This window comes from Pelobates fuscus, chromosome 8 (genome assembly GCF_036172605.1).
Source record: "Pelobates fuscus isolate aPelFus1 chromosome 8, aPelFus1.pri, whole genome shotgun sequence".
Lineage (NCBI taxonomy): Eukaryota > Metazoa > Chordata > Amphibia > Anura > Pelobatidae > Pelobates > Pelobates fuscus.
The window spans coordinates 102,096,651-102,168,739 of record NC_086324.1 but is presented as its reverse complement, the minus strand read 5'-3'; the positions used below and the strand labels follow the sequence as shown (position 1 = coordinate 102,168,739).

Genomic DNA, 72,089 nt, shown 5'->3' with positions numbered 1-72,089 from the left:
CTAGGGTGATCCCCCCTTTTCCCTATTCTTTGACAGGTATCACAGGTTCTACAGTAGGACTGCACATCGGTGGATATCCCTGGCCAGAAGAACGTCTGGGTAAGGCGGTCCTTAGTCTTCTTGATACCCAGGTGTCCGGCTAGCGGGATATCATGGCTGAGCCTTAGAAGCTCTGCCCTGTATTTCCGGGGTACTACCAGTTGCCTTTTTATCACTTGCGCTGCCCCCCTCCCCACTCCCCCGGTAACCCTGTACAGCAACCACTTATCCCATTGGAATCCCTCGTGGTTATTCCCTTCTCTGGGTGTCCCTACTGCCTTCCTGTAACCGGCTAAGGTGGGGTCTGTTTGTTGGGTTTGGCCAAAGTCTTGGGGGGTACCCCAGAAGGGGATAGGGTTAGGGGCGACTACGGGGTTTTCAGTTCCTACCTGTGGTTCCTCGGAGTGTGTTGGTCCAGCTCGGCGGGCTTGCGCCCTAGTGGTCACTGCGCAGGCTCCAGCAGGTTCGGATTGTACCAGCTGTGAAGTCAGGCACCCTAAATCATTCCCCAACAAAACGTCTGCTGGTAGTCCCGCCATAATGCCTACTTCCATCGGCCTGTCACCATGGCCCCAATTTAGCTGTACCCGAGCAGTGGGTATCTTGTGGATGGCACCCCCGGCCACTCGTACTGCTACAGTCCTGTGGGTGCGGGCCTTGGCAGCTACGGTGTGTGGTTTTACCAGTGTAAGGGTGGCGCCCGTGTCTCGGAGCCCCTCTGCTTCTTGACCGTCTACGGTGACCAACTGTCTGTGGTGAACTCGGTTGTCGATTTCAGCTTGGGCTAGGTCTACCTCATGTAGTACAGCCCACTGTTCGGAGTCGGGTGCTGGCTCTCCCACAGGGGTGTGCTGATAGTGGTGAGCGGCCGCCCTGGGGGTTTGTGGGGGCCGTTCCCAGCTGGTTCGGCTCCGCTGAGGGCAATGGATCTTGTAGTGCCCGGGCTGATTGCACTGGTGACATACCGGTGGAGGTCTCCGGACAAAACCAGGCTGGGGTGTGGGGGCCGCTGTGGGTGGTCTGGGGTTGGTCACAGGTCCTGGTGGTGGAGCACTGGACCTTACCAGAGGACGGTTCCCACTAGCTTCCCCCTTTCGGCCTTCATGATGCTCGTCCGCCAGCTTGGCTGCGGCTTCGATGGTAGCCGGCTTTCGGTCTCTGACCCAATCCCTGGTGTCTGTCGGGGTGTGCTCAAAAAAATGTTCAAGTAAGAAGAGTTGTAGTACCTCTTCCAATGTGGTGGCCAGGCAGCCTTGTATCCAGTTTTGGGCTGCTCGATACAGCCTAAAAGCCCACTCAGTGGAGTCTCGGCCCCCCTTCCGTAAGGCCCGAAATTTCTTTCTGTAAGTCTCTGGGGTCACGGCATATCTAGCTAGCAGAATTTCCTTTACCTTGGCATAGTTATGTATGGCTGTGTCAGGAACTGCTCTGTAGGCCTCGGCTGCACGGCCCGTGAGCTTGCTGCTTAAGATCGATGCCCATTGCTCTGATTCCAGACCCTCCAAAGCGCATTGACGTTCAAAATCCTGTAGATATGCGTCAATCTCTGTTTCTCCGTCCGCAAAGCTTTTAAATGCAGCATAGTTAATTTTTCTCCGCTGCCCTCCGTTTATAGATCCTGTTAGTGATGCATTGTCTGCTTGGTTTAAGCTGGCCTGTAGGGCACTGCGTTCTGCGTTCACTTGTGCCAGGATTTGCGTTATCGCCTCCGGTGGGGGGTTCGGCCCATATAAATTTAGCCTCCACATCACCTTCCGCCGGAACTCCGCTTCCTCTCGGCTGACGTCCGTCACGCTGCTGGTTTGGTCGCCCTCCATTAGTTCTGCTATGAGGGTAGCTTTTCTCTTGTTGCTTGCCACCTGGCCTCGGGCTTCCAGTAGATCTTGTAGCGTCGTCTTTTTTAGTTTCTCGTACTGCTGGGCCATTCATCAGTTGTCTTTCTGCGTTCCATTCAATCCCGTCGCTTGCCACCAGTTGTTAAGACCTGCAGGGGTGATGGTGCTGCGGTCCCTTGTTCCTTTTCCAGCTGCTGAGTATAAGTGATCATAGCTCCAGCAGGGGGTAGAGATGAGTACAGCTTCCCGACAATCCTTCCCAGTAGTTAGAGTATCCTTTCCCCAAACATGAGCCAAGACTTCATGAAGGGTGTAACAGAACTAAAGCTTTATTGAAACAGGCTGGCTTTTATGGGGATCCTCATGCAAGAGGACCTCCCAAAACAAACAAACATATCACCAATCACTGTACAGTATTTTCTTAATACACGCCCTTCCTCTGCCTGGAAGATAGTGAGATAAGTTAAAGGTTAAATCAATTATCTCCAGGCAGAGGGCTCACATTTTACCCAAACATTGGAACACCCCTTTCCCCACAAGGTATCCCCACAAACATATCCCCTGATAGCCCCGATCTGGGAGGCAAACATATCCAAATTTCACCCAGATCGGTTCAGGGGTTCTTAAAAAGTGTGGAAGTCTTAGTTTACCGACCACACACGAGGCTCCTGCCCAAAACAGTTCCACGAATTCAGTGTGTGGGGTCGGTCAATTGGGGAAAAAGGCGAAAGCGGTCAAAATACCGAAAATACCCTCCTGGCTCATAGGAGCGATTGTTCCCCTGGTTCATACGAACATAACTACCGAATGCCGCTCTTCTGGGTGTTCGGCAAGTGGGAGAACCGGCCGTTCGGTAGTTTTCAGCGGTACTTCGCACGGTCGAGTGTCCGATTTTAGTTCCAGACACTCGACGACCAAGTCCCGCTGACTCGCCTCGTGCGAACAAGATGGCCGCCGTTTTCTTTTCCTCGTGGCGTTCGGCTATACGAACAGCGGCCACCCAGGGAACACTTAATTGTCGGTGCTTCAGATCACAACAAGCAAGGAGGGAGGTCGTGGTTCAGTAGTTGCAAACTGCCGAACGAATAATCCACTATAGGCAGAAAAGGGAAATTAAATACACACAAAATAGAAGAAAAGGTCAGCTGAGGTCTCTTTTCTTCACAGTTTTAATATTATTTTTTTGCAGGGAACAGCAGTAAACAAAAAGTCTAACAATATTTGTTAATTTCTAATGTAACAAAATAGTGAAAAAATATGTTGTACATCAATTACATACATAATAATTGCACGTGGACTATTATCAGATATTGTTAGCCGCTCTATACTCTTAAGATGCCTCATATACTCCTGACTAGGACTTAGATGATGCTGTGATGAGATCTTCCTTTAGTACAGCCTTCTGTATCCAATAGTCTCTTGTGCAGGGACTCCTCAAGGCGGTTTGCTCCTTCCCTCGGGAGCTGTAAAAATAAAAAATTAAGTTAAAACTCACCAGAACGCATATTACAATCTACATATTTTCTATTATTACAAACTACAATTTCCATGTTGAGGATTAGAGGCATAGAATAGAAAGAATGATAGAGCGCTTTCAATTTTGACTTAAAGCATCCCTGCGACGCCCACAAATTAAGAGCAAACAGGAACAACTTTATCTTAAGTATTTTTTCTACTTTTGACAAAAGACAGAGCTAATGCATACACTTAAATAGAGCGCTTCCGTTGACTTCTGGCAGATTAACGCTCCAGATGCTGAAGAGGACCTTGAGAAAGAAGATGCATACAGAGGACATTTTAAGTCAAATAAAAACTACCTTCACCTGCCCTTCATGGCCACTGGAATACAAGTGGAACAGTGACCATCTGGGGTCTTTGCACAACATTCAAAATACATAAATAAAATATCATAAAAATATTAAGTGCTTTAGGGTTCGGTCATAATATCAGAATTGGGTCTAATGCAACAGAGGTTTCCATTTCAAGAACCTGTTGATTTCCTGCTGAGCCGCCAGTCAAAGATGATGCACAACTATCCTCTTGTTAAACAGAACGATGGTCTCTATCCCGTACTGGGACACCAGATCTAAAATACAGAAAATGCACTTAGTGTATAATGCTTTAAGCTGCCTCCCACATCAAACAGAAACTTGATCTGGAATTGAGAAAACAGTATATATAATGATTTAAACCTGACCAAACTGGGGCACTATATCTGGAACAGTTTATTACCCCCCCTGATTAAAGTGGCATGGAGTATATAACCCTAGATTTCCCCTTTGATGGATCCCGATAAGTATAAGCAGTTTTTATGATACAGTCACAGTATAAGCAGTGTTTCAGAGATACGGTCACAGTGTGAGCAGTGTTTAGGAGATACGGTCACAGTGTAAGCAGTGTATAGGAGATACGGTTACAGTGTAAGCAGTGTATAGGAGATACGGTTACAGTGTAAGCAGTGTATAGGAGATACGGTTACAGTGTAAGCAGTGTATAGGAGATACGGTTACAGTGTAAGCAGTGTTTAGGCGATACGGTCACAGTGTAAGCAGTGTATAGGAGATACGGTTACAGTGTAAGCAGTGTATAGGAGATACGGTTACAGTGTAAGCAGTGTTTAGGCGATACGGTCACAGTGTAAGCAGTGTATAGGAGATACGGTTACAGTGTAAGCAGTGTATAGGAGATACGGTTACAGTGTAAGCAGTGTATAGGAGATACGGTTACAGTGTAAGCAGTGTTTAGGCGATACGGTCACAGTGTAAGCAGTGTATAGGAGATACGGTTACAGTGTAAGCAGTGTTTAGGCGATATAGGCATTTAATTCTCCATAGTCACGGTATTTATGGTTACCTCATAAGTATTACAGTGACTCACATTGGTTGAATTGGCACATGGATACACATGTGAGCAGTAACGCCACGTCAAGGCTTCAACCCTTGTTACTGACCATTCACACACAGCATACTTTTCCTTCATACGCATTCGGTATTCCAGAGGTTTTGGACTACACCTCCCATAATGCTTTGCCAGCATTATGGGAGATGTAATTCACAGCATCTGGACTGCCCAAGGTTACCTACCTCTGAACTAGGCCGTGATCACAGTACACAATGTTGAAGTTGCTGTGCAAACAGGAGCAGCTTGTCACGTGTCAGATGCCACTTCATTACTTATAAATTAAATTCTCCACCCTGGAGATGAGCATCAAACATGGGCTTCTTCATTCCTCTTCATGTACTTCGTGTCCCACAGGAGAACATGCTTGTCAGAGCTGTGACACACACAAAAAGAAATAAACAGGTTAGAGTGACTGGCATAACAGACACAGTGCATGCAGACTTGCGTGCCACATACATACAGCAGACAGACACAAAGATTGTGGGAGACACACCGGATTAAATATAAGAATTGGGAGTACCATACATACAGAATGGACAAAGAGACTGAGATTATTGAATTCGGTGACCGACGGATTTGGTTGCTGATGTGGGGCAGTCCCTCTCGCTGGGGTGCATTTTCTCATCCTTCTCTGGCGAGTGACTAGATGGCTGCGGTTTCGTAGCAAAAGGCAGGCCATGGCATATGATATATAGGAAATAATTTTTTTTCTGTGAAACTAGGGTTGTACACATCTAACGCACAGCCCACAAATAGAATACACTACCCCCCCACATGTAACGAACAGCCCCTCCATCTAACACACTGCCCCCCACATCTAACACACAGGCCACCCCAATATACTGCGCAGCCGCCACAATATACTGTGCAGCCGCCCCAATATACTAAGCAGACCCCCCAATATGCAGACCCCCCCAATACTGCACAGTCCCCCCCGATACTGCACAGACCCCCCCCATTATACAGTGCAGACCCCCCATCATACTGCGCAGCCCCCCATTATACAGCGCAGCCCCCTCATCATACTGCGCAGACCCTGATACCGGAGAAACTGACGGAAGCCAAGCACAGAGAGATGGACACAGGTTTCTTCAGGAAGGAAGAGATTCTTTATTGGATCACCGATCGGGACTCAGAGGGACTAGCGTCACCAAAATAACACAAGTTCTGAGTCCCGGACAATAGTGCAGGCTCCTTATATAGGCACATAACTCCTCCCATATTAAGCTCCACCCGCACATTCTCTTGACCAATCAATACAAATAAGAATTAACTTCCTGCTTGACCGCATGGCCTGTCCAGCACAATGGAGGAGGGGAATACTACATCCTGTATTCTTGCACATGCTCCGTACACTACTGATCGTATCTTGCCTCGTGCAACCAACTGATCGATACGTCAGCATATGCACGTACACATGCCACGTGGTAATCTCGGCCTACTAAATTTATTTTTACAGAGATTCCACCACATTCCCCCCTTTGATGCCTCTTGATATTTCACAATTACTTGAGGCATCACTTAACCTTGGTTTGCATACACCGCAAGTTACCTTGAACCAGACCAGACTTAACTTATGATGTGAATCTTCAACACTCATCTTCCTGCATTGGTTCTCCTTGATCTAGAGCCTCATATTTATAAATTGCCATTATCTGTGCAGCAGCCTTCCTCTCTGCTATATTTTCTATCAGGCTTTGCACAGACCTAACTACTAAGGGTATAAGACACGGCAGGAGTAGACACAACATTAAAATCAGTAGGACTCCACCTACCACTGCCTTAAGCCCTCCAAACCACTCATACCAGCTACCAAACCAACTACTTGGATTATACCCTTTCCATACCTGAGTAGGCACATGCGCTAGTTTAACCATATGGCTAGTAAGCTCAGCTATTGCTTGCCCTTCGTCATCTATTTGAAGACAGCAATTGCTCAGGTTAAACTTCCCACATACACCTCCCTCTACTGCCAATAGGTAATCCAAGGCTAATCTATTTTGGTAAACTGCCGTCCTCATCCTGGTATTATGCTTCGCTAGAAGATTGAGCGCTTGTGATGTTTCGTTAGTAATAATCTCAACCACCGCCTGTAATCTTATAATACGGTTGAGCATATAAATAGGGGTTCTATAACCAAAGGTACCATCTTCTGCCCACGTGGCTGGCCCATAATAATCTATAATACGCTGGGGAGGCCATTCATCATCTTCCCAGGCGCCTATCTCTATGGGTCCCCTTTTCTTCCTATGATTCACATCATACACTTTAACACCTAAAGTCTCACCTGTTTCAATCGGTAACAAGAAGAAGGATGGTTTGAGCATACCCAACACACATGCCCCTTCCCAGTCCTGTGGCAACTCCGAATAGGCTTTCTTACCACAGATCCAGTACAAATTTGCTGGGGCTCTCCAGGTAGATGTGATGGATAAATCAAACCACACACAGGGCTCGAGTCCTGCAGGAACGCATGGGAACGGCGTTCCTGCACTTTTTCCAAAGCAGGAACGCCGTTCCCAGTCCTGCAGGACCTGCCCGCTGCCCTGCTAACTGAACACAGGGGCCATCACACGCGGCGTTCTTCTCCAGCTCTAACTCTCGCGAGACCCGCGGCTGTGAGAGCGTTGCCACGGGTTACCATGGCAACGCTCCGCACAGGCGAGTCTCGCGAGAGTTGAAGCTGAGAGAGCTGGAGAAGAACGCCGCGTGTGATGGCCCCTGTGTGCAGCGGCTGCTACCCTCCACCGGACCACCAGGCGATCTCCCCCCTCCCTGACAAGGTAAGAAGCAGGGAGGGGGGAGTAAAGTAAAAAAAACATAAAAACAAAGGTTTAAAAGCAAATGCATCCCCCCCCATCATCCAGCACACACACACACATAATCCAGCACACACACACACACACACACATAATCCAGCACACACACACACACACATAATCCAGCACACACACACACACACATAATCCAGCACACACACACACACATAATCCAGCACACACACACACATAATCCAGCACACACACACACACATAATCCAGCACACACACACACATAATCCAGCACACACACACATAATCCAGCACACACACACATAATCCAGCACACACACACACACACACATAATCCAGCACACACACACACATAATCCAGCACACACACACACACATAATCCAGCACACACACACACACACACACATAATCCAGCACACACACACACACACACATAATCCAGCACACACACACATATAATCCAGCACACACACACATAATCCAGCACACACACACACACATAATCCAGTACACACACACACACACATAATCCAGCACACACACACACATAATCCAGCACACACACGCATCATCCAGCACACACACGCATCATCCAGCACACACACGCACATCATCCAGCACACACACACATCCATAATCCAGCACACACATAATCCAGCACACACACACACACACATAATCCAGCACACACACACACATAATCCAGCACACACACACACTGCACTTACTACAAACACACTACATTCATTATACACACTCTACACTCATTACAAACACACTAAATTCACTGTACACACTGCACTCACTACACACACTACATTCACTATACACACTCTGCATTCACCACACACACACACTACATACACTGCATTCATTATACACACTGCATTCATTATACACACTCTGCACTCACTACAAACACACTACATTCACTATACACACTCTGCATTCATTATATAGACTCTGCATTCATTATACACACTCTGCACTCACTGCACACTACATTCACTATACACACTCTGCATTCGCTACAAACAAACTACATACACTGCATTCACTATACACACTCTGCATTCACTACACACTACATTCACTATACACACTCTGCATTCACTATACACACTCTGCATTCACTATACACACTCTGCATTCACTACAAACACACTACATACACTGCATTCATTATACGCACTCTGCACTCACTACAAACACACTGCATTCATTATACTCACTTTGCACTCACTACAAATACACTGCATTCATTATACACACTCTGCACTCACTACAAACACACTACATTTATTATTCACACTGCAATCACTAAAAAAACACTCTACACTCACTACAAACACACTGCATTCATTATACACACTCTGTACTCACTAGAAACACACTGCATTCATTAAACACACTGCACTCACTACAAACACACTGCATTCATTATACACACTCTGCACTCACTACAAACACACTACATTCATTATACACACTCTGCACTCACTACAAACACACTAGATTTATTATTCACACTGCAATCACTAAAAAAACACTCTACACTCACTACAAACACACTACATTCATTATACACACTCTACACTTACTACAAACACACTACATTCATTATACACACTCTACACTTACTACAAACACACTACATTCATTATACACACTCTACACTTACTACAAACACACTACATTCATTATACACACACTGCACTCACAACAAACACATTACATTCATTATACACACTCTGCACTCACTACAAACACACTAAATTTATTATACACACTGCACTCACTACAAACACACTACATTCATTATACACACTGCACTGAATACAAACACACTACATTCATTATCCATACTCTGCATTCACTACAAACACACTACATTCATTATACACACTGCACTGACTACAAACACACTACATTCATTATCCATACTCTGCATTCACTACAAACACACTACATTAATAATACACATCCTGCACTGCACTATATGCATAGGAGTGTAATTTTTTTTTTTAGGGGGGGGGGGAGGCGGAATCTTGGGTGAGTTCCCACACTTTTTTCCCCAGGACTTGACCCCTGACCACACATCCTTTAAATTGGCGTATCTAGCAAACGGGTTAGATGGTTCTGAGACATTTGAAGCCGACCACCAAGTTGTATTCTTTGTATCATCATCATAAGCTTTTTGCCCTAGACAAGTTAATTCTCCTACAGAAGTATTATACATTATTCCTTTCCTTGCTATGCAAACATAACCTATGATGGAGGTCTTTAATCTCCACTCAGATTTACCTCTAACACTCATATGATAATCGGCTTGTGTAGATATTAATTGGTCAACTGCCTCAGAACCGGACATTACCTCCTTTGCTTCCCAAGGCCATTGGTCTCCCATGTTAGTACCTCCACACACATAGCAGTTGGTAACATTAAGACTACCGGCAATACTTTCAGCTAAGTCAATGAACAAGTTTTTAGCATTATGGGGGATCTTATTATCTATACTCATCTCTTCATAAAAGGAATGGTATACTTGATGAGTTTGGGAGGATACCGTATCAGTCTCTATCCCTATAAACAATACTGTCCCAGGATCTAAACCCGTCCCATATATTTGAAACCCAAATAAATTGCCATATTTGTCTAAGAACTTATCGGGGTTATTTATAAGTATATGGACTGGGTGGCATTCCATAGACTTACAATATGGGCTGGTAGGCAACTTAGTCACTATCATGTCTTTGTCTACTGTCTGTCCCCAAGTCGCCCACCCCACACAAGACCAATATGGGCAAAAGTTATAGTCTTTATTTGGGCATCTAGGACTCACATATTTATTTTTACTACTGGGACAAATATATTTATCATTAGACCCATACGTCCTCTCCCATCTAAGATCCCCACATACATTCCACGGCTTTCTACCACTTGATATCGCTTTACACGCATCAAATAGCAGAACACCCGAAGAATGTACGGATTCTAATACTGTCTTATTAATTAGGGTCCCCTGAGGATCTCCATTCCTGAGAGTCAACCAAATTGTACGGGGTTGATACTCTGGACTGAAGCACTTAGGTTCTCCTACTCCTAAATGGCACACACTATAGTCTATATTTAGGTATCTACATCTCGATACATCTCCTTTACACTCGTATTGTGAATGCCAAATTAGGGTTTGGGAAATATGGTTACCTGTTCTTGTAGTCTTAATGCATACCTCACAGCTAGGAGTGTCGGTACCTCTACCTTCCTGAATATAAAAATACACATAAATAAACATTATCATCAACACATCTTTCGCCGTCATCCTCAGTCTTCGTCCGTGCGAAGGCACCTCAGCTTCCAGGATGTAAGGGCTGCAGGGAATGGAGTTCTGCTCGTCTTCACAGGAGTCCCTTCGAGACTTTCCCTGGCTTATAAACTATACGTCGGTGGGCGGACAGGCTTTATTATGGCCTTCTCACTCACGCACCAAATCCCAAAAATAATAAAATTTGTAATCCACAATAATTCCTCGTTACTCCGACTGAGTAGTGCGTTTTAACCGGATCTTGCAGGGATTCTCTGGATCTGCTGTAACTTGCCAAGAATCGACTGCTGCTGGTTTAACCCTGGAGTGATGTATCCACGGAGTCACTTCGGCTACTTTTATTGCTGTAGGGGTAGACAAAAGAACAACATAAGGACCTCTCCACTTGGGCCCTAACGGTACATTATTCCACTCTTTAATCCACACTTGGTCTCCTGGATGGTAACTATGAACTGGGGGATAAATATTCACAGGTAATCTATCTTGTACCCATTTCTGTACCTCCTCCATAGTCTTACCCAACTCTACAACCTGCTGCCGGGTAATTCCTTCTCCCAACTGACTCAAGTCCCCCCTTAAGTTACCAAGTACGGGAGGTGGTTGCCCATACATGATTTCAAAAGGAGAGAGGCCCATCCTTCTGGTAGGGGTACTGCGGATTCGCAATAAAGCTATGGGTAAGAGAACATTCCACTTAAGTTTGGTTTCCTGACACATTTTAGCCAACTGATTCTTAATAGTTCTATTCATTCTCTCTACCTTACCAGAACTCTGGGGTCTATATGCTGTATGAAGCCTCCACTTTATACCAAGCATATGAGTCAGTTGTTGTAGGCACTGATGAACAAAAGCTGGACCATTGTCCGATCCTATAGAACAGGGTAGTCCATATCGGGGTATTATTTCTCGTAGCAGGAATCTCACAACTTCTCCTGCTTTCTCTGTACGAGTAGGACATGCTTCTACCCAGCCTGAATAGGTGCACACAATTACCAGCAGGTAACGATGTCCACCCGATTTAGGCATCACTGTAAAGTCAATTTGTAAATCGGACATGGGGAGTCCCCCCATAAACTGGACTCCTGGTGGCTTTACTGGTCCTTGTCTTGCATTATTTTTAGCACACGTTACACATCTTCGTACAATGGCCTGAGTCAAGTTGGACAATCTTGGTATGTAGAAATGTTTTCTGAGAGATTCTTCAGTGCTGTCTCTCCCAGAATGTGTCCCGTTGTGATAATTTTGGACAATTTCTACCGCTAGTGATGCTGGTATGACTATTCTTCCATCTTCTAGCTGATACCACTTGTTCTCCAAATACTTTCCTGGTTCAGTCTTTAACCACTCCTCTTCTTGAGCTGTATAAACTGGAGTCCATTGGGACAGTGGAGTTGGTATAAGAGCAGCTATATGCCCCACATATTCCTGTCTTCCTGATTCAGCAGCACGCTTAGCTGCACTATCTGCCATCCGATTTCCTTTGGTTACATCACCATCTCCTCTCAGATGCGCTCGACAATGTATGATACCGACTTCTTTCGGCTCCCACACTGCTTCCAATAGTTGTAGGATTTCAGCTGCGTACTTGATTTCTTTGCCTTCTGAATTCAGTAGTCCTCTTTCTTTATACAAAGCTCCGTGGGCATGAGTGGTTAAAAACGCATATTTGGAGTCCGTGTAGATGTTCACTCTTAAACCTTCAGCCAATTGTAACGCTCGTGTCAGTGCTATCAATTCTGCCTTTTGTGCTGATGTTCCTTTCGCCAGTGGCCGAGCTTCTATCACCTTGTCTATTGTTGTCACTGCATATCCTGCATAGCGGATCCCTTCTTTCACATAACTACTGCCGTCGGTATAATATTGAACATCGGGGTTCTGGATGGGAAAATCACGAAGATCTGGTCTACTTGAGAATACTTCATCCATTACTTCCAAACAATCATGTTGACTTTCAGTAGGTTGTGGCAAAAGGGTAGCTGGATTTAAGGTGTTTACAGTCTCTAAATGCACTCTTGGGTTTTCACACAACATTGCTTGATACTTGGTCATACGGCTGTTACTAAACCAATGATTTCCTTTGTAATCCAACAACGTCTGTACTGCATGTGGGACTCGTACATAAAGTTCTTGACCCAGAGTGAGTTTATCGGCTTCAGCTACCAGCAGGGCGGCTGCAGCTACGGCTCTTAGACAAGGTGGAAGTCCGCTGGCCACTGCATCCAATTGCTTAGACATGTAGGCAACAGGTCTTTGCCATGATCCCAAGTACTGTGTCAATACTCCCACAGCCATTCTTCTTTGCTCATGTACATACAGGTAGAATGGTCGTGTGTGATCAGGTAGACCTAATGCTGTGGCACTCATCAAAGCCTTCTTCACATCTTCAAATGCCGTTTGCTGTTCTTGGGTCCATAAGAAGGGGTCGTGCTCTGTACCTTTGATAGCTGCGTACAGAGGTTTTGCCAGTATCGCGTAGCTGGGAATCCATATCCTACAGAAGCCTGCTGCCCCCAAGAATTCTCGCACTTGTCTTCTATTCTTGGGTATCGGTATTTGGCACACAGCTTCTTTTCTCTCTGGCCCCATAATTCTTTGACCTTCAGAGATATGGAATCCCAGATATTTGACAGTTGGCAAACACAACTGAGCCTTCTTTCTAGACACCTTGTATCCTGCCTTCCAGAGAATGTGTAGTAGATCGTGCGTTGCTTGCTGACAGATTTCTCTTGTAACTGCTGCTATCAACAAGTCATCTACATATTGTAACAATACACACTCTCCTGGGATGGACTCGAAATCCAGTAGATCTTGGCTTAGAGCTGAACCAAATAGGGTAGGTGAATTTTTAAACCCTTGGGGCAGTCTTGTCCAGGTCATTTGGCGTTTTGAGCCCGTTACAGCGTTCTCCCATTGGAAAGCGAAAATACATTGACTTTCTGCGGCAATTCGGAGGCAAAAGAAGGCATCTTTGAGGTCTAAGACTGTAAAGTAAGTAGCCCCGCCCGGAATTAAAGCAAGCAGGTTATATGGATTGGGTACAACTGGATGTATACTAACAACCGCATCATTGACTGCTCTCAAGTCCTGCACAGGTCGATACTCATCTGTACCGGGCTTTTGAACAGGCAGCAATGGGGTGTTCCAGGGGGAAGTACAGAATTTTAGGATACCATACCGTATGAACTTATCCAGATAAGATTGGATGTTCTTCTTAGCCTTCTGCGGGATGTGATATTGTCTTAGGCTCACTGGATAAACCCCAAGTTTTAGTTCGATTTTTATAGGTGGAATATTGCGGGCCAGTCCTGGTGGGTTGTTCTCTGCCCAAACTCCTGGTATGTTGAATAATGACTCATCACTCCTAGGGTTTTGGCTAGCCAACGCTGTATAAAGTTGCCACTCTTCTTCCTTTGGTACGGATAATGTCATAATACCTGAAGGTCCATTAAACTTTAAGGATGTTGTTCCATTTGGTAGGAACGTAATCTGCGCTTGTAATTTTGATAGCATATCACGTCCCAGCAATTGGACTGGACATTCAGGCATATAAAGGAATTGATGTTTTACTACGTGGCCTCCCAATGTACAGAGTCGACTTTTAAGAACCGTTTTTTCAGCACTTCTTCCAGTTGCTCCTATTACAGTAATAGTCCTTCCAGATGGAGGAGCAACTAGATTAGTCACCACTGAATGTTCAGCACCAGTGTCGATCATGAACGCACTCCTTTTTCCCCCTATTGATACATCGACCATAGGCTCCGCTCGACCAAGGGGGATGGAGCCCGGTCGGTATCAATAGTCCTCCATGACCGTGTCAGCCAATCCTACAAAGTCCCTGCCTTCTCTATCGCGGGACCTTTGCGCTGCTGGGAAATACCTATCTTCCCTAACACTGCCTCTGTTCCCATTGCTCCCTCTATTACCATTACTCCCTCCGGGGCCTCCTCTACCTCTCACTCTGCCTCTAAAGTTTCCATAACCTGTCCTAGGTCTGTCTCTCTCACACTGTTCTCTTCGAGGACACTCATTTCTCCAATGCCCTTCTTCCCTACAGTATGCGCACTGATTTCTACTTAAAGGTTCCTCATTCCACTTACTATCGCCTCTATCTGGGCCCCGTCTATCTACGCCTGCGATCGCTACCGCTAGCATATCTGCCTTTCTACGCATCTTGCGCTCTTCCTCTTTCTTACTTTCTGTTTCCCTGTTCATGTATACCTTATTCGCTACCTCCATTAGTTGGGTGATGGACATACCTGCAAACCCTTCTAACTTCTGTAGCTTGCGCTTAATATCTCCGTAAGCTTGGCTGACAAAGGCGGAGTTCACCATTCGGGAATTATCTGCGTCTTCCGGATTAAAGGGGGTATACAAGCGGTATGCCTCCAATAATCGGTCATAAAAGACACTGGGCGCTTCATCACTTTTCTGAATCACCTCAACTGTCTTCGACATATTAATGGCTTTCTTTCCTCCGGCTTTCATGCCAGCAATTATAGCGTCTCTATAGGCTCTGAGTTGAACCATATCAGCACCATTTACATTCCAATCGGGATCGGTGTTGGGATAATGTGTTGCGGCCCATGCTGATGGATTGGCTTGGTTTAAAGTACGGGCTTTATCCTCTAGTGCTTTAATGGCCGCTTGATTAATTCTTGTCCTTTCCTCATTGTTGAACAAAGTCATTAATAACTGCTGGCAATCAGCCCATGTCGGGTTATGTGTCTGTACTATTGAGGTGAACAGATCAGTCATAGCTTGTGGTTTCTCAGTATACGAGGAATTGTGGGTCTTCCAATTTAAGAGATCGGTTGTCGTGAACGGGACATATACAAAGACCGGGTCAGCATGTGCCATTTGGCCTGCGGCATCAATATAGGCTGGCCCAGGATTCAGACGAAGAGGCATCTGATAGTGTTTTAATTGTTGGGTACCGGTCAGTTGTCGGGTCTGTATGGGGCTACGTGGAGGGGCGTCAGTCATAGGTTCCAGTCGGGGAGAAATAGGGTATGGGGATGTGGGAGCTTGGTTTTGGGAAAAGGTTGTAAATAAAACACTTCGAGTCGAGCTAGAAGAAGCTTGACCGGAAGTCTGAAGTGGCGCCAAATCAGGATATTCGGATCTAATGGGAATTGGCTCTGGTTCCGGAAGGGGAGATTTAGTACGAGAGGGGGTGGATTCTGTACTGGAGGAGGAAGCGAAAGTGGATGAGGGTAATGAGGGGAGGGTTGCAGGACTTCCTGCATTTGCGTCACTTCCTCTTAACGGAAAGTAAGGGGGCGGCAAAGGGATCTCGGACTCAGGGGGCGTGTCCAGAATGGGCCTAACACCAGTCCTAGTGGACAAACAAGTCCTAGCTACCATGAGGCGACATTGCTCCTCGTGGCATGTCTGGAGCCATTTTGGCGAGTCATTTACGGCCTGTCTCCAACAATCAATATAAGGAAACTGGCCGTAAAGTTCAGGCCTACCCGATACAGCCACGTGTAAGCGCTGTACCAGAGTTGGATCCAAACTGCCACGTGGCGGCCATGCCGCAACCAAAGTAGGCCACTCCCTAGTACACAAAGTGACCAAACGTACAGGAGACATTTTAACCCCAAAATCACGTCTTGAATCCCTTTTTAAAATTCTTCACCATACAACCTAAGGGATCCGGAATCGTTGACTGCGACGCGCCCATACTTATCAATGGAACGTCGTTGACAACGAATACTATGCACGCGTACTATTCAACAGTCACACCCATTTCCTCTGGCAACAGCACCACGTGGTACAGTTACCAAGTGAAACGTACACAATAACACAATAAACACTCAGGGAATTCCCGTACACACACAGCTGTTACACCAGTCACTAGATAATCAATATTATGCCCTTTGGCGAAACTATACAGTCACCCACGCTATAATTCTCTATATATGAATTACCCGTCTATAACACACCCCAGTAACATCGTCTTTTACAAATAGCGGTTACAGTATGGTTAGCATAGGTCAAAGCACAAGTTAAGGTCACAATACAATTATTAGTGGTTATGGTGTTAAACATGCAATGGACGACAGTGATTAGTACTTATATACAGTGTCAGTAAATATACAGGGTTATGGTACCGTGCACTATAATACAGCAACACACTATTAACACTCTCGCTAGACGGCTGAGCTCGCGCTATCTAACAAGATATACACTTTACTAACAATCTTTAACACATTTACAATCCCAACTAAACTATTGGCCAGTACCTTGAATGGACTACCTAAAAACAATCTACATACGTTTTGGTTAGCCACACTGCCCAAGCACCACATATAGCGAGCTAGAGGACCGTATTTACACAGACGCCTCTTAGTCGATTACTATCAAAAATCTAGTGGGTTCCAAATTTACACGCCTTCCCACTTAGCCAAGATAGGTTGAGAGCTAGCGAACCGAATTTACACAGACGCCGCTTAGTCTCCCGGTCCCTCCGACCTAGCGAACAAAATATACACCCTAGAACGCTAGTCTAGATAAGACACCGGTGTCCGGCTAGGGCTATTTACACCAGAGCCCCGCCTGACTAACAAAATCAAACGGTCTGACTAAAGAGCGTTCAATCGAGCGGTGCGCCTTCGCTCCTTCCCTCCGACAGAGGGGGCAGATTCCATACACAGATTTAAACCCCTTTTGGGCCTACCGCACAATCAGTATACCCCTAGTGGGTCTGCCGTCTAAAACAGCAGTTGTCTTACCTCCTCGTTCCTGAACCTGAGTTCACACTCATCGACGGGGACACCCCAGCACTTCTCACGTAGAGGCCGATGATCTCCTGGACAACAGACCAGTGGCGCCGAGACGAAGGGAGGTCCACGCAGAAGTTCAGGGGTGCAGCCGTAGAGAACGTGGGCAAAGATAGACCGTCTCACGCCTCTGCCTCTCAGCTACCGTTGAACGATGAGCTTCCCGGCCAATGCACCAAATGATACCGGAGAAACTGACGGAAGCCAAGCACAGAGAGATGGACACAGGTTTCTTCAGGAAGGAAGAGATTCTTTATTGGATCACCGATCGGGACTCAGAGGGACTAGCGTCACCAAAATACCACAAGTTCTGAGTCCCGGACAATAGTGCAGGCTCCTTATATAGGCACATAACTCCTCCCATATTAAGCTCCACCCGCACATTCTCTTGACCAATCAATACAAATAAGAATTAACTTCCTGCTTGACCGCATGGCCTGTCCAGCACAATGGAGGAGGGGAATACTACATCCTGTATTCTTGCACATGCTCCGTACACTACTGATCGTATCTTGCCTCGTGCAACCAACTGATCGATACGTCAGCATATGCACGTACACATGCCACGTGGTAATCTCGGCCTACTAAATTTATTTTTACCGAGATTCCACCACAACCCCTCATCATACTGCGCAGCCCCCTATCATACTGCGCAGACCCCCCCAATATACTGCGCAGACGCCCCCCCAATATACTGCACAGACCCCCCCAATATTCTGCGCAGACCCCCCCCCAATATACTGTACCCTCCCCTCGGATGGCTGAGGGTGTTGGGAGCAGGGAAAGACTGACCTGTGTCCAGATATGTTTGGAGCTGATGATGTGAGTCCGCGCGTGCGCAGTTGAGGGGTAGGTAAATTTTATGGCCATTTCTCCTGTAAAATTTCCTTACCCCACATTGCGCACGCGCGGTCTATTGGGTCCGCGCACGCGCAATATAGGGGTATGGAGATTTCACAGGCGAAATGGCCATAAAATTTACCTACCCCTCAACTGCGCACGCGCGGTGTGTGTGTGTGTGTGTGTGTGTGTGTGTGTGTGTGAAGCGCTCTCTGCCCAGCAGTGCGCACGCGCGCTGACCCTCCGACGGGAGTACTATGAGGCGCGTGCGCACTGTGGGCTTAATGTCCCCTTCTCGCTGTAAAATCACCTACCCAGTCGTTGTGCGCTTGCGCGGCGGCGCACCCCCTCCAAACGTCACTTCCGGTGCGGCCGCGTCCCGGAAGTGACGAGGGGTATGTCTTTTTCACGGGGTATGTCTTTTTGATAGAACACCACCATGATAGAACACTGGGTTGGGAAATTTGATAAAACAGTTTCCTGCCTGTCTAAGTACCACGTGACATCAAGTAGTCACATGATTCCTGTGACATCACAGGTCATTTGGCAGGATAGGAACTACACGCAACCTCAGAAATAGAGCAAAGACTCTGGAAGCAAGCGATTGGCTGCGTGAGCAGGAACCTAAGTCTGCCATGTCTTCGTCAATGATTGGACAAAAATACCCGGAAATGAGAAGTGACAGCGTGCGAGAGAACGAATCGCGAGCTGGCTGAATGCCGACGTTTTAGCGTGTGATTGGCTGCGCTGGTTCCAAAGCATTCTATCCAAGTGTTACTGTGAGACCTGTCATTGGTGAAGCGAGGAGGAAACGGGTGCACGGCGTGAAGCCGGTTACATGAGGGAGAAATAATTATTAATTATTGGGGTGGACAGCACCAAGTTTGAGCCATGAGGTTCCGCCGTGTATCCGTTAGCCTATGTCTTCTGTTCGTGTACTTGGCTGATATGGCTATGGGAGGGTAAGAATCTGTTTATTGAAATGACAGCAAGCAGTGAGCTATGGTATGACTGCATATTGTATAACTAGAAACACTGAAACCTAAGCAATCTTAGGTTTGGGAATTTGAATCATTATTGTGTAACTTGGTAAACCCTACATATTATGAGTGTAGATCAGGGGTAGGCAACATTCGGCACTCCCAGTTCTTGTGGACTACATATCCATTAATGCTCTGAGAGCCACAATGCTGGCAAAGCATCATGGGGGATGTAGTCCACAGCATCTGGAGTGCAACGTTGCCTACCCCTGGTGTAGATCACAGAACAGTTGGTAACGTAGCAATTACATTTCTGGATATACTTGAATACATTGACATTTATAGATCCCCAGCTGTTTCAGACAAACCCCCACTATGATATTCTGCCAGTATTACATTGAAACTGAGTTTGTATTTATTGCAATGTACATTTTATAAGGTGTGAATGGCTGGCCACTGTTTTAACCAGAAACATATTGTTTATTTATGGAACTTTGTAAAGCAATCATACTGTATATCTTTACAAAGTAGATGAATGCAAATTCATGTGCGCACATGAATACTGTTGGGCATGAAGTAAAATTCACATGCTTCCAAGGGCATGTAACAGGTTCCTCCTATATGTTCCTTGAATCATATATTCAGCATGTGGCTATAGTATACTGCCAGACAGCACAAGTCTTGTCCTTCAAGTCAGCATGTGGAAGTCATGATTGTCTAGGAAAATGTGATTCAGGTGGCAGCTCTAGTTGCTAGATGGAGAAAGTTTTGGATTCACTTTTATACCAGAGACTAGATCAAATGAAGGTCCATTGCATTGACTGGTAAAATTGTATGCGGATTGCAACATCTCTTTACCATTTGGGTGCTGTATACATATTCTCTCTCAATGAAATTAGAATCTATAAATATCTTCTCTTGACGGCAATTAATTTGCCTATTATGTACTGTAATGTTTTAAACATGAGATTAGTTTCAGGGACAGGTTAGTTATTGGCTAGTTTATTTTCACATAATTCCCTTGATCAAACTGGTTACATTAGAGCACCTACCAAATTCTCACCCATGGAAACCTTTAACATTTGCTCATGAGCACTGAATCATGCCTATTTTTTTCTTCACCTTCTGTGTACTTTGTGTATATTCAAGCAGCTTTCTTTTCTTTCTAGTCGAGACTTTTATAAAATCTTGGGTGTATCACCAGGAGCTACTGTAAAAGAAATTAAGAAGGCATATCGCAAACTTGCATTGCAGCTGCATCCAGATCGAAATCCTGATGACCCTCAAGCACAAGATAAATTTCAAGATTTAGGTGCAGCCTATGAGGTTTGTATATAATAGTATTTCTTAAACTACTTGTTCAGAACCCAAAATGAACAACGCCACTCTGCACAAATCAGAATCTCCTCATAGAAATGCATTGGATCAATGATCTCTTTGAGGTACATTCAGCATCTCCATGCAGAGCATTGTGCAGCACTGACCCAGGAAGCACCTCTGTTCGCCATCTGAGTGGCTGCCAGTAGAGGTGTTCCTAGACCATTATGTAAACACTGCCTTTTGTCTAAAAAGGTAATGTTTACATTAAAAAGCAGGCAGTAGGCACCAGAACAACTACATTACGCTGTAGTTTATCTGGTGATTATAGTGTCCCTTTAAATCAGGGGTGCCCAAAAGGTAGATCCCCAGATATTTTAAAACTACAGCTTCCATAATGCTTGCCATTCTTAAGAAATTATAAGGGCATGCAAAGCATCATTGGAGTTGTAGTTCTACAACATCTGGGGATCTACCTTTTGGACACCCCTGATTTAAGCAATGTCAGAAAAGTATTAATACAAATATCAAGTGCCACCATCATCAATTCTATTTCTTTTATATTTGAAACTCCAACCACTAATCAGTGATTTGAAGTTGTCATGGTGGTTGGAATCTGAATGTGAGATGTTTCAGCTTGATATACTGAGATATTTGTAATTGTGTACTGAGGGCTAGTTGCCCCCCCCCCCCCCCCCAACAAATGACATTGGCATCCCAGAACTGCGGGCACATATTGTGTTTGTATATTATTTACAATTGCTTATCCATGTTCTCAGGTGCTTTCTGATGAAGAAAAAAGAAAACAGTATGATGCATATGGAGAGGAAGGTCTGAAAGATGGTCATCAAAGCTCCCATGGAGATGTATTTTCTCAGTAAGAATTATTATTTTTTTCAAACTGTTGATTGGTCTTTTGAACTGGAGCTCATTGTCGCAGTTAGAAACTGTAGAGCTTTTGAAATAAGCGAGTGTGTGTTAGACTTCTACACAAATCTATTTTAGCTGGTACAAAGCAAACAATGCCTTTTAATCCGCGCCCGAATGAATTGATCCGTTTAAGAGTTGCCTGTGTAATACTATACAATGAATCCCCTCAGGAAAGGATTGTATACTGCTTTTCTACGAGGAAATCCTAATGCGAGCGCGGCCGTTGATGTCTCCCACTTAAGTCTCCCACTCCGGCTGATGAGGGGGCGGAGGCGGACCCGACCCAGTGCGGAGGGACAGAAGGGTTTTTACAGGGAGCTGTTGTGCGCTGGAAAGCAACTGACAAAACTTTGAATCGTCAGCACGGTGCCTCAAGCTTCTGGTTCAGGATTAGTTTGTTGGCCCTCTAGACCAGGGGTGCCCAAAAGGTAGATCCACAGATGTTTTAACACTACAGCTTCCATGATGCTTTGTCATAGTTCTACAACATCTGGGGATCTAGCTTTTGGGCACCCCAGCTTTAGACCTTTTGTACGTTGCAGTTTGGGGGAGTTACACTAACGAGTGAGGCATGTCATGAGCTATTTAATCCCCTCTGCAGAACACCTCAGTGCTCAGTTATGCGCCTACAGTTCTGGAGTTAACTAGTCCTGTTATCCCTTGTCTTATTGATTCCTTGTATTCTGACCCCTGGCTGTTATTTCCGTTGAACCTCCGTTAGCTGGAAGCAATCCTCTCGTGGCCAACACCTCAGACGGAAAGACAACACCTCAGATACAGAGTATCGGAAATTAATCTGCCTGCAATTTACCCAAGAATATATATTCGCTCCCCTCATTCACTGCCAAGAAAAGCAAAGTAATTTAGAATCCCATGGCACAAAGGCATTTGACATGTTGAAGAAACAGTTTACTGCTGCCCCCACCTTGCATCTGCCTGACCTTGAACAACCTTTCTTCTTTGAAGTAGATGCCTATGATGTGGCAACAAGAGCAATTTTACCACAAAGTGAAAAAGAAACCCGACGCATTGCATCCCATCACCTTCTATTCCAAGAGTTTATCGAACGCTGAACTTAACTATGACCTGGGCGACAAGGAGTTATTTGTCATCAAAAGAGTGTTAGAAGAATAGAGACACTTTTTGGATATGGCTAAGCATTAGGTGACCATCTATATGGATCACAAAAACTTAGAATATTTACGTACCACAAAAATGCTTAACCCATGTCAATCTCTATGGGCTTTTATTTTCGCCACATTCTTTTTTCATGTATCCTACCGCCCCAGAAAACATAACAAGAAAGCATATCGCCTTTTGCGACTGCATTCATTGGATTCCCCTAAAGTCAAGTGAGCAGAAACCATCTTACAAGATCACCACTTCTATGGAATAACAGCGCATTTTCTTAAAGAAATTAAAGATGCCACTCTGTCTACTCTACCACTCACACCTGAGGGATATCCTTTTGCACATATTTTTCGTGGCCCTCTTGATTTAAAGACGTAAAACCTGTCCCGTTTGTACTCGCACTAAAGGAACTAACACCAAATCAGTTCCTTTAACTGTGGAGTCATATCCACTTATAGTTGACCTACCCAACTCCAATGTTAATGACTCCATAATGGTGGTAGTTGATCGCCTAATGAAAAATGGCTCACTTCATACCCACAAAAGGGTATCTACCGCAAAAGAAAATGCCACTCGCTATCATAATGAAATATTCAGACTTCATAGTATACCATAAATATATCTAATCAAACTGAGATGTGCAATTCACCTATCAATTCTGGAAGGCTTTCTGTCAAACTTTGCATATCTCTTTCTATCAGCATATCATACTCCGTCCAATGGACAAACGGAGCGGTCTAATCAAACCTTAGAGACCTCTCTACGCTGCTATACCACATATCTAAAATCACTAGAAGGATCTTCAAGTGACTGCAGAGTTCGATCATAACAGACAATGTGATTATACCCATACATCACCCATTTTCCTGAATTACGATTTTTTTCCTTCATCTTTTCCTGGTCTGCCAACGCTCACCCCAGTTCCTATTTTTTTTTCAACCCAGTTGCTGCTTCTTTCACGTGGGCTTCGACGTGCACAAAAAGCCTTGGAAGATGGTCAGCTAACCTACATACCTTATGCCAACCGCAGACGACAACCAGCACCTTTATACACCATTGATCAAAAAGTTATACTTTCTATTAAGTACCATAACTTAACCTAACCCTTGAAAAAGTTATAACATAAGTACATTGGCCATTTTCGTATAAGCAAGATCCTGTCTTTATTGGTGGTGAGATTGGAACTTCTCAGTTCGTACCATATCCACCCTACATTCCATGTATCGGTGCCAAAACTGCTTGGTCCGCTTGCTGTGATCTCCCTGCTCAGAGGTCGGCGTGTCGGCGTTCAGTGGAGTCTCCGACCTCTTCGCCTTCCCAATGTTTCAGATTGCTCCCCAAATCGTGGTTTGTCGTCACATCTACTTTTCACATCCAGATATTGGAGTCCTGTTTGCCGGCATAGAACTGAGTCCCTGGACTTTCTAGACAATTTGCATGCCACATACGCCGGGCGTTATGGAGAAAGGGGCGGAGCAGTTTGGGGCAGTCAAACTAATGAGGAAGGAGGTGCATTCCACTCCCTATTTAATTATTTTTGCAGCACATCTCAGTGCTCAGTTGTGTGCCTACACTTTTTGAGTTCACTAGTCCTGTTATCCCTTTACTTACTGATTCCTGGACTTCTGACCCTGCCTGTTCATTCACTTTAGAACTTTTGCTGCCTGTACTGACCTTACCTTCTACCTGACCACGTCTTTGGATTCTCCTTTACTATACTTCACTACTGGTATTCTGCATATTGGGTTCTCCTGCTCCAAACTCATGACATTAGGATGTCAGATGGACAAACTTATAAAAAATGTATTTCTGTATAATATATAATATATAATTAAAAGGATTATAAACTGTTATAAAAGCATTCATTATCCGTTAGTTACCTTTGCATGTTGATGTAAGGCAACTTTTATCCATTACAAGTGCCTACATGTATTTTAAAGTCCGGTTACTGAACATGTAAATGAAACGTGTCTCAGTTGGTACATGTAACCCATGTTGTGCTTTAAAGTGAAATAATGATGTTTTGTTACTTTGTGTAGCTTCTTTGGAGACTTTGGGTTCATGTTTGGAGGGAATCCTCGCCAGCAGGACAGAAATATTCCGCGAGGCAGTGACATTGTTATTGATTTAGAAGTGACACTGGAAGAAGTATATTCTGGAAACTTTGTAGAAGTAAGTAAAATGCACAAGGTTAAAAAGAGAATAAATATTTAGGTGTCTTTTTAGCATCTTGTTGACATTTTAATTTAACCTTTTGCCTATTTTTAAATGCTTATGTTAAAAATGAAATTGCTCCATACCTTTTTACTTTGCAGGAACATATTATCATATTATTTCACTTTTCAGAGTGTATCCAGCTGATTGGCAGCAAGGCAGTTTTATATGAAGTCAGTGCAGGGTCCTAGTTCCTAATTTACTTGTCCAATTGAGTTAGTGTTTGCAGGTTGCAATGAGTCACTGTTAGCACATGTGTACTCCCTGAATTGGATAAAATAGCATGTATCCAGAAAGATGCATGCCAGTTTATCTTCCTTTAGTTGCATTCTGCTTTATCCTTTTTAACTCTGGGTTATATTACATAAGTTGGTGTTTAATACAAAACATGTTAAAAACGTTTTAACACTTCCTATTATAATGTGCGTGATTTTGGATCTGGTATAGTTGGCTTGAGCATTTTTTCTAGTTGTGCTGTGTTTTACCTTAGCACAGTTAAACCGCCAGATTCAATAGGTCAAATTACTAAATAGTATATATCAACACTAAGTATATATTTTGTTACAGCAGCAATACAGTTTTTTCTTTTTTTTTGTTTGTTTTTTTATAAATGACTCTTTAATATCATTGTAATTATAGTACTTACCACTCGAAGGATCATTCCAAGCATTATAACCACTACATAAATTCTACATACAACAGGTGGAGCATCTGTAGCTTATCTCTATAGCGAAATAAGAGTGCAATAAAGTCTGTATAATATAACATGTATCAGTAGTATTACTCACAAACCTGGAGCCAAATTCACACATATGGCTCTCATGGAAAGCGCAGTGGGACTCTTTTATAGGGGTTAGCAGATGTTCTGAGTAGAAATAGGCATTGATACTTCTTTTCAATGAAGATCCTTTATTCGGTATAAGTTATAAAACAAAATATAAAATGCAATAAAAAGGTATTGTGAGAGTCCAATCGGTCTCTTGCTTATGCCTAAAAAGTTCTCTGGTAGTCCAAAAGTCATTTCGTCTTCCTCAGTCAGTGTGGTGTCCAGAGTCTCCCTTGCGTCTTTTTAAAGCTTGCCGGTGTTCTATCAAATTTCCCTACTCGTGATAGAACAGTCTCTTCCGGGTGGTATCTTCTGTTTGAACGCATTGTGCTTTCCACTCTGGGCGTACTTCCTGGTCGCACCTCTTGTGTCATTGGAGTGCATGGATTGTGATATAGTGGTAAAGAAAACACCAAAAAAGTGGCATAGCTTTATAGTGATAATAAAAGCACCTTTTAAAAAGAGTGACTATATTGTATATACTGGTTTATTCCTCCAACTTAAATATAAAAAACTATGGAGACCTTCTTAAGATTCATAGTAGCCCCATTTAAAAGAAAAACATATATTTTAAAAAAAAAAACTGTATTAAAAAAAGTGGCATAGCTCAAAGTCCTGATTTAGACCATGTGGGACCATGGTGTTGAAGTTCGAAATAAATTTCAGGGGGCGGTGCCGAGCCGCCATGCTGGCTGGCCACATGGAAGATCGGCTCTCGCAATTTAAGAGCCTTTTGATTCATTTAAGCAGCCTAGCTCGGCATCAAGCGTTAAGGAATGACCGCCCACATAAGCAAGGGGCCCTGGCCTGGGTACCGAGCCACATCTTGTGCTTTACCCCCTCGTGACAAATGTTCAGTCGACCACGGCCTGTTCGGGTGGTGAGTGGGGCGGACGGCCGCTGCACTGCTATCCTGCCTGTCAGTTACTGGTCGGACATTTTGATCGGCGAGGTGATTGCCATGCTCCCCCTCACTTGGCCGGTGGGGTCATCCCTGTCCACCCTGGGACTCTAACAATGCCTGAAAACTTTGGAGGTCTCACTTGCCTTACAAGATGGCAATGAAGCCTGCTCTGTTATGTCATTAATCTGTACTTTCTGTCTCGCGCTTTTATATTATTTTGCCTGAGGTTACATTTAATCTACGCATCGAAGCCTCTCACTCTAATTAATCTAACTTCTCTGCAACATGCATGCATTCTCTTTTAGACCACATTAGGTTACCAGCACGAGGCTTACTCAGCTTGCTATAGCCTATACTGTTTGAATGTTTATCATTTTATTTAATTTGTCTTGACCTTCTTAAAACTTGGCTAACTAACATCTGCTCATTCAACCTAGACGTACTTGACTAGCATGTTATAATCTATACATACATATCTAATTCCCCTATGAAGATTACTCAGTTAAGCTTGTTTATGTATAACAAAAAATGTGCAACTACTCATGCCACTGTATATCTTTATATACGCTGTTGTGGAGTTTGATGTTCTGTACCTATCTGCACATAAAAAAAACCAAAAAAAAATAATAAATACATTTCATTTTTTCAATCCCTATCTTTCTGTTGTAATCTCCCACTCTAGTCTATTTTTACTAGTTTTAAAGGACAAAAGAGACCTCTGGGGTTTTTAATTTAAAACATCTTAAAATGATTGACATTGCACATTGTTGCATAGTTTGTTGTCTATAACAATTCCCAAGTCCTTTTCGTGTGTTGTTATCCCTAATTTGCTTCCATTAAGGGTATACTTTGCTTGTGCATTCTTTACGCCGAAGTGCCCAGTACCCCAGCCTATCTAAATCCCTCTGCAGGAAGGTAATATATTGCTCACAAAGGTTACTGATTGCACAAGGTTTGATTTCCTGTTGGTAATTATAAGGCATTTGATTTGATTAGGTAGCTACTTGCTATTGATTGCTGTTTAAATTAGCTATTGTTTGCAAATAAGCAGAGGCCTACCCAGGTGTTAAACATTCCTAGTGGGTGGTGATTTTAGGAGTATATAAGGGATGTTGTCATTAGCTTGGCTAATATAGCTTGGTTGCTTCTAAGTGTGTGTGGTTGGAGATATTCTGGAGATAAACTGGAGGTAATCTGAGGTATTCAGGAGGATTTGTTTCGCGTTCCACTTTTTGGAGGTTTGGTTGTTGTCTAATCTGTAGACAGTTCTCGATCTTGCGGCAGGAGATTGTATTTTTGAAGTCTGAGATTTGTAAATTATCTGGTAAACAAACTCAGGCTGGAACTGCTGCAAAGCCACTGCCACAGAGACATACTAGGAATGGCAGATGGATTACTGTAGGATCTGGTAGACTTAGAGTTGTGGATAAAAGGCATATTGCACAGTCTGTTGCTCTACATAATTCATTTTCTGCACTTTCAGAGTGTAATGGTGTCATGGAGACGGGCACTATGGGTAGTGGTGTTGTGCAGAGAGGCACTGAGGCTAGTGGTGTTGTGCAGAGAGGCAGAGAGGCACTGAGGCTAGTGGTGTTGTGCAGAGAGGCAGAGAGGCACTGAGGCTAGTGGTGTTGTGCAGAGAGGCACTGAGGCTAGTGGTGTTGTGCAGAGAGGCACTGAGGCTAGTGGTGTTGTGCAGAGAGGCACTGAGGCTAGTGGTGTTGTGCAGAGAGGCACTGAGGCTAGTGGTGTTGTGCAGAGAGGCACTGAGGCTAGTGGTGTTGTGCAGAGGGGCACTGAGGCTGGTGGCGTTGTGCAGAGGGGCACTGAGGCTGGTGGCGTTGTGCAGAGGGGCACTGAGGCTGGTGGCGTTGTGCAGAGGGGCACTGAGGCTGGTGGCGTTGTGCAGAGGGGCACTGAGGCTGGTGGCGTTGTGCAGAGGGGCACTGAGGCTGGTGGCGTTGTGCAGAGGGGCACTGAGGCTGGTGGCGTTGTGCAGAGGGGCACTGAGGCTGGTGGCGTTGTGCAGAGGGGCACTGAGGCTGGTGGCGTTGTGCAGAGGGGCACTGAGGCTGGTGGCGTTGTGCAGAGGGGCACTGAGGCTGGTGGCGTTGTGCAGAGGGGCACTGAGGCTGGTGGCGTTGTGCAGAGGGGCACTGAGGCTGGTGGCGTGGTGCAGAGGGGCACTGAGGCTGGTGGCGTTGTGCAGAGGGGCACTGAGGCTGGTGGCGTTGTGCAGAGGGGCACTGAGGCTGGTGGCGTTGTGCAGAGGGGCACTGAGGCTGGTGGCGTTGTGCAGAGGGGCACTGAGGCTGGTGGCGTTGTGCAGAGGGGCACTGAGGCTGGTGGCGTTGTGCAGAGGGGCTTGAAGACTATGGTGAGGCCTAATAGAAAGCAGTTGTTGTTGGGGGATTCCATCATAAGAGGTGTGGAGATGGACAATGGTGGTCTTGTGAGGTGTTTTCCCGGAGCTACTGCTCACAGAGACAGGAGACGTGTCTGTAATATTGTTAAGCAAGCAAAGCAGGAAGGGGAATTGGATGTACTTGTCCATTTAGGGACAAATGACTTGGCTTGCAATGAGGTTTCAGAGGTTAAGGAAGTTTTTAGTGTTTTTGCCAATGATATACGGTAGGTTGCTTCCACACTGTCATTCTCTGAAGTTCTGCCTGTGCATAACACTCAGAATGACAGGCGGATGCGTATTAGGGACTTTAAATTGTGGCTTGGTGAATGGTGTCGGGAGCAAGGATTTGGCTTTATTGCTCATGGTAGCTCTGTTTGGAATGGAAATAAACTGTACAAAAAAGATGGTTTGCATCTTTCTCAAAAGGGAACAAATGTTCTCAGTGAGCAGTTCAGAGGTTTTGCTAGGATGTATTTAAACTAGGAGGGGGAGGGGGGGCAAAAGGGTGATAAAACATCAATCCAATTGTCCCCCAAAACAAGGACAGAAGATGCCTGTAGCAAGTGTGTTAAAAAATGATAAGCGTAGAGTCATGTCTACAAATGCTCGCAGTTTAGGGAATAAGATCCATGAACTTGTGGCAATAATGGCAAGTGATAGTGTAGATTTAGTTGCTGTTACTGAGACATGGTATAATGAGAAAAATGACTGGGACACCGCAATACCAGGGTACTCTTTATATAGAAAAGACAGGGAAGACAAGAAAGGGGGAGGGGTGGCCCTGTATGTGAAGGATAGCATAAAATCTAGCCTAATAAAGGTTAGTGAGGCGAACATAGAGTCCGTTTGGGTTACGTTAGAATTTGGTAATCACACAGTAACTCATGTAGGTGTGATTTATGGGCCCCCAGGACAAATTGAAGAGTTAGATAATCTACTAGTTGAAGAAATAGCTAAAATTACAATGAAGGGGGAAGTTATCATCATGGGTGACTTTAATCTTCCTGATGTGAATTGGAAAACAAAAATAGCTACTTGTGCCAGGAGCACACATATTCCAAACTCCCTACTGGGATTGTCTCTAAAACAAGTCGTTGAGGAGCCAACTCGTAAAGAGGCCATACTAGATTTAGTGTTAACAAATGGAGATTTGGTATCCGATATTACTGTAGGTGAAAGTTTTTAGGATCCAGTGATCATCAGTCAGTGTGGTTTAATATAAGAACAGTGACTGAGTCACACTTTTAGACTTTAGAAAAACAGACTTTTCTAAAATTAGAATATGTGTAAAGGAGTCATTATCAGTCTGGAGCAATTTAAATGGAGTCCAAAAGAAATGGGATTATTTAAAAGTTGCACTACTGAAGGCAACAGAAAATTGCATTAGGCTTGTCAGTAAAAGCAAAAAATTTGAGAAACCACTGTGGTACTCTGCAGATGTGGCCAAAATAGTAAAAAACAAAAAGTTAGCATTTAGTAATTATAAAAAAAAAACCCAGAGTGAGGAAGACAGAATGACCTATAAGATTAGGCAGAAAGAGGCTAGGCAAGTTGTAAGAGCTTCCAAATCACACACAGAAGAGAAAATAGCACAGTCAGTAAAAAAGGGGGACAAAACTTTTTTTAGATACATAAATGAGAAAAGAAAAGTAAAACAAGGATTAGTTAGATTAAAAACAAAAGAAGGAAGGTATGTAGATGAGGATAAAGGTCTAGCTGACTGCCTCAATGAATATTTTTGTTCGGTATTTACAGATGAAAATGAAGGAAAGGGACCTCAGTTAAGAAAAAGGATAAATGAGTCATTTATTACACGTGAGTTTACAGAGGAAGAGGTTCTATTTCAACTGTCAAAAGTAAAGACAAATAAGTCAATGGGACCTGATGTAATACACCCAAAGCTATTAAAAGAGCTTAGTGGTGTACTAGCAAAACCATTAACAGATTTATTTAACCAATCATTGTTAACAGGAGTAGTCCCAGAAGATTGGAAGTTAGCAAATGTTGTGCCCATTCACAAGAAAGGTAATAGGGAGGAGTCGGGCAACTATAGGCCAGTAAGCCTTACTTCAGTAGTGGGGAAAGTGATGGAAACCATGTTAAAGGATAGGATTGTTGAACATCTAAAAACACATGGATTTCAAGATCAGAGACAACATGGGTTTACTTCAGGGAGATCATGCCAAACTAATCTTATTGATTTTTTTGATTGGGTAACTAAAATTATAGATCAGGGTGGTGCAGTAGACATTGCTTACCTAGATTTCAGTAAGGCTTTTGACACTGTTGCACATAGAAGGCTTATCAATAAACTACAATCTTTGAGTTTGGATTCCAATAATGTTGAATGGGTAAGGCAGTGGCTGAGTGACAGGCAACAGAGGGTTGTAGTCAATGGAGTATATTCAAAGCTTGGGCTTGTCACCAGTGGGGTACCTCAGGGATCTGTACTTGGACCCATTCTCTTTAATATTTTTATTAGTGATATTGCAGAAGGTCTTGATGGTAAGGTGTGTCTTTTTGCGGATGATACTAAGATATGTAACAGGGTTGATGTTCCAGGAGGGATAAGCCAAATGGCAAATGATTTAGGTGTAGCGGAGCGGCAATATTAAATCCCACGCTCTCCGCTGGCATCAAAGGTAAATCCACAGTCAGCGCTGAAAAGTAAGGCAATATCCCAAATCCCCCAGTAACCGGACGAAACACAGTGCTGGGAGTCAACTGAGGTCTTTATTCACAGCTTCCCATATTTATGCAGGTCCCCATGCAAGGGGTTTCCGTACTGTCATAGCAGGGGTAATACAGTAGGGGACTACATGGGGGACTTAACATTTGGAGCATTTCTCCCATCAGGCACTGCTGCACGAGAGGGACACGCCCACTGAAATACACCGTTAAGTGGATTATCCCTCCGTGCAGCAGAACCGGCAATTCACATGAAAATACGTAACTTCAATAATATTCCCTCTATTTGCACGAACGGACGTTCGGTAGATAGCTGGGGTCTGAGTACACATTTCGTGAGAGTATCGCTCAGATCCCAGCTAAAACGACCGAACGGCGCACAAAATACTCTTTATTACTAAAATCGTCTGAAAGTACCGAACACCGATGGGGAACCACAATAGGGAAAGATCGGAGCTCCCGAACGGCCTGGAAGTACAGCGGTGTTCGTGCCGTCGAGAAGCCGTTTTCAGTTCCAGGCACTCGACGACAAAACACCGCTGGGGAAACAAAGGATCCAAGATGGCCGACCGCCGCGTGGTCGGTAGTTAAACGACGGCCACCTAGGCAAACACTTAACTACCGATTTGCAACAATGTTGCAATCTGTTAATTGGCGCCACACGACCCTCAGTGTGTGGGCTTGGGTTCGGTACTTATTTCGTTTCACGAACAGCCGGGAAAGTTGCTGTTCGTGAAACCACCATGTAAATGCTAGCGGCTTTCGGCTGCTAGCATACGAATGCTATAGGATACAGGCAATCATACAGTTCAATACAGAAAGCAATTTACATTAAAACACAATATGGCAGCAGTGCTTAGGACAACGGACAACCTTTACAGACACAGTTCTACAGTCTGAAGTGGCTAGGTTTGCCACAATGCTCCCCCAGAACCAAGCCGGCATACACAGTCTGATCCCAACGGATCGGCTTGGGGATGTCCGGGGGAGTACCCACAGATCACTTTTCAAGTTCAGTTTGTCTAGATAACCCGTCGGCGTTACCGTTTTGCTTCCCTGGCCGGTAATGAATTGTAAAGTCAAAAGGCTGCAGCGCCAAACTCCAGCGCAGCAGCCTGGCATTGTCCTTGGCCACGGTGTAGCCATACCAACGGGTTGGGATCTGTGAGTAAGGAAAAAGGTTGTCCATACAAATATGGCTGTAACTTTTTGAGGGCCCACACCACGGCCAGGCATTCTTTCTCAATGGCGGCGTAGCTTACTTCGCGTGGCAATAACTTTCGGCTCAGGTAAGCTACGGGATGTTCTCCGCCATCTGCTCCAACTTGACTCAGCACTGCTCCCAATCCAAACATTGAAGCGTCTGTGTGGACTAGAAATCTTTTAGTTGGATAAGGAGCAGCAAGTACAGGGGCATTGGTTAGAGCAGTCTTTAGTTGTTGGAATGCCTGATCACACTCTGGGGCCCAGGAGGGTTCTTGCGGGCCAAGTCAGTCAAGGGTTTGGCCAGGGCACTATAATTGGGCAAGAATTTTCTATAGTACCCTGCAGTATCTAGAAACGCTAGCACTTGGGTCTTTGTCCTAGGGGTGGGCCATTTGGCTACGGCTTCAATTTTGGCTGGTTCGGGTTTCTGTTGCCCGCTCCCCACCCGGTGGCCCAAGTACTGCACTTCTGCCATCCCTATATGACACTTGCTAGGTTTCAGTGTTAACCCTGCCTCTCCGATACGATCCAAAATGGCTCCTATGTGTTGTAGGTGCTCTGCCCAGGTCTGGCTATATATGGCGATGTCGTCCAAGTATGTGCATGCATATTCCTGGAACCCGTCCAATAGCCGATCTACCATCCGCTGAAAGGTTGTCGGGGCGTTTTTCATCCCGAATGGCATGACCCGAAATTGATACAGGCCAAACGGGGTGACAAACGCCAACTTGGGGATGGCATCCTCGGCTAGTGGAATTTGCCAGTATCCCTTACATAAATCTATGGTAGTGAGATACTGGCCCCGTGCCATCTTATCTAGCAGCTCGTCTATCCGGAAACATGTCGTGCCGTCCTTCTTAGGTACCAGCACTACCGGCGATGCCCAGGGGCTATCGGAAGGTTCGATAACCCCTAGCTGCAACATCTCCTCAATCTCATTCTTCATATGTGCCCTGACTGCTTCAGGGACACGATATGGAGTCTGCCGCATAGGTAGCTGTCCCGGGGTTTCGACTCGGTGGGTGACTTGCGGAGTGTACCCAGGCAAATTGGAGAAGGTAGCCCCTTTAGCTACAATCCTGGGCACGCTCCTGAGGCACGCTCCTGAGGGCTTAGCCGCTCTCCCAGCTGAACCCCCTTGGAGGTCTCTGTCTGTTCTTACTGTTCTAATAGGTCAGGTACGGGCAGATTCTCCTGATCCTCAGAGGCGGAGGCGCATATCGCCGCCACGTCCTCTATCCTCTCATGGTAGGGTTTGAGCATATTCACATGGAGCATGCGTCTCTTCCCTACCCCTGAGCAGGGGCCAATCACATCTCTGTTCCACCACCTGGTATGGGCCTTGCGAGATGGCCTGCAGCTTGTCTGTGCGGACGGGTTTTAAGACCTTTTGTCTCACCTGAAAGCTGCGGTCTCTGGCTCCCCTATCGTACCAGCGGCGCTGGCGTTGTTGGGCCGCCTGGAGGTTGGTGCGCACAGCCTGAGTTAGCGCCTCCAGGCGGTCCCTGAACTCCAGTACGTAAGATACAATAGGGGTCCCATCTGGGCTACTCTCTCCCTCCCAATGCATTCTAATTAGGTCTAACGGCCCTCGCACCCTTCTCCCAAACAGCAATTCGAAAGGGGAGAACCCTGTCGACTCTTGGGGTACCTCTCTATATGCGAAGAGCAGATGGGGTAGAAAACGTTCCAAGTCTTTATGAGCCTCTCCAAACGTACGGAGCATCTGCTTCAGCGTACCATTAAACCTTTCGCATAGACTATTGGACTGGGGGTGATACGCGGAATTTACTATTGGCTTAATGCCACATATCTTCCACAGTTGTTGGGTGACCTCGGCGGTAAACTGGGTGCCCCTATCCGAGATGATTTCTTGGGGAAACCCCACCCTGGAAAATATTTTCATTAAGGCCTCTGCCACAGTTTTGGCATGAATATTGGTGAGGGCTATAGCCTCGGGGTACCTGGTGGCATAGTCTACTACGGTTAAAATATATATTTTCCCGGAGGGACTGGGCTTGGGTAAGGGCCCCACTATGTCTACGGCAACCCTACTGAAGGGTTCCTCAATAATGGGAAGAGGACATAACTTGGCTTTGTGGCGGTCACCTCGCTTGCCCACTCGCTGGCAAATGTCACAGGAGGTGCAGTACTGCCTCACATCCTTAGAGATCCCTGGCCAGAAAAAAGCGTGGGTCAACTTGTATCGGGTACGTGTCATCCCTAGATGCCCAGACAAGGGGATGTTGTGAGCAATCCTAAGCAGTTCTTGCCTATACTTCTGGGGAACTACTAACTGTTTAGTCGTCACTGTGACCGACCCCCCCCCCTCACTCCTCTTTCAGCAATGCGATAAAGTAGCCCTTTCTCCCATGTGTACCGCTCCCCCTCTAACCCGGCTTGATCGGTGTGTACTCTGTCCCTGTATATCTGTAGCGTGGGATCTAACTTCACCTCTGCCTCGAATTTAGTTGGGGTATCCCAGGTCATACGTGTCGTGTGGGGGTCATGGTCTCTTACCTGAGCCTCAGAGTGTGCTGGTGGAACCGTGGTGCGAGCCTGTTGCCGTGTGGTCACTGGATGTGCTTCCTGGTGTGGAGCCTGGGGTATAAAAGCAGAGGTCATCTGGCCCAAGTCATTCCCCAGCACAACATCCGCCGGTAAGTTCTGCATGAGGCCCACTTCTACAGTCCCCTCTCCCACACTCCAATCCAAATGTACTTTGTCAGTGGGTAGTCGGTACACTGCTCCCCCTGCCACTCGTACTGCCACTGATCCGCCAGTGTGTGCTGAACCTGGAACCAAATGGGGTGCTGTGACGGTAGTAGAAAATATCCCCGTCAAGCATTCCCTTCTTCCCATAAAAGTAAAATCACCCAATATTCCACAAGTAGAAATATCCCTGGAATCGCCGAATAATCCACACATGAGCCAAAACTTAATGCTGGAACAAGACTGATTTACTGGCACACAGAACTCACAATTTATGCAACACAAAACTCCTCCTCTGGGCCAGGCTAGATAATTGAGTTTTAGCAATATACATAGCTCAATTATCTGCTGGCCAGAACATTTACAGTTTAACATACTTTTTACCTAACATTCATAACTATAAAACCATACATCACATTCACATAAAAATTACATATTCACAATCAATCCATTCAGGGGAACAACATATTAAAAAATGGCATGAATCAGACCAGGGGTTCAAAAGTTACTAAAGTATCTTTTAAAACCCCTGTCAGCATGGCTAAATCTGGCTTAAGCAGATTTTATAGAGGCCTCTATCCTGGAGACAAAGGGGGAAGTAATTCAATTATCCAGCGCTAGAGGCAGACTCCATTAACCACATGGTTACAAAAAGACATAAAACACTTTAAAATACATTCATTCTTGACATTTGGAACCGAACAATATAGACCTTAAAATAGCAGGGAGAGAATTAAACTGAAGCATATAGGCAATTGCATAAAAGTCCTTCACAGGTGCTATAAGGATTAAAGTAGCTCCCGAATCCCGAAGCCCCTGGACTTCTTTCCCCTCCAAGGTCACTAGCTGGCGATGATGCTGCCGGTTATCCGTGGCTCGAACTGACATCACTTCATGCAGGATTCCCAGGGGTTCTTCGGCTTGAACACTTAATATCTCTTGAGCGGCTGGCTCTAGTTGATAATGATGAGCAGCAGCCCTTGATGCCGGGTTCGGTCGGCATTGGTTCCATGCCGGTCTGCCCCGGTTCTGGGTGCACTCACGTGCCATATGTCCCCACTGCTTGCAGGTGTGGCATTGTATGTTAGCACGTCCGTTATATCTGGAGGGTGGTGGTAGATTCCCTTGTGATGGACGGAAAGGGGTGGCTGTGTGAGCGGTAGGCGATAGAGTACTGGGTGGCCCCGTGGACGAGGGTAACTCTTGGGTGGGGGCCCATGATGCCTCGTCGCATCAAAATGCTGGTCAGCTAATCTGGCTGCTTCCGTTGGGGTGAGAGGCTTTCTGTCTCGCACCCATTCTTGTGCCTCTGGGGACAAGCCGTTGAAGAATTGCTCCAACAGCATCAGTTGTCGCAACTCTTCCATAGTAGTGGCTTGGCTGGCATGTATCCAGCTTGTGTGCCCATTCAGCATGCAAATCTTTCTCCGGCTTGTGCAGGCCTCTAAACTTGCGCCGGTATGCCTCTGGAGTAAAAATATGAATTTTCCTTTCCAGAGGAATCTATTGGAAAACTGGTAAAGGAAGTCCAGTGTCTGATGGGGGATAAGGAACAGTTCAGGAGCAAAGGAAAGAAATCCAAGATTTTTCCTTTTCATCCACAGTTAAAGGATTTGATTCTAATGGAATGGAATTTCCCAGAAAGGAATACTTTTATTTCTAAACACTTTAACCCCTTAAGGACACATGACACGTGTGACTTGTCATGATTCCCTTTTATTCCAGAAGTTTGGTCCTTAAGGGGTTAAAGCTCTCTTTTCCATCAATGAGGATCCCGAGTGCCTCTTAGATCCCTTACCATCAGTAGACATCCCTATAGCTCCACTGAGAAAGAAGACCACTTTACCCATAGGGGATTCGAGTGGCTTGAAAGATGCCATGGAGAAACGTATTGATTCTTCCTTAAAGAAACTGTTTGTTTGTCTCCTCAGCATCTCAATCCAAAGCACTGATTGCAGGTACTTCAGTGGCAAAGGCACAGAAACTTTAGCTGGAAGAATTAGAAAATATTTATGCGGATGAATCCAAAGAAGATCCAGTCAAGTTGTTACAAAATATCAAGATGGCATCTGACTTCCTAGTTGATTCCTCTTCAGAAAGTCTGAAGATCTCAGCTAAGACTATGGGTTTATCTACTGTGGCAGGAAGAGCAGTATGGTTGAGAAGCTGGTCGGCTGATTCAGCATCCAAAAATTTTGTGATATTCCATTTGAACCAGGCAGACTTTTTGTTTCTAAACTAAATGATCCTTTGAAGCAAATGAAGGATGGTAAGAAGGCTTTACCTGAAGATAACAGGAAGCAACATGGGAACAAAAGATTTTTAGAGACCAACCCGCTTACAGAGGCTCCTTTCGGAGAGACTCTTACAGGGGTCAACAAAGGAAGGTATTTGATTACAGGAGAAAAGAGAAGTTCTCTTACAAAAAGAATAGAAATTTATGATGCCATTCCTGTTGGAGGAAGACTCGCTTTTTCTGGATTGCTGGCAGAAAACTACCTTGGATCGCTGGACTCTTTCAGTGATAAGGAATGGTTACTATCTGGATCTATCAGAGATCCCAAAAATAAAAATGTTATGATCTTCAGTCCACTGGACTGCGACAGAAAATGCTCTGATGGGAGAAGTGTCATAGCTTCTTCAAAAGTATGTTCTAGAAAGGGTGCATCTAAAAGAAAGATTCCTGGGCACGTTTTCAAGGCTCTTTTTGGTTCCAAAGCCAGACTGTTCTTACAGACCCATTCTAGATCTCAAAGACAGTCCAGAGGCCATAGAATCCCTTTCTATTCCAGGGAAGTTCAGTCTAGCCTTTGTGTTTCCTCCTATTTCGCTCATTCTCAGGATTCTACAGAAGATCAGGATGGTACGGTTGAAAAGGATCATAATTCTCCCTTGGTGGCCGAGAAGAAGTCGGTTCTCCTAAATATACCCGGTTCAACCTTTTGGAAATTTCACCTGTTAGTAGATATACTGGAACACTCCATGGTACCACTTCTGACTTCAAATTGACGACCTGGTTTCTTAATACCAGATATTAAAGAGAAGGGGTTTGTCTCCTGAAGTTAAGATTTTAATGGCTGCTAAAAAATATTCTGCTTCCAAGATTTATTCCAGAATATGGAAGAAGTTTTGTTGTTGGTGTATTAAGGTCAAAGAAAATCCAGTAACAGCTTCCATTCCAAACATCCTTAGTTTCCTGCAGATGGGCTTTGCGAAAGGATTAAAACCAGCCACGCTCAAGGTCCAAATTTCGGCTATAAGTTTCTTTTCGTTCAGATGTTTGGCTTTGAATATTCTAATCACCAGATTTTTCAAAGCGCTGTCTCGATTGGTTCCTAACATCAGGGAAACTTTTCCTCCGTGGGATCTTAATTTGGTTTTATCAGCTCTCTGCGAACCTCCGTTTGAACCTCTAGAAAAGTCTTCTCTGAAGGTTTTATCGTTCAAGACTTTGTTTTTGGTGGCTATTACCTCGGCTAAAAGATTGGGAGAACTTCAAGCTCTGAATTCAAAATTTCCTTTTTTAGTTTGTCATCAGGACAAAGTGGTGTTAAAGCTGGATCCATCTTTTATTCCCAAGGTTTGTTCTTCCTCCACCATCAATCAAGAAATAATTTTACCTACTTTTTGCAAACAGCCTTCTAATGCCTTAGAAGTCAAATTACACTGCCTGGACGTTAAGAGATCTCTGCTGCAGTACCTGGAAAGTATAAAGTCATTTAGGAAATCTAACAGTCTTTTTTTCTTGTTTCATGGTCCTAGAAGAGGTTTGATGGCTTCAAAAGGCTCTCTGGCCAGATGGTTGAAAGATTGCATTTGTTTGGCTTATACCACATCTAACGTTTCTGCACCCACATCTTGGGCCCTGTGGGCTTCTGCTACGCCTTTGTTCTGCAGCCATGTTGTCATCTCTTCATACGTTTGCTAAACATACAAATTAGACATACTGGCCTCGGAAGATGCAACTTTTGGGCGCAAGGTGTTACAAGCAGTTGTGAAATGAGTCCCGCCCTTAGGGGATTGCTTTGATTATCCTTGTTGTAAAGCACTGCCTCTAATCTGAAGGTAAAAGCTAAAATTTTTACTTACCTCAAATTTATATTTCCTGAAGATTAGAGGCAGTGCTCACTCCCCCCTATGTTCTAATAAAATTTTGCAGTTACATGGCTTTTTGTATTCTGGGATTGTTTGGGGTAAGTGACACTTTATAGTGCAAAATATAATTGAGGGAGGTATTTAAAAACATTTTTGGGGTTGCCTGCCTGTTTTTTCCCCTCCAGATTAGAAATCCCTGTTGTAAAGCACTGTCTCTAATCTTCAGGAAAAATAAATTTAAGGTAAGTAAAACATTTTAGCTTTTTGCTGATAACCATGTTCTTCTCAAGGAATTCTTGAATATTAATTGCCCTTAAAGGACCACTCTAGGCACCCAGACCACTTCAGCTTAATGAAGTGGTCTGGGTGCCAGGTCCTTCTAGGGTTAACCCATTTTTTCATAAACATAGCAGTTTCAGAGAAACTGCTATGTTTGTGAATGGGTTAAGCCTTCCCCCTAATCCTCTAGTGGCTGTCTCATTGACAGCCGCTAGAGGCGCTTGCGTGATTCTCACTGTGATTTTCACAGTGAGAGCACGCAAGCGTCCATAGGAAAGCATTATGAATGTTTTCCTATGTGACCGGCTGAATGCGCGCGCAGCTCTTGCCGCGCGTGCGCATTCAGCCGACGGGGAGGAGAAGAGGAGGATCGGAGGAGAAGAGCTCTCCGCCCACCGCTGGAAAAAGGTAAGTTTTAACCCCTTACCCCTTTCCAGAGCCGAGCGGGAGGGGGTCCCTGAGGGTGGTGGGGGCACCCTCAGGGCACTCTAGTGCCAGGAAAACGAGTATGTTTTCCTGGCACTAGAGTGGTCCTTTAATAGCCATTCAAATATTTTCCCAGTTACAGAAGTTAAGCTCACAGGTCTATAATTTCCAGGCAAGGATTTTGAACCCTTTTTGAATATATGAACCACATCTGCCTTCCTCCAATCCTCCGGAACACTTCCTGAAAGAAAAGAATCTTGAAAGATTAAAAACAGATGTTCACTTATTTCTACACATAGTTCCTTAAGTACTCGTGGATGGATACCGTCAGGCCCTGGAGCTTTGTTTATATTAACTTTCTTTAGTTGCTGCAGCACCTTGTCTTGAGTTAACCAATTCAAATTTTTCTGCATGTTTTTAGCAGCAATCATTTGCACATCTAATGCCATGGGTTCTTCCTTCATATATACGAAGGAGAAATGGTCATTTAAAATTACTGCCTTTTCCTGGTATTCATTAACGAACACCCCCATTCCAGTTTTTAGTGTACCTACACTTTAATTTTTTATTTTTTTTATTATATTTTTAGAATTTATGTACTTAAAGTATGCTTTGGGGTTGGTTTTGCTCTCTTTGGCTATCATTTTTTTCATTTTCATTTGTTATTGCTTTTCAAGTTGAAGTAACATAATGACAGTTATGTAGAATTGTTTTATTCATTAGAACCCTTAATTACTTGGATGTACTCTAGTACTTTAGTATTCTCTATATGCGTTCCAAACGGAAGGACCACCCGGAAGAGCGTTGCCGGCGGACTTTAAAAAGACGCGAGGGAGACTCTGGATACCACACCGACTGAGGAAGCCCCCACCATAGAGCAAAACACGTTTTGGACCACCAAAGGACTTTTCAGGCATAAGCCATAGACCCATTGGACTCTCATAACGATAGCTTTTTATTGCATTTTAGATTTTGCTATTATGTTGTCCTTACATCTGATATTCATCACTACATCATATTTGAGAGAAGCAAGTGCTCGATAGAACGCAGTAAGTATTCCGTAAGACATTTACATTCTGTTAGTTACGGACGAGATGGACACAGTCCCACACATGCGCAATACGGCAGTGGAATGCAGCAACACAAGCCATGCGCTCCAATGACGCAGGAGGTGCGATCAGGAAGTACGCATTGAGTGGAACGCACAATGCGTTTCAAACTAAAGGGACCACCCGGCGGGCTTTAAAAAGATGCGAGGGAGACTCTGGATACCACACTGACTGAGGAAGCCCCCACTATAGGGCGAAACGACTTTTGGACTACCAGAGAACTTTTTAGGCATAAGCAAGAGACCCATTGGACTCTCATAACTATACTTTTTTTTATTGCATTTTATATTTTGTTTTATAACTTATACCTAATAAAGGATCTTCATTGACAAGAAGTATCAACGCCTATTTCTACTCAGAACATCTGCTAACCACAATAGGGGACAGACCAAGAGAGGACGGGGACATCCTGTAAGAGTCCCACTGCGCTTTCCACGAGAGCCATATGTGTGAATTTGGCTCCATGTTTGTGAGTAATACTATAAATACATGTTATATTGTACAGACTATTGCACTATCTCACACTCTTATTTCTCTACAAAGATAAGCTACAGATGCTCCACCTGTAGTATGTATGATTTTATTTGGAGTGGTGTGTGGGGATTCCACTCAGGTGTTTAGAGCATCCATTGTTACCATTCACCCTTAACTGTGTATCATATTAATTAGATTATAAACACTACAGCCTGGAGTGGCAATCCTGCTGCTATTTTATTGACTGACAGTCTGTGCACAGAATTTACATTTGCCAGAGCCGAATGCTCATTCCAGGCTGGTTAAAGATGCTGCTGGAGGTGCGTACGTACAGTATTTCATATTGAAACACTGCCCATACATGCTCTTTGCTCCATGACTAGTTGATAACACTGAAGTGGTTGTGATGCTTGGAGTAACCCTTTAATCTGTCATACGGATTATAAGCATGTGAAACACGTGCTAAATTTTGAGAAAATGTTTTTGAAAGTAATCAATAGCATTTATTTTGGAAATTCAATATTGTACCCTACAAATTGCATTATGCGGTTGCAAATTGAAAACTAACTGTTTCTACCCAGTTGCAACTTTTAAAAGATGTTAACGTTCTACACTTATATTTTTGGTCGACAAACATTAAAGAAACACTATAGCATTAGGAATACAAACCTGTATGTACACTATAGTGTTTTATTTCTTAGCGCCTAGATCCATTTTCTCGAACTGTCTCCTGCAACATCACGCCAACACTTGTCATCCATTCCTGTGCTCAAAATTGAGGGGCACTGGGGACAAAAAGAGCATGTGTAGTCAAATCAAGGTTAGCTGTGAGAAACGCCTCTAGTGGCTGTAATCATTGCGGTACATACTAAGCTACTACTAAATTTAAAGAGATGGAAAAGAGAAGTGAAACAGAGCACCGTAAACAAAGCTGGGAAAAGAAGCAGCAGATGAGAAAATCCTACAGATGTGCCCCAAATTCACAAAAAATAGGATGTAAATGTGTTTTCTAAACTTTAATAAATATCCACCAAAGTAATAGACCCTTTCTCTGGTACTTTCTTGCTGTGATAAAACTGTTTAACTTTTTTTATTGCAAAAGTATCTTTGCATTAGTAACCTGTGTCAATTGTTGAGATCAACTGATTTATTTTTGCTTGAATGTAAATCAGATAATGATTGTTTTTGTAAATATATATATATATGCAATTTGTATTAATAGGTTGAAAGAAACAAGCCAGTAGCTAGACAGGCACCAGGAAAACGTAAATGTAATTGTCGCCAAGAAATGAGGACCACTCAGCTGGGACCTGGCCGCTTTCAGATGACACAAGAAGTTGTCTGTGATGAATGTCCCAATGTCAAGTAAGTGTTTGCTTTTTTTTTTTTTTTTTTGCTAGTCTAAGTATAATCTTGCATTCAGATGCATTGTCCATACCATGTAAAGCAGACTTTAATTTGGAAAGCATGTGACTTAAAGTAGAAAGCGACACAAAAAGATAAGTCCTCTTAAAGGACCACTATAGGCACCCAGACCACTTCAGCCCAATGAAGGGGTCTGGGTGCCAGGTCCACCTAGGATTAACCCTGCAGCTGAAAACATAGCAGTTTCGTAGAAACTGCTATGTTTACATTGAGGGTTAATCCCGCCTCTAGTGGCGGTCTCCCTGACAGCCACTAGAGGCCGCTTCTGCGGTCCTCAATGCTAAAATCGCATTGAACTCGCACTGGACTTCCATAGGAACGCATTAAGTAATGCTTTCCTATGGGTGGTTTGAATGCGCGTGTGGCTCTGGCCATGCATGCGCATTCGGAGCTGACGTCAGTAGGGGGAGGAGAGGTTACCAGCGCAGAGGGAGCTTAGTGGCTGAAGGGGTTTTAACCCCCTTCAGCCCAGTGGAAGAGGGGACCTAATAACCCTATAGTGCCAGGAAAACAAGTTTGTTTTCCTGGTATTATAGTGTTCCTTTAAAAAAAAAAAAAAATGGAAAATATTTGAAACATTTTTTTCATTTTATTTTTTCTGCTACCAAAATGCCTGCCCTTTTGGATGTGAGCAGATGAAGCGTGTTGTTGTGTAGCTCCATGCTCCTTGTCGTTTACTTGTTACGAGCAGTATTCTTAGCCTCCCCTCAAGCACACACTGCTCACAGCATATTATTGCCGTGGTGTTTTTTTTTTTTTAGTCATGCCTTTTTTAAGTCATGCCTCTTGAAACCGTAGTTTCAAAATATTTTGGAAAGGAACGGCATTCACCAATCGATTCAGTGAATCAGCGATATGGTGTCACACTTCCTCATAAATTGTAGACAAAAATAAAAGTATCCTGGGACACGCAATCTCTATCCCAAATTGCATACATTATTAAAGTTGAACTGTTATTGAGCCAAAACATTGCCTGTTCAACTTAAATAAATTCTGCAATTTGAGATAGAGCCTGTGTGTGACCGGGTACTTTTTATATTGTTTTTCTTTCTTTCCTTTCTTTTTTTTTTTTCCTCTTGAAACAGTATGACAAAAAAATTGTGACATTGCACATGCAGATTCCTTGCATCATATTATAATAACTGAAATAAGCTGTAGTGGTTATAATGCTTAAAGTGTTTTTGTCTAACAGTGTGTAATATGCTTAGAGCTATTTTTTAAAACAAATCTGTGGATCTTGACCTTTTGATACCTGCGTGGTTTTTTTTTTTGGTTTTTAAATTAACATCCTCTGTAAAAGCTTTTAAACTCTAAAATTGCACATGTATCACCCACATATTTGATTTTCTTTAAATGGCACTACAAAGTATTTCCTTGCCCTTTATCTTCCCTCATATCATAAAAGGTTTTAATCACCAGTAGTATGCAAATGCTATCTTACTTTGACTGCAAATGTCATTACACACATACAGTATGTTTTTAGTAAGCATGCCTCACCTTTCTTTAATGTTCTTTTCAGCATATTCACCATATCTTACGTCAAGTTTGTTTGCTTTTGCCTAATTCTTGTGTCCGACAACTTGGGAAAAGATATTGGAATTGATGTTTTTAGGGGGTTTTATTTTGCTCTTATCACTCAGTGTAAGAAATGGGGCAGAAATGTAAGCCTCTGCATGTTCCAGACTTGTTAACAGGATATTGCCGAATTTATGACCAGGCTAGATGGGCCACACAACCTTACAGATGGTAGCCCAACCATGAGATTCTGGCTCAACTCCTCTAAAAAAATCTAAGCTGGTTTGTTGGCCTCCTACAAGATGTATATCCACTCTTCTATTGCAAATTAAGCTTCACTAGTGACAGTTTGACATTAAGGTGTTGTTTATGCTAAATCGATTTAGTTTTATGGATGGTTTTCACATTAAAGCAGTCTGAGTGAAGAACAACAAGGACCTACATAGATTTGGCTATGGGTGACACCCAGTTTTCTGTAAAACCATATGGGAGAAGTTGGAGGTAAAACTTGGGTTTAAATCTGGGGGGTTTCCAGAGGTCACATAGTCTCCAGCTGACTTGATATTGCAGAATTTGCAATTCCTCACTGTCATTAATCTAACCTGACCATGTCACTCTTATAAGGGGAAACTAATGTCAGGTTCTAGAGATCTTCATAAACCATTCACCATTTGATCTCTTGTGTCTCCAGAACATCGTTCTGTATCCTCTATCTATGGACATCTTTAAGAAGGTTTTAACACTACCTTTTTCTAATGTGCTTGATTTTAAATCCGGTATAGTTCATTTGAGCATTTGGTGTTTTTTTTTGTTTTGTTTGTTTAACTGTGCAGATGTAACAACTAGAATAAACAGCCAAATTCAAAAGGTAAAGTGACTAAATAGTATATATCACCACTGAGTATAGTTTTTATGTTACAGCAGCAGATTATCTGATCTGTTTCATTATTTTTTCAGTGTTGTTCTATTATCGTAGGATGCCACTTACCACTTTAGAATTTCTTGAACAATTCGATAACTCTAATTGTTTTTTGTTTATATGATATTAATACATATGCATTTTACTGCAGACTTGTTAACGAGCAACGAACTTTAGAAGTAGAAATTGAGCCTGGTGTTCGAGATGGAATGGAATACCCATTCATTGGGGAAGGTAAGGATATTTTGTGCGTGTAATATCTAAATATAAAATATGAACTTGTTACGTTTTGCTTTGTCTTGTACTTCACAATTCTTTTTCTTTTTCTATTAGGTGAACCTCATATTGATGGAGAACCAGGAGACCTACGTTTTAAAATCAAAGTTCTCAAGTAGGTTATTCTTAATTTACAGTGTAGTGAATAACCCTGTAAGTTTTGAAGTGCATTTGCTAATGTTTTATGTTACATTTTAAATCTAACCTTTTTGCTTATTTCTATCTACGGGGACTTGACTTGTACATCTCCTTTTACCAATTTTAGGATACAAGAGGGCCACATGGTCTAAATGTTTTGTTCCACCTAAGACTTCTTAAAGGGATTATGAATGAATGTCTCATTTTTATTAGTTTGATCCCTTTTTTAATTCTGAGTGTAATCTGAAAAAAATGCATTAATTCTTATTGGTTATCTGCATTTGGTTGTTAAAAAAATAGATTACTTTTATATCTATCTCGATTAAGATGGATGTGGAGATGGAATTTTTTTTTTCTGTTCTCATACATTGAGTTAATGGAAGCACACAACCTATTTGTGTTTGGCTTCTGCTCCAGGTTACAACCAGACATGTTTGTTTGTTTTTACTTTCTGCAGAGGAAGAAGTTTATGCAATTTTAACTCAAAGGTTAATTTATTAAAAACAATATCTACATCTATCTATATATAAATAAAATATTTCAATAAGAATCAGTAAAAAAAAAAAAGAAAAAGCAACAAATAACACTGACCTCAATTAAAATATGTTTTGTATTTGCACAGGCACCCAATATTTGAGAGAAGAGGAGATGACCTTTACACAAATGTAACCATATCTCTAGTGGAAGCCCTTACTGGGTTTGAAATGCATATTACTCATCTGGATGGTCACAAGGTAAAAAAAGAGATGTAACTCGGGGAAGACAGTAGCATCAGTAATACCTACAGTACATGTGTGGCAGTCACCTTGCTCCCTCAGTCCAATTCACTTCTCATAAAGAAGCATTAATTCCAGTGCTTCTCTATGAAGGGCATTTGCAGCCTAATCATTCAGTTTAACATTGTTGCAAACTGAATGCTTATGCTGCTATATAAGAAGAGAGGAAAAAGCAGTCTGCATCCATTGAAAAAGCCGCGGTAACGGTGAAACGTGTTTGGATAGGACTGCATGTTAATCACTCAGAGCCAGCACGGAGTCCATGCCCCTACGACTGTAACCAGTATATCTCCACTCTACTGACTCGGGACGCCGAGTAATACATTTAAGGTCGGCACTTCTCATGCTCTCTCTGTTTCAGAGATTACACAGACAAAAGAAAGCTTGTTTAGTTTTTATCTGTTAGTTTTTATGTCTTATGAGCTATGACTCTAATTAATTTTTTTTTTTTAGCACTGTATACTACAAATATAGGATCTATTAACTAATTTTTGTTTTTTCTGTCATTTATTTTTCTTGAATTGGAGTTATATCATGGCATAAAAGCATCCAGGGAGATCACCTGGATTTAACCAACAATACAGACTTATCACTGGACTTTTATTTGCATTTAAGTCTGTTTCATTCAGTTTTTTAATTTTTTTTTTTTGGTGCTGTGTGACGATAATTTTTTCATGTACATATATATTGTCACTCAATTAGAGTATATTCTGCTATAAGATATGATCTTCTAGACAGATATTTTGTATATTGGCAGAGATCAAGGGTATTTTGTTATATTTTTTTTAATGGAAAAATGTAGTTGAAAACACATAAGTATACCAAAACAGTCTCATCCTTCAATTCATCTCACAGTGCAAATGTTTGCTTAGCCCTCTTTATAGGAATATTATTTTCAACATAAGATACAATTTAGTTAATTTCTTAATAGTTAAGATGTTAAATAAAAAAAAAATACATTAATTGCTACAGCTACCATACCAATCAGGTATATTTTTATAGATCCAAATTAAATGTGATTCCAGCAGCAACAGCTGGATTGTCAACCAGTTTGCATTTAATGAAGGAGCTGATTGTCCAGTTTGGCCTTTGTGGTTAAATTGAACTTTTATGAAGATGATTATTAAGAGCTTAGTGAATGTTCTTCTGTGTTAAATGCACGTTCAAAATAATGGCTAAACCATTTTGTTTATATGACTCTCGTAAATGTTATTTTACATACAGGTTCACGTAATGCGAGATAAGATCACTAAGCCTGGAGCAAAACTTTGGAAGAAAGGAGAAGGACTCCCCAACTTTGACAATAACAACATCAAGGGCTCACTAATTATTACGTTTGATGTGGATTTTCCTAAAGAACAGTTAACTGAAGAAGAGAAGAAAGGTATAAAATTATATATGGCAATATTTTCTCCAACCACCATCCTAGCAAAAAAAAAAAAAAACACAAACAATGATGAAATTTATTTTCTTTTATTATAACTATTATTATTTATTCAGAAAAGCAGCAACACATTCCACAGGGCTGTCCATGGGTACAATTGATACAAGTAAAAAGAAAAAGGTACAATACAAAGTTTGACAAACAAATACAGGATGAGTTGAGGGTCTATTCTAATGGAAACCTACAATACATGACTTTACAAAGCAGTCATTGTGGGTTGAGTTGTGAGTATCGAGGGACACCTCATACCTGTTAAACTGTAAGATAACAGTTTGCCAATGAGTTAAAGTGGTTATGGCGCGTACAATGTCCCAGTTTCCAGATGTTGTAACTTCCTCCTATAGAACACAGTTCAATTTGTAACCATATTATAGGAACTGTGTAGTCAGTATAAGGGAAAGTGATTTTATGAAGCAATGATACCTATTTAGTTTGTAAGTGAATTTCAGTGTTAGTGTGGAAAATAGCCATTTATATTTGTACGGTTTTAAATTGTGCCAAACACATTTATTTAAAACTTTATGAATATAATTGCAAAACCACTGTCCATGTCAGTTCTTTCTGTAGCTGTCAACACATCCAATGTTCTGATTATTTACTGTGCAGGACATTTCATATAACATATTTTGGCACTATATTTGCACATACTTTCCGGCATATTGATTGGGCAGCAAAGTAACCTCTCTGTGAAATCTAGTTGGTACTAGTACAGTAACCATAGCAGAGTTCAAAACCTTTACTTGCCCACTTACCATTGATGAGTGCAACTTCAGTCCTGACAAGTCTGCCATGGAACCTCACTATCTCTTAAGGTCTTCGGTGCTGTGACAGGAGCAGCGTATTGTAACTGTAGCAGCCCCTATGTATTTTCGGCTTGACTAGTACGGTAAGGCTTGAAATTGAGGCATGTAAGATGACAGAAGCAGTCTCAGTGCCATAATCACTAAAGCTCTTTGTAGTGGTTATAGTGCTACCGGCATCAATCCCTTTTTCTGCGTGAAACAGTTTTCCAGAAGTTTAACATAATCAAAGTGTTCCCTGGCATCAGTTGACTTGCCATATTGCTAATGCAGAAGTAATACTTCTCCATTAGTGATATTAATTTGTCCATATTTATGTGACCATCAAGGGCTGAGCCAGTCACCATTGTCAGCCCACCAATCTTTTACAAAGACTGGCATTGCTAACTCCGAAGTATTAATTACATATTGACAATATAGCAAACAAGGGGCTTCGCTGCTGTTGTGCTCTGTCTTAATGTTTGATAAACAGAGTGAAAATGTCACAATTGTTGAGCTTCTGTCTTCAAGATATAAGCCAGCATTGTATCACTGAACAAAGAGGCTTTTACTATGGAAATAGAATTATTCTGATTTTTGTATGTACACATACATCAGATTGTCTTAAGTATATGGAACAAGGATAGTTATCTAGTTATTTGAGTCAAAATAAATACTTCCGATACAAATAATTTCTGCTGCTGCAATTAATATGCTGTATGATTCATTATTAAATGACAAGTTTCATAGCTTTTTTCCACTTTATAAGAATGTTATTTGTGTTTTAACACATTGCGTCATTCTCTTTTTGTTTTTATTAGATATAAAACAGTTGCTGAAGCAAGGATCTGTACAGAAGGTGTATAATGGACTTCAAGGATATTAAGGATGTATTGCATCCATGGGAAGAATAGTTGGACATTTTTTGTGTATTTTTTTTGTTTTCATTATTATTAAATAAATTGTTCCAATTCTTTAGAGAAAATCTGTAACTTACTCTACTACACTTTTTTTCTTCAAACGTCTCTAAATACTTACTGCAAGAAACTGGAAACTGATCTGAATTGCGTGACCGTTATCTAACTGAAAATGAGCTAAAAGGAATTAATTTGTTTAATCAATATATCAAACAGAATATTGCGGTGTAGATAATACAAATACCTCCATTATATTAATCTAATGAAAATCTGTTTTACAACATGAGCTTTGCAAGAGTAAAAACTTGAGTGACAACTAATACAATTTTATACAGGAATTGTGTTACTTTTAATGCTCATCATGTGAATTGACTGCCTATCAGTAATATGTTCTTACATACTGAAATATTCCGTTATACTACATCTAAATAACTGTGCTTTCCTCACTACCCAAAGCGATGGAACCAAGTCACCCATATTTTAGCATTGCTTGATGTGGGTCTGTTTTACATTATACATTTTAGCTTATGGTTGGAATGGGCTACTAAGCATACCTGCCTAGCTTTTTTTTTTTTCCCCAAAGGTTTTTGGACCTGTAAATATATGCGGCTAAGGTAGTTCCCCCAAGACCCCCCAGAACTCTGTGATGAGATGCCGCCTGCATATGCTTTGCATTATGCGACACGTGTTTTCCCTACAATTTCTGATTTATATCTTTTAATTGTGTTGGAATTTCAAAAGGAGAGCTTATCTTTATGAAAAAAAAGCTGACGTGACCATGCCACTTTAAAATAGTGTTTTTATATACATTTTATAAACCATATTTTCAATTTTAAAATTTACTTCTGATATAGCAATACGTAGTTACATATTTTACTTTTATTTATTTTTTAATATGGCAAGCATACCAGATTTCTTTCTGGAGAGCGAAAATTATGCTGATAAACAGGCTTTCTGCTTAGATATGCATTAAAAGTTCAGGGGGAGGGTGGGGGTTGCTGAAATCCTTCTAACTAGTGGTGCATGAAATACCAACCATTAAAAGTGAGAGATGTTGATACTGGAACTGCCAGCTGGGGACCACGTTATTGTGTGGTCTGATTCCTGAAGGCTTTTCTCTATTGGTAAATTTAGAATAATGGTTCTTATTATATATATATATATATATATATATATATATATATATATATATATATATATATATATATATATATATATAAACAGAAGCCAAATTTATGTACATAGCATTCACTTGAATACCTGTTCAGTTGTGTTTTATTGTTTTACTTGTTCTCTCTGTTATATGTAACAAAAATCTGCCTGATTCCTGATTAGAAGGGTATTATGGGCAGCTGTATAATGTGCCTGTTTTAAAGGGATCCTATAGTGCCAGGAAAACCTGTTTTCTTGGCACTATAGGCTCCTGTAGTGCCCCCTCCTGCGGGGCTAAAGAAGTTAAAGCCCTTCAGCCACTTACCTGAATCCAGTGCCAATATCCCTCGGCACTGGGCCAGGCTCTTGACATGCAGACGTCAGCCGGCGGGGGAGACTGCATGCACGGCAATAGCCCACTGACGCTGGAGGTCTGTTAGGACGTCCAGCGTCAGATAACGGACCAAAAGTTAGTTTAGATTCCAGAAGCCCTCTAGTGGCTGTTAGACAGCCACTGAGGGCAGGCTTAGAGATGCAATATAAACACTGCAGTTCTCTGGAACTGCAATGTTTAACATTGCAGCACTAAGTGCAAAAGGGACACAGCACCCAGACTACTTCAATGAGCTGAAGTGGTCTGGGTGCCTACAGTGTCCCTTTAAGCAGTGGAAAGTCTGAACTAGCATGTATGTCAGGGGGTGAGAACCACTGACATACATGGTTATTTACTAAAGTGACTCTTCAATGTGAATTTAAACTTTAAAGGCCAAAATAGAGCCAAAGTAGAACAATAAATCAGTCAGCGATGTATCCAGTTTGGTTATTTTGGCCTTTGATTTGCAATTCACTTTGACTTTTTACTTGAGTGAATAACTATCCTAGGGTTTGTTGAAATTAAACCATTAATAAAGATGGAGTTTTATGTTTGCAACTTTTAAGTAAATTATCTATTCTATCTGTAAATAAATAGGGCTAGTCACTAAATCGTAAACTGCCTACTGGCCTACTGAGAATTTCTAACCGACTTGCAGTGTTAATTTATTTTTTTCTGTTTAACCCCTTAAGGACCAAACTTCTGGAATAAAAGGGAATCATGACGTGTCACTTAAGGGGTTAAGAAACACTATTATGTCTTAGTGGCTGTGTGGCTGTTTGGTTTCCTGACTACACCCTCCCTTACTTAGATCACTCTGAAAAGGGGATTAAAAAAGATTTCCCATGACAATCCGGATTTGCTGCGGCTGGCTCCGCCTCCGATAGGAAAGAAAACATTGGGGGCTACTGTGCATGCGTGGCAAAATACAACACTGCACCATTCAGCATCTCCTCAAAGAGATGCATAGAATCAATGCATCTCTATTGGGAATGTTCAGCCTCTCCATGCAGAGCGTGGAGTTGCTGAACGACAGTGCTGCACACTGTAGCATTGACACAGGAAGGACCTGTATTGGCACACTAAGTGACTGCCACTACAGGAGTTACTAAGCACCAATTGAAAACACTGCATTTCACTGAAAAGGCAGCATATACATTGAAAAGCTTGAAGGGACCGACTATAGACACCAGAAACACTACGTTAAGCTGTAATTGTAGCTGGTGACTACACAGTTAATTCCTAGTCCATCCCAGTTTAGTGAATACATTTGTGTTTCTATAGATATATTAAAACGTTAAATTCTCTAAATGAGGGATTTTATTGCATTTGACAATGATTGCTACTGGCATAATTATTTTTTGTTTTTTTATTATAATGCTTTATTTTGACTGTGCTGAGAGGAACAAGAATACCTGCAATGCCACAACAGCAGAGACAGGTGTATGCATATCAAAGCAGTGGCGTCTCCAGCATTCATATTTAGGGGGGGCACATGGTGGGCCAGGGACAGAAGTAGGGGGGCAATTACAAAACGTGTGTGTGTGTACACACACATACACGTGGAGAACATTTAAAAGTTAACAAAATTCAGTTTTCCAGCACCGCGATAAATATGCTAAAGTCTGCTTTAGATATGCAATTGTAACAATATCTCATGATGCCAGAATTGTTACAAAACTAGTTTTTTTTTTGTTTTTTTTTTATATTTATTTTTTAAATAACATGCAATTTGAAGGGAAATAAATATTTCACATACATAGAAAATGGTCACTTAACAGTGTATTCTCTACGCTACAGTTTAAAGGGACACTGTAGGCACCCAGACCACTTCTGCCCATTGGAGTGGTCTGGGTGCCAACTCCCACTACCCTTAACCCTGCAAGTGTAATTATTGCAGTTTTTTATAAACTGCAATAATTACCTTGCAGGGTTAAGTCCTCCCCTAGTGGCTGTCTATTAGACAGCCACTAGAGGGAACTTCCTGCTCTATAGCACAGGTTTTCTGTGCTAGAGCGTCGCTGGATGTCCTCACGCTGTGTGAGGACCTCCAGCGTGGCTCAATTCCCCATAGGAAAGCATTGAAAATCGCTTTCAATGCTTTCCTATGGGGTGCGCTAACAGGGCCGGACTGGGAATTAAAAGCAGCCCTGGAAAAAAATATTTACCAGCCCCATAATGTGTCGCGCCAGCATAGTGTGCAAATACAGCGTTAGAAAAGATAATTTAAGATTAAAAATTATTACTCCAACGTGAAAAAAAGCACATATAGGCTTCAAAAAAAACAAGAGTGCAGATTTATTTTAAGCAGACGTGTCTTTGCATATAACCAATGTTTCAGTCCAACTACCTTGACATATTAAGAAAAGCTTGGTAATGGGACTGAAATGGTGAATGTATGTAGGGCACAACTGTAAAAAATGACGGTATCTTGTTTATTTTGAAGTCCTGTGGGTGCTCTCTTCACTTGAAATATGTTATTGTGCTGGAGTATGCACCTAGCAACAAGACTGGGCCAATATCTGCTCATTACATATGGTACATATCAATTACATTTCTCTGTGTATTACGTATATATATATATATATATATATATATATATATATGTGTGTAAATATAATAGGCATAATTATATATATATATATAACTAATACACACATAAATATACATGATATATATATATATACACACACACCAGTGGCGGATCCAGAGCCTGATCTCGGGAGGGGCACTTATAGATTTAAAGAAATAATCCATGCACAATAACCACTACTGCTCTGTGTAGTGGTTATGGTGCCAGGAGTGCCGGGACCCGCTCCCAGAGTAAGTAGTCAAACCGTTTAAGAACAGTTTGACAACTTACCTGGGGTCTGCTGGGATATGGGGCTGTAGTAGGGTATAGGAGCAGTGGTGCAATGTGTGAGGGGTGCAGTTTGTGTGAAAGGTTTGGTGTGTGGGGCTGTGTGTGTGTGTGGGGGGGTCTGGGTGTGTGTATGGGGCTAGAGGTCGCAGTGGTGAGAGTGAACTCTAGCCCGTAGCTCCAGCGCTAGAGTTCACTCTCGCGAGAGCTGGAGCGTTACCACTGTAACCGGGGCAACGTTCTGTACTCGCGCAAGAAGGACCCGGAGGAGCTGCAGGCTGAGCTCCCGGGTCCTCTCTTCCCCCCTCCCCTGCTGGCTGCCTGCACGCATGATATCTCTGATCTCCCCTCCGGTTCGTGAAGGCACATGGTGCTTGGACAGTGCCAGCCTTGCATTGGCCAGCAGGGGAGAGCATCTGGGGGGGAAAGGGCAATTGCCCGTTGCCCCCCCTGGATCCACCAGTCATATATATATATATATATATATATATATATATATATTTCTTTCTCCCCCTCACTGCTCCTCTGTGTCCATGTCACCCCTCTCCTTCCCAGTCACTCTCTTCCCCCTCTGCCTCTTTCTCCCCCTCCCCTTGTGTATCTCTCTTCCCCTCTGTCTCTTTTTCCCCCTTTTCCCTGTCTCTCTCTACCATCTCTCTATCCCCCTCTTTCTCCCCTTGTGTCTCACTCTCCCTCCCTTTGTGTATCTCTTTCTTCCCCTCTGTCTCTTTTTCCCCCTTCTCCCTGTCTCTCTCTCCCTCTCTACTATCTCTCTATCCCCCTCTTTCTCCCCTTGTGTCTCACTCTCCCTCCCCCTCTGTCTCTCTCTATTCTCCCACTGTCTCTTTCTTCCCTATCTCTGTTTTATTTCCCCCCTCCCCTTGTGTCTCTATATTCCCCCCCTTTTGTCTCTATATTATCCCCCCTTTTTTCTCTATATTATCCCCCCTTTTTTGTCTCTATATTATCCCCCCTTTTTTGTCTCTATATTCCCCCCCCTTTGTGTCTCTATATTATCCCCCTTTTGTGTCTCTATAGTCCCCCCTTTTGTGTCTCTATAGTCCCCCCTTTTGTGTCTCTATAGTATCCCCCCTTTTTTGTCTCTATATTATCCCTCCCCTTTTGTGTCTCTATATTCCCCCCCCCCTTTTGTGTCTCTATATTATCCCCCCCTTTTGTGTCTCTATATTATCCCCCCCTTTTTTGTCTCTATATTATCCCCCCTTTTTTGTCTCTATATTATCCCCCCTTTTTTGTCTCTATATTATCCCCCCTTTTTTGTCTCTATATTATCCCCCTTTTGTGTCTCTATATTATCCCCCCTTTTTGTCTCTATATTATCCCCCCCCCTTTTGTGTCTCTATATCCCCCCTTTTTTGTCTCTATATTATCCCCCCTTTTTTGTCTCTATATTATCCCCCCTTTTTTGTCTCTATGTTATCCCCCCTTTTTGTCTCTATATTATCCCCCCTTTTGTGTCTCTATATTCCCCCCCCTTTTGTGTCTCTATATTATCCCCCCCTTTTGTGTCTCTATATTATCCCCCCCTTTTGTGTCTCTATATTATCCCCCCTTTTGTGTCTCTATATTATCCCCCCTTTTGTGTCTCTATATTATCCCCCCTTTTGTGTCTCTATATTATCCCCCCTTTTTTGTCTCTATATTATCCCCCCTTTTGTGTCTCTATACCCCCCTTTTTTGTCTCTATATTACCCCCCCTTTTTTGTCTCTATATTATCCCCCCTTTTTTGTCTCTATATTATCCCCCCCTTTTGTGTCTCTATAGTCCCCCCTTTTGTGTCTCTATAGTCCCCCCTTTTGTGTCTCTATAGTATCCCCCCTTTTTTGTCTCTATATTATCCCTCCCCTTTTGTGTCTCTATATTCCCCCCCCTTTTGTGTCTCTATATTATCCCCCCCTTTTGTGTCTCTATATTATCCCCCCTTTTTTGTCTCTATATTATCCCCCCTTTTTTGTCTCTATATTATCCCCCCTTTTTTGTCTCTATATTATCCCCCCTTTTTTGTCTCTATATTATCCCCCTTTTGTGTCTCTATATTATCCCCCCTTTTTGTCTCTATATTATCCCCCCTTTTGTGTCTCTATATTATCCCCCCCCTTTTGTGTCTCTATATCCCCCCTTTTTTGTCTCTATATTATCCCCCCTTTTTTGTCTCTATATTATCCCCCCTTTTTTGTCTCTATGTTATCCCCCCTTTTTTGTCTCTATATTATCCCCCCTTTTTGTCTCTATATTATCCCCCCTTTTGTGTCTCTATATTCCCCCCCCTTTTGTGTCTCTATATTATCCCCCCCTTTTGTGTCTCTATATTATCCCCCCCTTTTGTGTCTCTATATTATCCCCCCTTTTGTGTCTCTATATTATCCCCCCTTTTGTGTCTCTATATTATCCCCCCCTTTTTTGTCTCTATATTATCCCCCCTTTTGTGTCTCTATACCCCCCCTTTTTTGTCTCTATATTACCCCCCCTTTTTTGTCTCTATATTATCCCCCCTTTTTTGTCTCTATATTATCCCCCCCTTTTGTGTCTCTATACCCCCCTTTTTTGTCTCTATATTATCCCCCCTTTTGTGTCTCTATACCCCCCTTTTTTGTCTCTATATTATCCCCCCCTTTTTTGTCTCTATATTATCCCCCCCTTTTTTTGTCTCTATATTATCCCCCCCCTTTTTTGTCTCTATATTATACCCCCCTTTTGTGTCTCTATACCCCCATTTTTCCTTTCAGATTAGAGGCAGTGCTTACACCATAGGGATATCCAATCTGGAGGGAAAAACAGGCAGGCAAATCTCCAAACATTTTAACCCCTCCCCTAATTACCTCCTTTCCAATAAGTAGCAGCTCCACCTGATCATCCCCAGTTCTTTGCCTGCCTTCGGCAGGGGAGGTTATGCAGGAAGGTTCTCCAGGAAGCAGGTGAGAAGGGCTGAGGCTCGGGAGGCTCTGCTTCCTTGATGTTCGGGTAAGTAGCGTTTAACACGCCGGACGGCGTGGTCCCTCAGAATTTATTCCGTCTCTTGCCGTGCCAGGTGCCGGTCTGACGAAGGACGCAGGCGTGCGTCGGCTGGGAGGTCCTGTCGGTGGAACGCACACACAGGTTGCGTTGCGTTCCACCAGGGAGTCGCAGAGCGCTATGCACATGCGCAATGCGAACCTGGATTCAGGCGCCAAATTTGAACTGGGCGTTTTTGTTTGGTTACAGGACTTAAAAGGAGCATCCCCAGCAGCAACCTCTGTTTGCCAGGAGCTCTCAGAACGGTTTGCAATGTGTGTTTCTCACCTGCCCTCCAACACACTCTTGGGCCATTTAAGGTAAGACTGATTAAGTTTTTATTTAAATGGTTCTAGCCTGAATCTTTAGGGAAAAATTTTGTCTATTTTCCCTTGTTTGTTTTCTGTTCCCAGTATATAATCCTGAAAATTTGGATAAAGTTGCTGAGAAGGGGAAATGTACATCTAGCCAAGCATTTAATGTGCTCTGTGTGTGGCTATCTTATGCCAGATGGTTGTAAAAAGAAAACTTTGCTCTGTGTGTTCAAAGAAGCTTCAGAGGAAGCACAAAGAACAGTAATGTCCACTTTATCAGCTGGTTGCAACAAAGTATGCAGCGAACAGTTGTGGATATGTGGTCAGCAGCATTACAGACAATCCAGGCTTCGGTTGCCCAGGATTCTCAGCTTGTAATACATGCTAACAAAAAGCCTAAGATCTTGGGAAGTTCCGATTCTAGTTTGGAACTAGTGGTTCTGAGTATGGCGATAATTCAGCAGTGCCTCATCAAATGAGGAATCTGCATTCCCAGTAGAATCCATTTGGGGAATTGATTAAAGAAGTGCAGTTGCATTTGAACTTGAAGAAACAGGGTAAAAGTCCTATAGGTTTCTTTTTCACCCACAGATTGGGGTATTGATTTAAAAGAATGGAAAATTCCCAGGTCACATGCTGGTTATTGGCTAGACAGTTTTTATTTCTCTCTTTCCATAGAAGCGGTACAAGACTGTATGCTGGATACTGTCCCTGTAGTGGGCGTTCCTATTGCTCAAATAGGTAAGAAAACTACATTACCAATTGGAGTTTCAAGCGGCCTCAGGAGGTCATGGTTGAACGCATGGACTCCTCCTTAAAGATGTTGTTCATCTCTTCGGCAGCTCAAGCTAAAGCTTTGATTACGGGGTCATCCGTTGCCAAGGCCCATATTTCTTTGGTTGGAAGAACTAGAAAAGGAAGACCCGTTAAAGCTATTATAAAATATCAGTATGGCATCTGATTTTTAGTGGATGCCTCTGCAGAAAGCCTGAAATTATCGGCCAAGAATATAGGTATTTCAACAGTCGCCAGAAGCGCACTTTGGCTTAGAAATTGGTCAGCAGATGCGACACCTGATAATTCACTGTGTGAACTATCTTTGAACCTGGAAGACTTTTCGGTTCAAAGCTGGATGAGTTGTTGAAACAGGTGAAGGAAGGAAGGAATGCTTTACCAGTACCGTATGGGAAGCAGTCAGAAGCCGTAACGCAGAGACACTTCCCTCATTTAGAAGTTCCTCTCTTAGAAACTATTTCAAGGGTCAACAGAAAGAGCCTTTGATTATAGGAAGAAGTATCGACTCGGTTACTAAAAGAGTGGTGGAAGAAGTTCCTCTAAAGGAAGACATCAAGGCACCTATTCAAGACTTTTCTTGGTGCCAAAACCAGATGGTTCGTTCGGACCTATCCTAGACCTAAAGGCCGTAAACAAGCGGATTATCATAAAGAAATTCCTCATGGAAACAGTAAAGTCGGCTGCTCTGCTTATGCACCCATAAAATTGGTTTGCTTCCCTGGATTTGAAAGATGCCTATCTTCATGTACCCATAGCAGAATCCAGCAAAAGTTTTCTACGGATGCGGTGTGCTGCCAATTGGTAACCATACATTACCAATTCAGAGCACTACCTTTCGGCCTGGCATCAGCGCCCAGAGTATTCACATAACTTCGAGTAGTAGTTCAAGCTTTCTAAGAAGTATGGGCATCGCTGTCATTCCATATTTGGACGACTGGCTGTTGTTTGCAGAGTCCCAAGTTCAACTACAGTTAGACCTGGGGACAGCCATCAAATCGCTGGAAAAGCATGGCTGGCTAATAGATTTCAACATATCGGAACTAGTGCCAGTTCAAAGGATCCAGTTCTTGGGTCTATTTTTGGATTCTATCGCGATGAAGTTATTCCGGCCAGAGGGGAAGATACTAAAAGATCAAGCGGTTAATCCGGAATCTCTGAGAAAAAAGTATGTTTTCAATCAGAGATGCCAGGTGCTTGCTGGGTCTGTTTACAGCCTCAATCCCGGCAGTCGCTTGGGCAATAGCCAGAATGAGACCTCTACAAAGTTACATTCTGCAGGTCTGGTATCGACAGGAACTCGGCCTAGATAGGCTGATGAGGTTTAACGATCTAATTTTGAAAAGTCTGCAGTGGTGGACATTTTCTCGATTCCTCCACGAGGGTCTGTCTTTCCGGATGAAGTCCTTTACTATCAGTTCAGTTTCTCATCAAAGTTCAACATATTCGAATTCGTTCAGACAATCGAACGACAGTGGCATATTTGAACATACAGGGAGGTACGAGATCAACATGATTAGAAAGCCTTTGTTCAATAATCATGCTGTGGGCAGAAGTGCACCTGATGTCAATCTCTGCAGTTCACATTTTAGGAAAGTTCAATGTGGTGGCAGATGCCCTGAGCAGGCATCATTTGAAACAAGCAGTTGGGTCCCTGTCATGCAGAACTTTCAAGTTCAGCACAGTCCGCTTCGGTGTTCCGGAGATAGACCTGATGGCACCCAGAGTGAACAGGAAGACAAGACGTTTTGCATCCCTAACTCCAGCAGACAGGCCGGATTTCATAGATGCCCTGTCATTACCATGGAAGTTCAACCTGGCATATAGCTTCCCGCCAGTAGTGATTATTCCCAGAATACTTCAAAAAAGTAAGGCTGGGAAATGTAAGTATTATCCTAATCCGTCCAGGATGGCCAAGAAGTAGTTGGTTCTCGGTTCTCCTGAACTTTCCGGGGGCCACCTTTTGGAAGCTTCCTCTTTTCAGGAGTGATTCTAGAGGACGCCATGGTGCCTCTTCCGGCCCTTCGGAGATTCCGATTGACGGCCTGGTTTCTGGACTCCAGATTTAGAGTGTAAAGGTCTGGATCCTGAAGTTATAAAATTTTTTTTTTTTGTTGGCATCTACTTCAAGGTTCTACGTTAGGATTTGGAAGTTTCAGCGATGTTGTAGGTTTGAAGTCAAACCTGTTTCCGCGTCCATCCAGAAGATTCTATGCTTCCTTCAGATGAGATTGGCAAAGGTATTAAACCTGCTTCTTTTAGTTTACATGTTTCTGCTATCGGTTTCTTCTCCCTCAGATGTTTCACCTCGAATTTTCTGATTTCAAGGTTCTTCAGAGCTCTGACACGTTTGGTGCCCTTTGTTAGGGAAACCTGTCCTCCCTGGGATCTGAATTTGGTCCTTTCCGCGCTTTGAGTACCGCCTGTTGAACCATTGGAAGAAGTTCCCTGAAGATGTTTTCTTTGGATACCGTTTTCCTTTGATGGCTATTCTTCAGCTAAAAGAGTATGTGAGCTCCGAGCGCTTCGGGAGTATTTTCCCTTTTTGGTTTTCATCAGGACAAGGAGGTTCTGAAGCTCGATCCTTCAGGTATCACTAAAGTTTTTCTGTTGCCAATGTCAACCGAGAAGTGGTTTTGCCGACCTTGTGTCGGAATCCGTCTAATGCCTTGGTAAGTAATTTTCTCTGCTTAGACGTAACGATAGGTCTTTGGCAATATCTAAAGCTACGGAATCCTTCCGTTAGGATATCGGTATGTTTGTCTTGTTCATAGGCACACAGAAAGGTATGTTGGTTTCGCAGAGTTCTCTGGCTAGATGACTGAAGGATTGTATTCTGTTATCTTATTCTAAGAGTGGCTCGGAATTTGCAGGCCCTATAAAGGAACATGCTACTAGAGCTGTTTTGCCGTCAGGGGCTCTGCGTGCAGCTACTTCTCCGTCTCGATTTTGTTCAGCTGCTAATCGGTCCTCTCTCCATACGTTCTCAGGACACTACAAGTGGGACATACTGGCCTAGGAGTATGCAGCTTTTGGGCGCAGGGTGCTTCAAGCAGTAGTGAACTGAAACCCGCCCTCAGGATCTGCTTTATTATATCCCTATGGTGTAAGCACTGCCTCTAATCTGAAAGGAAAAACATAAATTTTACTTACCGAAAATTTCTTTTTCCTGAAGATTAGAGGCAGTGCTACAATTCCCGCCCCTTTTTCTAATAAACTAAGTAATTTTGCAGCTATTTTGGCTTATGTATTGTCTGGGGATGATCAGGTGGAGCTGCTACTTATTGGAAAGGAGGTAATTAGGGGAGGGGTTAAAATGTTTGGAGATTTGCCTGCCTGTTTTTCCCTCCAGATTGGATATCCCTATGGTGTAAGCACTGCCTCTAATCTTCAGGAAAAAGAAATTTTCGGTAAGTAAAATTTATGTTTTTGTCTCTATATTATCCCCCCTTTTTTGTCTCTATATTATCCCCCCTTTTTTGTCTCTATATTATCCCCCCTTTTGTGTCTCTATACCCCCCCTTTTGTGTATCTATACCCCCCCTTTTTTGTCTCTATATTATCCCCCCTTTTTTGTCTCTATATTATCCCCCCCCTTTTGTGTCTCTATACCCCCCTTTTTTGTCTCTATACCCCCCTTTTTTGTCTCTATATTATCCCCCCTTTTTTGTCTCTATATTATCCCCCCCTTTTTGTCTCTATATTATCCCCCCTTTTTTGTCTCTATATTATCCCCCCCCTTTTTTGTCTCTATATTATCCCCCCCCCTTTTTTGTCTCTATATTATCCCCCCCTTTTTTGTCTCTATATTATACCCCCCTTGTGTGTCTCTATATTATACCCCCCTTTTGTGTCTCTATACCCCCCTTTTTTGTCTCTATATTATCCCCCCTTTTTTGTCTCTATATTATCCCCCCTTTTTTGTCTCTATATTATCCTCCCCTTTTGTGTCTCTATATTATCCCCCCTTTTTGTCTCTATATTATCCCCCCCCTTTTGTCTCTATATTTCCCCCCCCCCCCCCCCATCCCCTCCTCCATTTACCTGAGAGGAGTCAGAGGGGGCCGGAGGAGGAGGAGGTCTCTGTACCACCGGACCGGCCACCCGGTGGCACATACCTCTGCAGCCCCCAGGTGCCGCGGCCCACCGGGAAATTTCCCGGTATCCCGGTGGGCCAGTCCGGCCCTGTGCGCTAATGCGCATTAGGTCTCCTCGGCCGGTGGGCGGGATCAGTCTCGCCCACCGGCCGACGTAGGCAGAAGGTGGAGCGGCGGGGGAGGAGCAGGCAGCGACGTGGGACATGTCGCTGCCTCAGGTAAGTCACTGAAGGGGTTTTCACCCCTTCAGCAAATGGGGATTGGGGGGTGGGAGGGAGAGGAATCCTGCAGTGCCAGGAAAACTGATTGTTTTCCTGACACTGGAGATTCCCTTTTAAGCATTTTAAAGTGACACAAAGTTGTATTTTGAGAGGCTAACTCAAATGAATTTTTCCTGTAAGAAGAGCAGATTTAGCTTTACTTTCATGAACAATTAAAAATGGTTGGCACTAAAGTTTGTGCGCTGACCTATAGTTGGTGAATACTATACCAACACAAACTAAAATGACTGGTTTCATTTTCATGCTCACAATATGGAATCCTGGTTACATACATATCATTTAGTCAAAAGCTGCAGAGCTTGCTGCCTCTTCTCTGCTTGTTCTGCTCCTCTCTGTTTGCTCTGCTCCTGCACACATATTGCCTAATACATACACACCCACACACACACTGCCTAATACATCCATCCATCCATTTATACACACATATTGCCTAATACATATACACACACACTGCCTAATACATCCATCCATACATTTATACACACATATTGCCTAATACATAGACCCATAAACGCACACTGCCTAATACATGCTCACTGAATACTTACATCCATACACACATACTGCCTAATACATCCATCTGCACACACATATTGCACAATACATATATTGCCTAAAACATACACCCATACACGCACACTGCCTAATACATACATCCATACACACATACTGCCAAATACCAGACATCCCAAGTCTCCCGGTAGTTCAGGGAGACTCTCGCATGTTGAATGCGGTTTCCTGACACCCGCAGATCATACACAATATCCCGGAAATCACACACACAATCAAATCTATAAAGTATGACTTCTGTGCATGTCAATATGTATGACAATGTCTCACACTCTCACTAACACACACTATTCAGTATATACACACAATGTCTCACACTCTCACTAACACACACTATTCAGTATACACACACACACACACAATGTCTCACACTCTCACTAACACACACTATTCAGTATATACACACACAGTCTCACACTCTCACTAACACACTATTCAGTATATACACACACAGTGTCTCACACTCTCACTAACACACACTATTCAGTATACACACACACACACACAATGTCTCACACTCTCACTAACACACACTATTCAGTACACACACACACACACACACACACACACACAATGTCTCACACTCTCACTAACACACACTCTTACTGAACTATACACACACAATGTCACTCACACCAGTTTAGTCACACTTTATACACACACAAACATCCCCAAATCAGCCCCCTTGGGCTCCATGTGGGCCATACCTGTGCTTGTGCTGTGGAGGAGGGACCATTCTGAACTTACTGCTGGCTGGGCTCCCTCCATGTTACTGAGAGCACAGCCCCTGAGCAGATCCTGCAGGCAGGGGAATCCCCCTGTAAACATGCACAGACACTGGAGGGAGGAGGGAGCAGGAAGCAGGCTGTGCTCACTGAAGGGGAGACTTCTAGTGCTGTGGAGGAGGAACCATTCTCCAGCCTGCAGGAAGTCTCCCATTTGTTTCTGCTGGGGGAGCAGGAGAGCAGTGCACAGTGAGCACAGCCTGCTCCCTCCTCCCTCCAGTGTCTCTCCTGTTTACAGGCAGGGGCATTCCCCTGCCTGCAGGATCCATCTGCTCAGGGGCTGGGCTCTCAGTAACATGGAGGGAGCCCAGCGAGCAGTAAGTTCACTTTCAATTGGGGGGGCACATCCTGATCTGGGGGGGGGGGGGCACATCCTGATCTAGGGAGGGGGGGGGGCATGGCCCCCTCTAGTGACGCCACTGTTGCATACTGAAAATAAAGATTGACAACAGTGGTACTCACCACTGTTGTTAATACATGCGAGACTTATTGTTTAACCAGCTAGCCTTCTTATATCAGTTTAGCATTTTCCTGTTGAGGTCACATACCTGAATAGTCTACTACTATTGGGCTTAAGCTACAATAGGCCCTATCAAAAGCAACTGGCTTACTGTGGAAGAATGCCTAGGTGCCTCAACTATAGGCTACAGTTAAAAAACTTAACCGTATCAGCCTGATTATTTAGCTAGCAATGTACAACTGTATTACTCGCGTTGTTACCGATTTAACCCTCGCACTGACTAAGCCTGATTACAGCGTAAATGTACACTTAAAATCAAAACTATACTGTTACAATTATTGAAGCCTGAACATGTTGTCAAAATGTGCCTACTAACTATCTAAACAACGTAAACCTTTCATCTTATTACTGCAAAAAAAGTGCAAGATTTACTACCCCTATGTTCCAACTGTTCGTAATGTGCTAGAGGAATGCCTTTGGGGTACCTCATAAGCAACTGTTATCATCGTATGCACTACAAAAATAAAGAATTTTAAAAAAATCCTCGGTAACTCTAACTCTAACTTTTTAACTCTGATCTAATACGAAGCTGAGAGGATGTGTCGCTGAGGTGTTGTCACTGAGGTGCTGAGAATCTGTCGTCGGGGGAGGTTAAGGACGCTGGTAATTCCCAAAGTTGCAAGTTGCTATCTGCTTCTATCTATTATTTGCAAGTGGGTCTCTGCTATCTGCTATCTACTATCCGCTATCTGACAACTGCTATGAGTTGACGTTTGTGAGCCGGAGCTGAAGTTGCTAATAAGCAGAGTTTAGCATCTACGACCGATAAATCTTGTGGAGCTCTGGCCTCTAGAGAAGGCACAAAGAGAAGCGTGCAGTAGCCTGTAATATAATACGCTGAACTTTGTATACTGTATGCCGTTTGCTGAAGGTCAACTTTTTAAAACCCTTTATAACATCTTGTAAATCTTTATAACTACGTATACTGCTTTTTTTTGTTGCACTCCACAGTGATATACCCTGCCCCACTGGGTTAGTCTAGGCTTAAGCCTTCATAAATCGGTGCAAGACTGTGTAAAACTAAGTGAAAGACTAAGCACTGCAAGGTGAGCTGAAGAGCAAAAAGGAAAGGAAAGGGAAAGAGACGGGGAAAAGAAAGGGGAAAGAGGAAAAGGAAAGGAAAACAAAAAAGAAAAAGATAGGTAAGGGAAAATAAATAAATAAATCAGTAAAAATTAAGTAAATAAAAGAATGCCGCCATCTAAACAGACAAAACTGATGGATTCAACAAGATATGCAAAAAAAGATCGGCAGCGACAAATACAGGAGGAAAATGATGAGACCATGGCCGTTGCTGGAGCAAGAGATACTGAGGAGGAGGAGTATGATCATATGCAAGATAATGATCATATGCAAGATGAGGGGAATATTTCTAAGAAATTTTTAAAACAAGTACTCCAAGATTTAAGGATAACCATAAAGGAAGATTTTGCCAATATTATAACCAGTATACACCAGGAGCTACCTGAATTGGGAGATCGCACTGATTACTTGGAGAAAAAAATCGGATGACCTGAGTAAAGCACATAATGAGTTAGATGAGAAATCCATTAAATTGGAGTAGGAAACTAGAAAATTATGGCACAAAGTGGCAGACCTGTAGGACAGGTCACGCAGGAATAACGCAAGATTCAGAGGTGTGCCAGAATCAGTTGAGGCTAATAAAATTGTGGAGTACATTACAACACTGTACTATTTTTCTCCCATCTATGGATAAGAGCTGTTGGGGGATAGAAAGATCCCACAGACTGCCAAAACCTGCAAGATTTACGTTGCATATACCACGGGATATTATTGTTTGTTTTTATCGATATACTGCGAAGGAAGCATTATTTTCTGCAATACGTAAGACATCAATATTACCCATTCCCTATGAAGCAGTAACAGTCTATACAGACCTATCACGTCTCACTATGGCAAGACGCCGGGAATTCTCTCAGTTTACCCAAGTATTATGTGATAAAAATATAGCTTATCGATGGGGGTTCCCGACAAAAATCATAGTATGGAGGAATGGGAAGTTGACAGTGTTGGAAGATCCACCAAAGGGCGAGACTATCTTAAAAGAATGGGGTTTTGATTATGAAAGGGAGAAAACATTGAGACAAGTTGCCGCATCTCAAAGTGTACGACCAGAATGGAAGATCCTCAATAACACCTTGAGGACAAAATAATATTTCTAAATTTTTCCTCCAAACACATCTGTATAATCACAAATTATCAGGCAGTGGGATACCAATATTATGTGATTATGTGAAGCTGGGGAAACACTGCAAGGTTATAGTTTTTAAGCAATGCTAGTTTTGCATGCATATAGAATAGAAATGTAACCACTTTAAGGCAGAGGTATGTCTTAAAACGGCTTTTGAGTTGGTTTAACATACATTTTCTATGGATTGTTTAACAAATACTCTTTTGGACTGTTTATTTGTATGATCCAATGAGTGGGAATTGGTGCAGCTTTGGTTCCGGCTGTTTTAAAGGGACAATAGGTATATCTTTGTTTTTGGATTAAAAGTGGTTGTGGTAGTAAATGATCATGACTTTAAAGTATTTGATGTAATCTCTCCCTGTATATGTATGCCCCTTTGGTAGAGGGAAGAAAGGGAAGGGAAAGAAGGAAAGGAAAAGAAAGAGGAAAGAAAAGGGGAAAGTGTGAGAAGTAAGGGAAGGAAGAGGGGAGGGAGAAAAGGAAGGAAAAGGGAAAGAGGAAAGAAAGGGAAAAAGAAAGGAAAGAGAGAAAAAGGAGGGGGAAAAAAGAAAGAAGAAAGGAAAAGAAAGATAAATAAAAAGGGAAGAAAAAGGGAAGAGAGGAAAGAGAAAAGGGGAGGTATTTAGCTCATTTTAATTTAATATAACTCAGTGATGTACTGTGTGGGAAGTGCTAGATCCCTAAAGGTGGAGGTAAAAGCGGATGGAGTTTAGGCTCAGGTTTTAAAGGGATAATCGGACCACTCAGGTCTGGGCCTGGTTAGCGGCTGGGGAAGATTTAAGCCCTGGTCTTAAAGGAATAATACATAGAAATTTTGTGTTTTGTTTTTTCCCTTTCCATATATGTTTAGTTCAATGAAGGGAAGGAAAAGGGAGGGGAAAAGAAGGAAAAGGAAAAGGAAAAAGGAAGGGGAATGGATATGCCTTTGGAAATAGTATGCCCAATATCACTAAATATTTATAGTAGGGAAAAGTATTCTGTATAAAATAATAATAAAATAATAATAATTTAACATTATTAAGGATATTTGTTCCGACTGGGATCCCTAATGGAATTTAAACTGGAGCATGCTTATTGGCATTATTTACCCCCATTTATCACATTCAAGAGTTATTGTATATTTTTAGTTTGTTTTTTATATAGAAGTAGACTGAGTGGTTTAGATACCAGCACCAGTCAGTAGGTGGAGCGCTCAAAATGAGATAACTTACCCCCCTCTTAGGCTGTTTGTATAACCTGGAGGTGGGAATAAAAGTAAAAAACACTATCGTGTAATACGTTTTGATAAGTGGTGAAGTGGTGATAAAAAATAGATCCACTCACATGGTTCTGAGTCTTAGCTGGATAGGCCCAGATCACTTGGGCAGGCGTGTTTGGGATAACAGGAAACCTTACACTGAAGAGGAATCACGTTGTACCTTTAAGAGATAAAATGCCAAATCTGGTGTAGCATATAGATGTATATTAATGTAGATGGCAAAATATACAAAAAACTGCTCACCTGATTTAGAGCCTAGACATTGGCTCTAAGTTTGTGGGTATATGTGTCAATAAGTGGACACAAAACCCTATAAATGGACAGCAGGAACACAGGATATATCCATCAACAGGAGGAGGAGGTGGAGTTAGAAAAGAAAATTTATTCCAAAATGTAAAAAACACTGAGTAAATAAAATAAATTTAAATAAAAAATCATAAGATAAAAACAATATTGTAAAATAGATCCTCAGTCCTGTGGAGTGTCCGAGACGCGTTTTGCCGGTCGGCTTTGTCAATCGGTATAATCCTGTGTGCTGCTGTTTCTTCTTATATACCCCCGAAAAGGATTTGATTGAAGTTCTCGTCAATTTTGAATTAGCCGCGGCTGTGTTTCGTCTATATCGACGTCACTTCCGCTTGCGTCATCGTTCGTTGCGGTCGCATTTTTCTTACCCATATATGGGTGAGTCAGTGTCCGCCATGTTATTTGTGGGCATAAGTGTCTCTATGTGTATACACAGCGTCCCTCATACATAGATAGCAATATAGTAATGAAAATGGAGAATACAATAGATATAATTAATACAGTAATAAAGGTCAATTGCATCAACAATATATCAAAATCTAATAGATGTTTATTAACTAGAAAAGGAGAAAACTAATATTAACTGTGGAATAAGCATTAATACATGTATATAAGAATAATCTAATAAATCTATATTCATGTTATAGCATATAAGTTAACGATCTTTGAATAATAAATATATAGTCACACGTTGATGCTTGTTATCTACCTTAAAGTTGTGATATATATTGAATGAAATATAAAGTGAATCATTATATATCAACTAAAGGAGTATCAGACTGTTTTAAAATAATTGGTGGTGTATTATGGACATGTATTAATGATTAAGCCCACATTAGTAAAGATGTATAGTGCCAATGTAGGCTTAAAAAAGGGTAACCAATTAAGTGATTAATATATATTTATACTATAATATAAATAGCACAAATAATAGGGTCAAATCCAATTGGACCAGATTTCTTATCCGCTTTAGGGCTTATTATGATGGTCTATTATATTATAAATTTGTGTATGAATTTTGCCGCCCTCAATTTATTTGTCCTTCATATACAGTATGGAGGGATATTTAATCTAGTTATGATATATGTTTGTAATCGTCAACCTTCCCAAAAGTATATTGATCTGTGATGTTCAAGAATGTGTGCGACTGTATATTCAAAGGTTGTCTAGACTTAAGATGTATCACAAGAATTCTTTATATTGTCTTTATAGAAAGTGACAAATTTCAAAGTCGCTGTTCAGTCCATGAGGTAGCATGGTATTTAAATTGAATATCCACCTCATTTCTGTTTGACCTATATGTTGTATTAGATCACCTCCTCTCCAATTTGGAGTGATTTTCTGAATACCCATAAATTGGGTATGTCTAGGATCACTATTATGGAATTTCAGGAAATGTGAGCACAGACTATGTTGTTCAAATCCGTTTTTTATATTTCTAACGTGTTCCTGTATGCGTATATGTAGGGGGACAATTTGTACGGCCCACATACACAAGGTTACAGGGACACTTAATGGTGTATATCACTTTCTTTGAATAGCATGTGATTAGTTCTTTTATTTTAAAGTTCTGTTGTGGATTCTTTGGGTGTGGGTACGATATTATATGTCTCTTGTTTTTTATGTTTTTTGTGTATTTTCTTGTGGTGTATATATCTAGTATGAAAAATTACCATAAAAAGGGTAATTATAAGAATATCCCCTATAATAGAACAAGATGAGTAGCCATTTTTCGTGTTTATCGCTAAATGTTAATGGCCTTAATAGTCCAATAAAAAGGACAATTAGTTAAACAAGAACTGATTAAATCAAAGGCAGCAATAATATGTCTTCAAGAAACTCATTTACGTAGACAGAATCCGCAAAATTTTGAGTTGTCTAGATACCCTCAAATATTTCATGCACTTTCACCCCATCAATCTAAAGGAGTTGCAATATTATTCCATTCAGATTGGCTTTCTCAATTAGATAAAATGTACAGGGATGATATGGGAAAACTTTTGATTGTTGTGGGATTGTTGAATGGGATACAAATTACAATAGCCTCGGTCTATGCCACAAATAAAGATCAATTTGCATTTCTGTCAAAAACGTTTGCATTAATTCATAAGTATCAGAGAGGTCATATAATTGTCTGTGGAGACTACAACTCTACTTTAGATACTGTGATCCTTGTCTGCAGGTAGCACGGTCCTCTAGGGTAAACAACAGGCACAGTCCTTTTATTTTCATATAATCCAGGCACTTTATTTGTAAGTCCATACAGGAGACAGCAGCAAATGAAAACATAAATATAACACAAATCCCTATAAACAAAAACCTAGCTCGTCTGAGCACTTACTAACATTAGGTTCCCTACCTCTCAGGGGTTAAACTAGAACAAAACAATATTGGTTTCACCAACCTAGTGTCTTTATTAGCTCTCTGCACTCCAGTGCTTAGTCACTCCCAGTGTTCCAAGCCAGCCTTAAGTGCTTTCCTTATGCACTCCCAGTGCTCAGTCTCCTTGACTCTCTCACTGGAGAGAACAGCCTCTCTCCTACCTGCTTCCAGGAACAGCCTCTCTCCTACCTAGCAGGAAAAGGTTTATTCCCACTGCTACAGCTGATTATCTGCAGCTGAGCAGTGGGTTGGAGACAGTTCCAAAAAACTCTGTCCTGGACCTTATTTCTCCCAGTTGTGTATAGACTGAGGAGTGCAAGATACAACAACAGGGTGCGCTAAGTAGGACAATGAGAGATAATAAACAAAAATCAGCAAATATATAAAGAGTCTCAAATTACAGCGAAGACCTCGAGTGTATATTCTTCAGTCCTTGCTTTGAATCCTCAGTGGTAAATATGAAATACAAAAGCAGAAATAGAGACCAATAGTGCAAAACCGTTTTAGGAAAGCTGGATCGAGGACAACATAGAAGTAGAGAAGTGCCAACTCACAATTTAAAGAGCTATGCCCAGCTCTAGGTAAAACAGCATACAGTGGTATTTAATATGTAGGATACATATTAAATGTGGGATATTACATGTAGGATATAACTGAACACTTGGAGGTGTATCCTCAAGACTTCTTAAAGCATTCCAGATAAGTGTCAGCATATAAAATACATAAAAGGGGGAAAAACCCAATGGTGCAATAACGTAGGTTAACTGCAACT

The 72,089-nt window shown here is 42.6% G+C and overlaps 1 protein-coding gene across 1 annotated transcript; it reads left to right on the top strand.

Annotated features, from left to right (window-relative positions):
- Nucleotides 1-19,268: 19,268 nt before the first annotated feature.
- DNAJB11 (DnaJ heat shock protein family (Hsp40) member B11) lies at nt 19,269-51,240 on the top strand. Its single transcript, XM_063428820.1, has 10 exons — nt 19,269-19,477; nt 20,665-20,821; nt 21,592-21,689; nt 24,913-25,045; nt 43,436-43,578; nt 46,224-46,306; nt 46,406-46,463; nt 47,109-47,220; nt 48,487-48,646; nt 50,307-51,240. Exons 1-10 carry the CDS (start codon nt 19,407-19,409, stop codon nt 50,369-50,371), a joined length of 1,080 nt encoding a protein of 359 aa, XP_063284890.1. The 5' UTR covers nt 19,269-19,406; the 3' UTR covers nt 50,372-51,240.
- Nucleotides 51,241-72,089: the final 20,849 nt, after the last annotated feature.

What these genes read in the sequence shown, in the direction of transcription:
- DNAJB11 (XM_063428820.1), top strand. Translation starts at nt 19,407, where the DNA reads ATGAGGTTCCGCCGTGTATCCGTTAGCCTATGTCTTCTGTTCGTGTAC. An exon ending in ATTTAGGTGCAGCCTATGAG is followed by an intron (nt 20,822 to 21,591) that starts GTTTGTATATAA and finishes CCATGTTCTCAG; the next exon opens with GTGCTTTCTGATGAAGAAAA. An exon ending in CATGGAGATGTATTTTCTCA is followed by an intron (nt 21,690 to 24,912) that starts GTAAGAATTATT and finishes TACTTTGTGTAG; the next exon opens with CTTCTTTGGAGACTTTGGGT.